This window comes from Calliphora vicina, chromosome 2 (genome assembly GCF_958450345.1).
Source record: "Calliphora vicina chromosome 2, idCalVici1.1, whole genome shotgun sequence".
Classification (NCBI taxonomy): Eukaryota; Metazoa; Arthropoda; class Insecta; order Diptera; family Calliphoridae; genus Calliphora; species Calliphora vicina.
The window spans coordinates 134,772,818-134,844,906 of record NC_088781.1 but is presented as its reverse complement, the minus strand read 5'-3'; the positions used below and the strand labels follow the sequence as shown (position 1 = coordinate 134,844,906).

At 29.6% G+C, this 72,089-nt stretch overlaps 1 protein-coding gene across 1 annotated transcript; it reads left to right on the top strand.

The window, feature by feature from the left end:
• Positions 1-22,067: 22,067 nt before the first annotated feature.
• grk (gurken) lies at positions 22,068-27,343 on the top strand. The gene is made up of 3 exons (XM_065501054.1): positions 22,068-22,706; positions 25,893-26,471; positions 26,531-27,343. Exons 1-3 carry the CDS (start codon positions 22,643-22,645, stop codon positions 26,731-26,733), a joined length of 846 nt encoding a protein of 281 aa, XP_065357126.1. The 5' UTR covers positions 22,068-22,642; the 3' UTR covers positions 26,734-27,343.
• The last annotated feature ends 44,746 nt before the right edge of the window (positions 27,344-72,089 follow it).

The following is a 72,089-nucleotide window of genomic DNA, read 5'->3' as shown; positions in this document are numbered from 1 at the left end:
AAATGTTATTTATAGCAAGGAGTTGCCACACAAAAGAATTTAAAACTTGAATATCTAAATTTCCAGGAATAGAAGTGCAAACTCATAATACTGCATAAACTCTCACACGGCGAAAACACAAGGATGTGGTAAACATTATCTAAGAGCAAGTTTTTACAAGTGTGCAAGTTTCTCCAGATATTGGAAATTAACTATTTCCTTTGTATGAATGTGCCACGCCCACAAATCCAATCCCGACCATTTTCAGGCAAACTAATGATAAGATAGCTATTATTCGGTCAAACTTTGAAGAATCTCGTACATAATTATATTTCTTAATATAACCTCTGTTCAGAACCTTCCCATTTTTGGTTAATGGGAATCATGCAGTGATATGAAATTGTTTCATATAAAGTTTGAAGACATTTACAATTATAGTACTACCGATATTGTATGATAGGTGCCACGCCCACTAGTCGAATCCCGCCCATTTTCAGCCAAACTTCGTACAGTGATAAGAAATTGATTCATACAAAGTTTTAATACTTTTACGATTATAGTTCTTTAGATATTCTATATTAACAATTTGTATTGTATGGGAGGTTCGACGCCCACTAACAATACCTCCCATTTTCACCCAAACTATGTAAAATAATAATAATTTTAAAACTTCCACAATTATAGCTCTCCAGATATTCGAATATAACTATTTGCTATTCCGATCCATCCAATTTTTTATATAGACGTGAACTGATAAAGCTAGGTTTCCGCATACACCGTAATAAAATAGTGCGCTGTGGCTTAATTGGTTAGCGCGTTTCATTATTAAGCATGATATGATATTTGTGGCCTGGGTTCGATTCCCACCCGCTGCCAATCAACATCAGTTCATAATAATTATTAGTTTTAATTAAACTAATATTTATCACAGCGCCCTCCTTCGGTGGTATGACACTAAAACGCTACCGAAGTAAAATAATTAAATAAAGGTTGTAGGCTTGACTTAATGCACCATCTTACCACCAGAGGCGCTGCAACATGCACTAATAACAAAGTCGCCGTTTACACATGCAGATTTTCCTCGCATGAAAGTTTACTTTGTTGGAAAGAGAGGCAAGAGGAATAGAAAGGGGTACACACTCTGATGTACTTGCAATTCGTTTTGTGTTTTCGTTCGTAATATCTACATATACACAAACATTCACATTAATGTTCAAACTGTCTGCAATAAAAATCTTTGTGTGTAAACGCGAATGCAAGTTTAAAGAAGAATAAAATCTTATGCGCGAAAAATCTTACAGTGTAAATGGCGACAAACATAACGCCCAATGGCAGAGTTGTCAATTAAAAGCTTTTCTCCTCCTTTCACCACCTTTTCTTCTACACTCTATCCCCTTTCCAAAGAAAGTAACACAATTACATATAGGCATATTAATTGCCTGAGTGTTACTCTCTTTTAAAAAAAAAAAACGTTGGTGTTCGTCACCGTCTCGTTTCTGAATTCTTTTTGTTTCAGTTGGGTGCGTTGCGGCATAAAACAGAAACGAAATTATTTTTTAAGTTGTCATTTGGATATTAAATAGAATTTCATTATTTTTGACAAAATCTATTATTTTTTCCTCTTCCAACAAAGAAAATTAATTTTTTTATTCATTTTGATTTTCTTTAAATTGGAAAAAGCACCGAAAACAACCTACTTGAAGTTATTTTCGTTCCGGCCCCAATTGACAGGTTTTTCGTTACTGATCGGTGCAGTTTCGTTCCCAATTTTCGTTGCCGATTTCTGAAACGAACTTTTTTTCGGTGCAAATGTATTGAATTTCGTTTTCGGTGCCGATTACGCTGTATGCGGAAACGTAGCTTAAGTAATTGGTTCGTATAAAGTTTGAAGACTTTCACGCTGATAGATCTCCAGATATTCGAAAATAATTATTTTCTTGGTAGGGGTAGTGTCACGCACATTTATAAAGTTCCGCTCATTTTCAACCAAGGCGTGCTCAATGGTACCGACGTAAATTTCGCGAAGTTTTGTGGCCTTCACAGTTATAATTTAAATAGAAAGTGCCACTCCCACTTGAAATTAATAAAAAGTAGTATATTGTTCCTTCCAGGAAATAGTAAAAATTTCATAATAAAACAAACAAATACATAAACAGACATACTTTAACTTTTATACCTTTCACCATGAGTTGCTTGTTCGTCTGTACATTGAAATCAGCTTTCCGTAGCCCCCAAATAACTTACAAGCTTGATTGATACAACAATATGTATATCAGGAATTCTCCCGGCTCGGTTGCTATTTAAAATCGAGAAAATCAAAACATAAAAGGAAAAAACCGGAACAACCTCGATTTTTGGCCTACATATTCTTATCTATATCTGGATTACTAAGTCATTAAGTCAAAATCGGGAGAAATATATTTTAACCTGAATTTTTTTTCACAAAAAAATTTTTTTTTTCGTAAATTTTGTTTCACTAATAAATTAAAATAATTTTTTTTTTAAAAACTCTCAACAAATTTTAAAAACAATTTCGAAAAAAAAAATTTAATTTTGTTTACCTAAAAATATTTAAATTTTGTAAATTAAAGTATAATTTGTTTAAGGTTATATAAGTTTCGGCACAGCCGGAAATAGTTTTCTACAATAGCTTTGTCCGTTAGATGCTTCATGAAACTACTAGAAGAAGACACTGGCCCATAATCATAGTCAAACACTAAAGTCGGTTCTTTTTAAAAACAACTTTAAAATAAAAACCTGTTTTTTATTAATTGGCAACCATAGTCAAAATTAAAGTATGTTTTAAATTGAACCGACTTTAACTGGGTGCCACCGCAAATGTAGAAAATGTTTTCATACAATATACAACAAAAAACAGACAAGTGGCAACGCTGAACAGCTGACATACCAAATTAAAAAAAAATCCAAAAAACGTAAACAATAAAAGTAACCGGGACATCTAAAGAAAGAAAGTTGTTTGTTGTGGAAAAATGGAAAAGATAAGATTAATATCATAATTACAATATTTTGGTACTAATTTTATTGATAACTGTTCAATAATTGCAAAATCTCTACCAATATCTTGTAACTCAAACATTTTTTACTTTGTGACGAACTTTTTTACTCGGCGAAGAACAGCTGATGCTGTTGTTAAACGAGTTAAAAACAACTTCAGCTAGTTTTATATTTAGAGTCGACTTTAGCGTCAGAAGTATACTTTAACTTGTCTATGATAGACCTAAAGTCCACTCTTAAGTAAAGTCGAGTTTAATTCTCTTACAATGTACTTTATTTTTGACTATGATTATGGGCCACTGTGTATATAAATGGTAACAGCGAGTTGCAGTCATTCGTAGTCGATGTTAGATTTAACATCAACTGTATTACCAGTGTATTCTTGAAAATTATAACGGGTGCGAATTAAAAGTAAGTGTCTATTTAAATTGTTGTGTTAATTTAAATAAATAAAAAGTTGTTACAATTTTAAACCACTGATTGCTTTTATTTGGAATTGAAATACTTCGGATAATTTAAATTAAATAAACCACCGTTTTTAAAAGGTAAAAACGTATCAAAATTATTGATAAATTCACTGAAATTTTTTTTTTTTCGTTTTATAAAAGTTAAATTTATTATATAAACATGAGTTTTATATTCAGCTGTGCCGAATCTTGAATGCCCAACATCAATATTGAGATCAATTATGGCTCTATCCTCACTAAGGTTGGTAGAAAGATTTAGGTTCATATAGAACCTGTTTATGTCCAATTTCATCACGATATTAATTATTTGAAGACAATTGTGAATGTTCAAGTCATTTTCTTAGGAGGACCTTTTGAAAGTCGTATATTTAGTGCTAGTTCAACACACGTCAAGTTTACTTCAGGAAGTCTTTTTTCTTCCTCTCTCTTGTATAAACTCAGGACTTGCTCATGGCAACTTGATGTGTGTTAACCAGCATATCATGTCTGAAAAGTCTACATGTAAATCCCGTGTAAAGCATAGTACTCTGTTCAAAATTTCGTGCCTTTTTAAACTACGAAATAACATAGGCTGCACTTCTTTCACACGAAATTAAAACCAACAGTTGCATATAACTTTTTTCGCATGAAAAAACCATAATTTTTCGCAAATATAAACAGAGAACTAGGCTTTACTGAGGAGGTACTCTCTTTATGATTCCTGAATACATTAAAGATTCCATTCGTATAATGATCGTTGGATTAATAAAACATTTTCTTACGAATAATTATTCCAAAAATTGAAAACTTAAAATTTTCGAATAACGAATATTTTTTATGATAATTAATCAAATAAAATGAACAATTATATTAGTTTTAATTTATCATGTTTCTTTTAAATTGTTCATAATTCTAAATTGTAATAAGTAATAATGTATGCTATGGCGATCACAATAACTAGTTCCATTCAAAACGAATGGATATGACCAAATCACGGTTTGCCTCATGTTTTCCATCAAATTAACAACAGCATAACAATAAAATTTTTCTCAAAAACACTTAAAAACAAGAAAGGGAGCTATATTTGGCTGTGCCGAATCTTATATACCCTTCACCAAATTATACTTCAAAATAAAAATTTTAAATATTTTTAGGTAAACAAAATTATTTTTTTTCCAAAGTTGTTTTTTTAATTTTTTTGAAAAACAAGAATTTCGAATTGTTTTTTTCAATTTTTTTTAAATTTAAAATTTTTTAATTTTTTTTTAATATTTAAAGAAAAAAAAAACTTTAGGTGAAAAAAAACTTTAGGGTTAAAAAATATTTTGTCCGATCGAACTTACTATGACCTTATATAGGTCAGTGCAAAGCTCTTTGAAATATCTATCATTAGATATCCATATTGTCTATATTAATGTAATCAAGATATAGGTCAAAAATAGTCAAAAATCGAGGTTGACCTTGTTATTTCCTCATATCTCTGTCATTTGTGGACCGATTTTGTTGATTTTAAATAGGAAACTTCTCGAAAGCATGTCTGACAGATTTGGATCCCGAAGATATCTGGGGTCTTCAGAAAATTGATTTCAACAGACAGACAGATGGACATGGTTTAATCGACTCCGCTATCTATAAGAATCCAGTACCCCGTTTCTGTAACTTGTGAGAAGTTTTCGCATCGAAAAAAATTTTAAAATTCTTGTAGTCAATCAGTTTTTAACAGGATGACTTAGGTAATGTTTAAACTGAATACATTAAAAGTACAGACACAGTTAACGATTTACTAATACTCGCCCTGTGTTTAACAGGAAGTTTATAAATGTTTCGAATGAAAAGTTTCTCACATACAATACAGAAACGAGGTACAGAATATATATGGGGCATTTCATGTCAAGTGAACCAACTTTTGAAATCGATGTCTTCCGATCGGGATGAAATTTGCACCAAGGTTAGCTCTATTGGATAGTAACTCAGACACAATTTTTCAACAACATCGGTCGAGAACTCTCTGAGTTATAGGGGGTAAAATTTTGACAATTTGGTCAAACAGGGGTTTTTTCTTATCCATGTAACTTATTACCTATTGTTCTTAGCAAAATGTGTCCCAAATAGTATAGATAGCTATTTCTTCGATCTTTCGAAAAAAAATATTTAAAAAAAAAAATAAAAAATTTTTAATATTTTTTTTCCGAAATCAAAAACTTTTTTGACTTTTTTTTAAAATGGGCCCTTTTTTTTTTTCTTAAAATAAAGTTTAGATATTTTCCTTGAACACCTACTTGGTCGCTTAGTGGGATGCGAGTGGGATATCTATCAAAATAAATATTTTGTAACTCAAAACATAAAATTTTTGACTTTTTTTGCAAAATCAAAAACTTTGTTGACTTTTTTTTTCAAAATGGACCCTTTTTTAATCTTTTTTTTTAGGTCAAACAAAAGCTTAGATATTATCCTTGAAGACCCTTTTGGTCGCTTAGTGGGATGCGAGTGGGATATCTATCAAAATAAATATTTTTTAACTCAAGACTTACAATTTTTGACTTTTTTTTTTGCAAATACAAATGGGCCCTTTTTTTAAAATTTTTTTTGTAGTCAAAAGAAAGCTTAGGTCCATTCCTTTAAGATATTTAAGATATATATTAAGATATATAAAGTATATATATATACTTTATAGGGTCGGAAAATTATATTTTGGAAATTACAAAATTCTCACGAAGGTAGATGAAGGGTATAAATATATTTTCTACGTAAAAAAATAGCAATTTTTTTTGTTTTAAAAAACTCGAAACGGCAGTTTTATTGCTTTGCAACAAAAAATCATAAAAATCCATTGATTCTTTTCGAATTTATTCACAATTAAGTGAATTCGTTAATTTTCACAAAATTTTAGTCTTTTGTTTGATATATGTACATAAAATTGAGTAGTTAATGTTCTTCTTTTGAATGATTGAATTTTGAATCTAATTGAAATACACAATTTTCACATGCACAAAATTTTTATATTTTATTTGATTTTTATTTCTTATAAATGAAAGTAAACAAAAGCAGCTGATTCATCAAATGCACAATAAATTCAAGTTTGCGAGTCTAAATTGTCGCGCAAACTTATCGGAGTTGTGCAAACGAATTTCCATACATTTTTTGACATTTCATTTGCGAGAGTGTAAAAATGCACAGATTGCACAGTTTGCGAGGCTTTTAAGCGTTTACATGAGGACCCTTATTGTGTATGAAAACATTAACCAACAGCTAGAACATAAACAAAGTCCTCCAAACTATGTATACCACCGCTTGTTCCAAAGATTTAATTTTCATTCAACATTTTAAAATTTATACAATTTGAAAAAAAATTATTAAAGCTTTTGTTGAATTTATGTATTTTTATTTGACAAATATAAATTTTCTGTATAAACTTGCACAAAATTGAAAAGGTGGGTTCATGAAACATGTCGCGCAAATTTGCCCATTTGCACAAATGGGAAACTTAAGCGTTTAAATGAGTACCCTTATTGACTTGAACATTTTCTTATAAGAACAAAAATTAATTTAATGTGGATCAAATTGTTCCTAATATTTGCAATCCTATTAAAATTTTGATACAAATATGTAATAAAATCTTTATTTATTAACAAAACTCAATGAAATTTTCATAAAATCCCGTAATTCTTAAAAATTTAAGAGAAAATCCGGAAAATGGAATTTTTGACAATATTGCTCATAGGGTCCACATGTCTCTATGGGGCTGCGATAATGCTTTGGGGATAAATATGGAACACCTAAAGGTTTCCAAAGCTGCTTTCCGTTTTCTGATTCCGGCTTTGGGATTTTAGAACATGTGGCCCAAAGTTAAAATTTTGATAAAAAAAATAGGTCAAATTCCGAAAGGCATAGGGGCGACATATTCAAAAAATGGGACATGTTTTTTATACCAAAATTTTCTCCGTAAAGATACCTTACAGAAAAATATAAATTTGTCATATGTTCGTAAAGAAAGTTTTTTTTTAATAAAAACAAGTAAGAGTGCTATATTCGGCTGTGCCGAATCTTATATACCCTTCACCAAATTATACTTCAAAATTTTAAATATTTTTAGGTAAACAAAATTTAATTTTTTTTCCAGTTGTTTTTTGATTTTTTTTAAAAAAAAAATTTTCGATTGTTATTTTCAATTTTTTTTTTTAAATTTAAAAAAATTTTTAAATTTTAAAATTTTTTTTTTTTAAATTTTAAAATTTTTTTTTTTAAATTTAAAAAATTTTTTTTTTGATTTTTCAATTTTTTTTTTTTTTTAAAAAAATTCGGGTTCAAAATTTTTTTTCCCGATTTTGACCCATTGTAGGTCCAACTTACTATGGTCTTATATACGTCGTTGCAAGTGTCTTTGAAATATCTATCATTAGATATCCATATTGTCTATATTAATGTCTTAGTAATCCAGATATAGGTAAAAAAAATAGGTCAAAAATCGAGGTTGTCTTGGTTTTTTCCTCATATCTCAGCCATTTGTGGACCAATTTTGCTGATTTTAAATAGCAAAATTCTCGAAAGCATGTCTGACAGAATTATTGAAGATTTGGATCCCGGAGATATCTGGGGTCTTCAGAAAACTGATTTCAACAGTCAGACAGACGGACATGGCTTGATTCTGGATCCTTATAGATAGCGGTATAAGGATCCAGAATATATATACCTTATAGGGTCGGAAATGAAAAATGTAGAAATTACAAACGGAATGACAAACTTATATATACCCTTCTCACGAAGGTAAAGGGTATAAAAATTAAAAAAAAAGAAAGCAAAATGTTATTTGAAACAAAAATGCAGGCACTTTATTTCGCAAGACTTTTTAATAAAACTTTAAAAAAATGAAGAGGGTGTAAAATTTACCACCACCTCATAAGTTAAAGAATAAAAAAAAGCACCAAGGAATGGTAAAATTTCAATTTTGAAATGCCTATAACTCGGAAATTATAAGAGATAAATAGCAAACGAAAGAAGTCGAACGCTTTTCAAAAATATACAAATCTTTCAAATCGAAAAAATGGCACATGTTTAAAAATGTCAAAGAACCTTTTTCCTGGATTTTTACTTTCCCCCCCTAAGCATGACCTTCCACACAAAATTGTATCAGCCATGTGGCAGCGCTACAAACAAAATTATTGTTTTGTTTTGCCAGCAAGTGTTAAACTACAGTGGAGTAATTACAACAGCCTGCTTCTACTATATTTTTTGCTGCTAAACATAAATACAACAGCAACAACAATAACAAAAGCTACAACAATAGAAACTACAAAAGAATTAAGTATCAAAGCAAACTTTACAAAAAAAACTTCTTCTAAGTACAAGAAAATAATAGAGGAATGTTTGCGCCTTTGTTGTTATTGTGGTTTATTATAATTGCTTATAGTGTTGTTGTTGTAATATAGCAGTTTTTTTGCCTTTACATTGTTAGTGTTGTTGTTATTTAGTATTTAAACATGCAACTTCTTGCATTAACTACTACTGTATTTATGTATATTTTGCTGTTGTTGTTATTGGTTTATTAATTAAAAGTTTGGGCATGTTTTATGGTTAAGTTTTAGTTAGAAAAATAATTTAGATTTTGCAATAACTATTTAAGCAATAAATTGTATAATAAAAACACAATAGGTAGTGAGAAAAACTTACGAAAGAATTCTGCTTACAAAAAATTTCAGCATAACAAATTTGTTGAATTTATATTTATTTCACAGTTAATAAATCTAGTTAAATTCTTGATTTCTTAAATCTTTGCTTTAATTAATTCACTGTTAAAAAAACAAACAATGTAGCAAACATGCACAATTCTGTTTAGCTTAATTTCACTTGCAGGCTGTTGTTGTTGTTGTTTTTTCTTATTTCCACAAAATGTTTGCAGTTGTTTGAAACAGAATTATTAAGAACAACAACAAAAAAACACTTGTCTTCTTCTTTTGGTTATTATGTTTTGTTTTTGTTCTCTCTCTCCTGTTTTGCCTTTCTCTTTGGCTTAAACAACAGCTATATTTTTCTCAGTTAAATTGCTTGTTCTTTATTCTTTTCTTTTTCTTTGTAGCAAAAACAATTACAAATTTCTTAGTTCCTTGAAAAAAAACACTTTAAATTTGTCTTGATTTTATACACAAATTCTTTTATTTCTGATTAATTACTGTTGCTAATTTACTTGCGAATAAAAAAAGCCCAAATAATTGTAACACTTTATTAGAATTTTGATTGTTTTCTGTAGATTTTTACACACACGTTTAGTTGGAGCAAACATTTACACGTACAAAAACTATAACGAGAACCGCACGCGACGACTTCTGAGCGTAAACTGCTGTGTATTAGTTGTTGGGGCTGGCAACAGAAAAGTAAAACAACAAAAACAACTACAAAATGTTTGTTGTTGTATGTTGGGGATTGCATGCAAACAAAAAACACACAATAAAAAATTGCACACTCTATAAAACAACTAAAACCAAACAAAATAAAAGCAAAAAAGCACAAGCTCACAGCTGAAAACCGGCTTATTTTGTTTTTTCTCAACAATCATCGTCATTATCATCATCGTCTTTTACCACTTGTACCGAGTACTTTACTCTACTCGTTCGTTTGCATGAGTATGTGCTTTTTTCAAGTGAGTGTAATATTTGAGTTTGTTTTTGTTTGATTTGTTGTTGCGTTTGTTTGTTGTTTTTATGTTACACTGTGGTACCAAACAGAACTGCACAGAAACGTTTTTTTTTGTGGAAATAATTCGGTATCTCTCGGGAACTATTGTAGATATTGTTATGAAATTTCTCATGGTTGCAGCTGAGGTGTTTTCGATTTGATTTGTAGGTGTTCAGCTTCCTAGTGGTAATGGGGGCCTGTACAAGGCCCCTCTAAGTTGGTCATCTCGTTTCTGAAATTAAAAAAAATCGCCAAAAATCCATTTATAATCGGAATGAACTGATATTTACTTGAAAAGAATTCCACGAGAATGACAACCACTACTGAAAAAACAAAAACAGTTAAAACTTTTAGTGAAAAAAAATGTTGATAAAAAAAAATTTAGCCGGAAAAAAATGTTGGAAACAATTGGAATATAAATTTGAGGAAGTCGGTGTTTTTTGCTTATATCTCATCCATTTGTGGGACGATTTTCTCGATTTTAAATAGAAACCTAAGTTGGACTATAGGGGAAATATTGATGTATCAATCATGTAAGTTAATTTGGGTGCTTTGGAAGGTTGAAACAGACAGACGGACTCAGCTATGTATAATGACAAATTATCGTAAGCGACATTTTCAAAATTTTTTTTTTATTGCTAAAATTAATATTTTATGTACCGACTGATGTTTTAGCGTTCTCAGAATATCAAAATTGTTAATAAGTTCAAAATTATAGGGGGTAAGATTTTATCGTAAGTCAATGTTTACATTTTACAGTAAACGAATTTTATTGTAAACGACATAGGGTAAACGCTCCTATAGTCGGCATGACCCAGTAGTCGGCATTTTTGACTTAAAAGCTTAATAAATAAGAATAACGATAATTTTATACAAAAGTAAGATTTAACTTTAATTAAACATACACTCATTTATCTTTATGTAATGTTTAAATTTGGGTGAGATGAGTATTTTCATCTATTTTTGTCCTCATTAAGTGACCATCTTTTAACTGGTGCGGAAGTGCCTGTTTTTTAAGAAATTTTTTAGTGGCAAGGCCAACTAAAACAAGTTAGTAACCATATCAATTTAAGTAATATTTTTACCAGAGTGGCGTTAACAGATAAAACTTTGTTTAAATATTACCTACAATATGAAAGTTTTCACAAAATATATTTTTTTTGGTTATTTTAATTGATGCCGTCATTAGGAACAAAAATTTCTATGATTTTCAATAGTCGGCATAGTGATGCCGACTTCAGGAAAATTGCAAATTTTTTGTATTAAGCTCAAATTCTACAAATTTGTTTATTACTCATCTCTCTTGACAATAGATTTGGAGAAAATGAGTTTGAAATGAGTTTACCCAATAGTCGGCACAGTTTTAATTGAGCATTTTAAGAACTGCCGAGTATAGGAGACCAAGCATCCTGAACTCGGCAGCAGCTTTTTATTTGACTGGAGATCGTTAAACAGAGTAATATTTAGAGATTCAGTAGGTATTATTAATTCTAACATCTTAGAATTCCAAATATGGACACTCCAGAAAAAAAACCCATGCACCAATATCCTGAAAAAGCCTTAAAATATTTTCTATGCGAGAGAAGGCCCGATTTCTGTATTAGGTGCCAGTAAACAATATGGAGTTCCGCGTTCAAAAATATAGGACAAATTATACGGTTCCGAAGGTCCTATAAGAATGGGGCCGCAGTGTTATCTAATTCCAAAGAATGTGAGGATTAACTTAACACGGTTCAATCAATCGTGAAGGAAGAGCAGCAAACCACACCATTTGTATATGATCTACCCGGAAAGAAATGGTATAAAGGGGTTTTTAAACTGTTCTCTCTAAAATAATCATGTAAGGTATCTTAATAAACAGGCTCTTTACTAAATCAGTTGAGAAAAGAAACGGATTTGGATCTAGCTTTTGAAATAGTCAACCGACTAGCTCCTAATATGAGCGTAGAATTGATTCCGATGACATTATCGAAGAGAACAATAACTTAAAAATAAATTATCAAACTATTGAAATTGTGAGTAATCTTACAATAGAGGCAGGCACGTTCATAATTAACAAGGAAAAGTTGAAAATATGGTAGTATCGCCAACTTTAGCTGCAGAAAATCACAATGAAACGTTGAAACCTGTTCACTACTCATCTCCAACTTTATCAAATAATTATTCAAATACTTGGTTTCAGCCTTTTAACTGTTCAAGTCCAATCCCAACAAGTTGTAGTTGTACATTTCAAATGTTTTCAAAGTTTTTTAATAATAGTATGGTCACTGGGATATTGTATATGATTGCGGTAACCATAATATGTTTACGTTACCATTAACATGATTGTAAATAAATATATATTTATGGCAATCATTTTCATGATAATGATTTATCATAATATGTTGATCTCAGAATATGATAACCATAACCCTAGTACAACACAATATGTTGCAGTATTACATCATAAACATGGTTGCCACAAACACATAAATATTTACTACAATCATATGTATATGATTGCTACAATGATGTGAATGGTAACTTAAACATAAAATAAACATAAATGGTTACCGCAAACATATTCATAATTACAGTGACCATAATAGAAAAATAAAATAAACCAAAACAAATTAAAAAAGGAAGATAAAACGAGTTAGGGGCACATGTGAAGAGGATTTGGACACAGATCCTGAGGATGATGGCCTAAAAACGTAGGATATGATATTTGCCCACAGTGGTTTCACCTCAAATGCACTAATTTATGTTTTTTATTAGTATTTATTTAAATGGCTGATATTTTAAATAAAAAATAACTTGAATTCTTTTAAGATTTTATTCTTTTCTTAATAAAAAATGCTATGCCGACTATTGGGTCACAAATTGCCGACATTAGGATCAAGGGTGCCGACTTCGGGCACAAATCGTGTTTTTAAAAAAAAACGTAAATTGCTCAAATTTAATAAAAACTGCTTGAAAAGAATTAATTGAGTCTAAAACTATACAAATTACTAAACAACAATAACCCATTTACATCCCAATACCATGTTCGCACTCATAATGGTATCACTGAAAAAAAGTTAAACTGCCGACTACTGGTGCATTCACCCTATAGTGGTATAGAAATAAAAAGAGGAAAATAAATCTGTAACTTCTAAACGGTTAGATTGGTTTGAATGAAATTTCACATGCACAATGCGTTTTCGAGTTTAAGTTCTGAACCTGGACCTCATTTGCCTACCAAGGCCGCGATCAAGGGTCCTCAAAGTAGGACACCTCGGGTATAATACATTTTTAAAATGATTTCTTCGTTTGTGTTCCGATTTCAAAAAAAATTACACACATAAAATCTTTTCATCGAGTGCTACAAAAGACCTAGTCGTAGCTATCAATTGTCTCTTATAGCTTAGGAGATATTCGCATTTGAAAATTAAATTTTCAACATTTTTACCCAACCTACTCCAGTTTTTTGATAACAGCGTATCCAAATATTTTCCGATTTTCTCCAGTTTTCCTTCATTGGACTAACAACATACGTATGTATCAAATAAGAAAAGAACTGTTTAAAAATAATGACTAGGTCCAAAGTTATATGCATTTGAATTTAAAAATTTTGAAAAGCCGTTTTTTCGCTAATTTTTTGGGAAAAACGAACTTTTTTCTTTTTAAGTTATCGCAAAAATTTTCTAAGAAGATGTATAAAGAATTTATACTTTCTGAAAGCTAAGTTATCATAAATTATTTTGAATGAAAAAAAGATTAAAAATTTTTGTTACCTAGGGGACCAGGTCCATTCAAAAACACCTATTTTTTATGTAAAATTAAACTTAAGGCCAAAAATTCTCAAATCGCATATACGATATCAAAATCTAATAACCGATTTTAGATGGCCCAATATGCTTTTAATTATTTTGTAAAGGATTCCGATAACTCTGACCCTGGTATGGATATTATAGCCAAAAAACTAAAAATTTCCATTTTTGGGATTTTTCAACACTTTTTTGAGAATTGCGGGATTGCTGATAATAAATTTCAAAATTCGTTTTTATTTTTCCATTTTAAATAGAAAATTTTACATAACTGTGAAATTTCATTAAAAACTATTCATAAATAACAATTTTATTTCAATTCGAAATTCAATAAAAAACATATTTTGTCATATTTTTCAATAAAGTATTCCATGAAATTTTAATTGTCAAATGTTATCAATATTTTTGAAAAATAGACAAATAGCTTGAACGAAATTATAATATATCGCATCATAAATTTTTTAATTCTATTCTAATTCTCCTGTAAAATTTGTGTTTTGTCGCTTACGAGAATTTGGCGCTAAGGGCTCGATGTACTTTACATTGAATGACAGCAAGTTGTTAGCTATTATAAAAAATATATTTTTCTTTATTCTTAAGAATCAAATTTTTTTAAATTTTGTCCAGCTTGATTTGAAACTGGAACCACAGTGCATCAGTACAATTTGTTTAAAGTTGCACGTTTTGTCGTAACCACTTTTTGTTTTTTTTTTGTTCGTACCTAAAAAAGCCTGTGTGCGTTTGTTTAAGTTGTGTTCATAATTGAAACGTTAAGGCGTTGCGGCTGAACTTAAAGTTTTGTCGCTACGGCCACAATTAATTAAATTAATGTTTATGGGTAGGACACAATAACACAACTGTTATTTAAAATCAATAATTTTAATGTAGCATGAAAAATACTATAAAGTTAAGTAATTAATAGAGATAAATTTCGAAAAGAAATCTATGGAATTAATTGATTAGAGATTATTTTAATAGTTTTAAAAAATTTTCGAATATAAGTTCGAAATTTCGTACATAAATTCATATTTTCGAACATAAAATTGCATTGTTACCAGGTTTATGTATGATTATTTTAACAGTTTTAAGATTTTTTCGAACATATCATCGAATTTTCGAACATAACTTTGAATTTGATTTAAAATTTTCGAACATAACTTCGAATTTTAATATTGACAGTTTTTAAAATCAGGTTTATGTATGATCTAGTGATTATTTTAACAGTTTTAAAAATTTTTCGAACATAACTTCGAATTTTCTAATTTGATTAGCAATTTTCGAACATAACTTCAAACTGTTTTACAAATTTTTCAAATATAAATTCGAATTTGATTTCAAAGTTTCGAACATAATATTGACAGTTTTAAAAAATTTTCGAATATAATTTCGAAATTTCGTACATAAATTAATATTTTCGAAGATAAAATTGTATTGTCATTATGTTTATGTATGATCTAGTGATTATTTTAACAGTTTTAAGAATTTTACAAATTTGATTACCAATTTTCGAACATAACTTCAAACAGTTTTACAAATTTTTCAAATATAACTTCGACTTTTCGAACATAACTTCGAACAGTTTTAAAAATTGTTCGAACATAACTTCGAATTTTCAAATATAACTTCGAATTTTATTTAAAATTTTTTTTTAAAAAAATCTAGAAATAAATTCATATTTTCGAATTTTGGAATTTGATTTAACATTTTTTAACATAAAAGTCGAATTTTCGAACATAAAAGTTGAATTTTCGAAATTGATATTTTAAAAAATTTTCCAAACATAACTTCAAATTTTCGTACATAAAATTCGAATTTGATTTCCAATTTTCGGACATAACTTCTAACAGTTTTAAAAATTTTTCGAACATAAAAGTCGAATTTTATTTCAAATATTCGAACATAACTTTGAATTTTCAAATATGATATCCAATTTTTGAACATAACTTCGAACAGTTTTAAAAATTTATCGAACATAACTTCGAATTTTTCAATTTGATTTAAAATTTTCAAACATAAAAGTCGAATTTTAGAATTTGATTTCCAATTTACGATCATAACTTCTAATTTTTGAATTTAATTTCGAATTTTCTAACATAACTTTGAATAGTTTTACAAATTTTTCGAACATAACTTGGAATTTTAGAAGTTTTGAATATAAATTCCAATTTTCTAATTTGATTTCCAATTTTCGAACATAAAAATCGATTTTTTAAATTTTATTTCCAATTTTCGAACATAACTTCGAACAGTTTTAAAAATTTTTCGAGCATTAATTCGAATTTTCTAATCTGATTACCAATTTTCGAACATAACTTCCTATTTTCGAATTTGATTTTAAATTTTTGAATATAACCTATAATTTTCGAACATAATTTAGAATTTTCTAATAGTTTTCCATATTTTTCGAACATAACTTCGAATTTTCGAATTTGCTTTAAAATGTTCAAAAATAAATGTCAAATTAGATTTCCAATTTTCCAACATAAAAGTTGAATTTTCGAAAAATTTTAAAATTCTCGATCATAAAATTCGAATTTGCTTTTCAATTTTCGAACAGTTTTTTTTTAAATAAGAGTTTTAAAAATTGCAAATTTGAAATGAAAATAATATAAAAAAACTCATAACAGATGCTTATAATCCCACTTCTTGACGCTATCGCTGCTACTCTGTTTCAATAACTTTTAACTTCAGTTCCTCTTCACTAAAAGTGAATATGAATTGTTGGTTGTAATGTTAGGTTGTGTGTTTGTTTGTTTGTTCACATAATTTGAACTTTACATATGAGCTTTAGTTATTGTTGTTGTTGTTGCTGCTAAAAGCATCCATCATTTACTTCATACAATGTTTGTCATTCGGTGTAGATTTGTATAAATTGTATGTTTGTTGTTGCTGGTATTGATGATGTTGTTTTGTTGCTTGTGGTTTTGTTGTTGCTGTTTATTAGATGTGTTTTTGTCTTTCACTTTTTTTTTTGTACATCTACTCTCTATTTGTCATTTGGCTACTTTTTGTTGCTGTGTTTGTGCTCTTTTGGGTCGATAAAAGTTCTGTTTTGTTTTTATTTTGTTTCTTCTTGATTTGTTTTGGTTTTTTTGTTTTTCTTTTGCATTTTGCACAAAGTTTTCATGTTTGCTTTTGATTCCTGTTATTTACCGACTGATGTGTTCATGCATTTACTTTATTTCGTTTTTTTTGGTTTGTCTTTTATTTGTTTTTGTTTAACTCACACAATCTGTTTAATGTTGTTGTTTGTGTTTACAGTGAATGTTCTTTTTTCGGATTCTCTTTAAAATGTTTGCTTTTGCTTTTTATTGTTGTTGTTTGAAAGCTAAATATACTAAAAAGTCAAACATTTTCTGTACATTTGTTTTTATTTTAGTAGAATGCACTAAAATAGTCTGTCGTTGTAATTATTTGAAGAGGCAGGTTCGAATCAAACTTGTTTGAAGAGTGAATGTTGGGAATGACTAGAACAGGGAAAGGCAAAACATGGGCGCCGCGTTTTTCATTTACTCTTCTCTTACGTACGTGTGCACACGCATTGTAGAGAAATAAACAACTTTTAATCAGTCTAGCTTGAGAACTCAAACAAGCAGGTTGTGTATCGTTTTTTATCGCACAATTTAAGAATCAGCGTTGCCAGTGAAAAAAAATATGTCCCAACATTTAAAGATGTATGATGAACAATATGAGATTTTACATTTTTAATTGGGGAAAAGCGACGAAAGTTTACTGGCAACACCGATTCGTGGTGAGAGCGGAGAGAGTGTATAACTAATACAATCGTAAAATGCAATAGTATAGGTTGCCTTTCCCTGGACTAGAAGAACATACAAAATATGACCAATTGGAAAAATTTAGAATAAGAATTGTAAAATAAATATGTAGGTTTAATCAAGCATTGTTAGCTATGAAATTTTCTCATCAGCATCATCCCAAATAGTTTTTAACAGATATTGCAACATGTGGCCGAGCGTTGTCATGATGGAATATTACTGTTTCACATGTGGCCGTATATTCTGGTTGTTTTTCGGCTAATGTTCGCCTCAAACGAATCTGATGATGGTCAGGTCAGATTTCAGCTGCTCATAATAGATAGGACACTTTTGCTCCCACCAAATACAAATAATTACCAAAGTGCTATGGATATTTGCCTTTTGTGTCGATTCGGCTGGTTGGCCGGGCTTCACATTCGATCTCTTACGCTTCGGGTTGTCGTAATGGCTCCCTCTTTCATCACAAGTAATGACTTTTTGCAAAAAATCATTTCGGACCAGTAAGGTCTCTCGGCTTCGATTCGTATGGTAACCAATTTCCCTGGGTTTAAATGAATCCTGCTGCTCGCAAGCATTTTGAAATTGCTGCTTGAGTAGCTCTCAAAGATTTAAGTATAAAACGACTTTCAAAAAAGCCTAAGAAGCCTATAAAAAGCCTACGATTGAAGATAAAATGGTCTTTAATTAAAGCTAAAATTGAAGTATAAAAAGACCTAAGATTGAAGCTAAAATGGAAGTATGAAAAGATCTACAATTGAAGCTTAAATTGAAATATAAAAAGACCTACGATTGAAGCTAAAATTTAAGTATAAAAAGACCTACGATTGAAGCTAAAATTGAAGTATAAAAAGACCTACTATTGAAGCCAACATTGAAGTATGAAAAGACCTACGATTGAAGCTAAAATTGTAGTGTAAAAAGACCTACGACTGAAGCTAAAATTGAAGTACATATAAAAATACCTACAATTGAAGCTAAAATGGAAGTATAAAAAGACCTATGATTGAAGCTAAAATTGTAGTATAAAAAGACCTACGACTGAAGCTAAAATGGAAGTATAAAAAGACCTACGATTGAAGCTAAAATTGATTTATAAAAAGACCTACGATTGAAGCTAAAATGGAAGTATGAAAAGACCTACAATTGAAGTATAAAAATACCTACGATTGAAGCTAAAATTAAATTATAAACAGACCTACGATTGAAAATAAATTGAAGTATAAAAAGAGCTACGATTGAAAATAAATTGAGGTATAAAAAGAGCTACGATTGAAGCTAAATTTAAGTATAAAAAGACCTACGATTGAAGCTAAAATTTAAGTATAAAAACACCTACAATTGAAGCTTAATTTGAAGTATAAAAAGACCTACGATTGAAGCTAAAATGGAAGTATGAAAAGACCTACAATTGAAGCTTAAATTGAAGTATAAAAAGACCTACAATTGAAGCTAAAATGGAAGTATAAAAAGACCTACGATTGAAGCTAAAATAGAAGCATGAAAAGACCTACAATTGAAGCTAAAATTGAAGTATAAAAAGACCTACGATTGAAGCTAAAATTGAAGTATAAAAAGACCTACAATTGAAGCCAAAATTTTAGTATAAAAAGACCTACGATTCAAGCTAAAATGGAAACATGAAAAGACCTACAATTGAAGCTAAAATTGAAGTATAAAAAGACCTACGACTGAAGCCAAAATTGAAGCATAAAAAGAAGCTGAAATTGAAGTATAAAAAGACCTACAATTGAAGCTCAAATTGAAGTATAAAAAGACCTACGATTGAAGCTAAAATTGAAGTGAAAAAAGACCTACGATTCAAGCTAAAATGGAAACATGAAAAGACCTACAATTTAAGCTAAAATTGAAGTATAAAAAGACCTACGACTGAAGCCAAAATTGAAGTATAAAAAGAAGCTGAAATTGAAGTATAAAAAGACCTACAATTGAAGCTAAAATTGAAGTATAAAAAAACCTACAATTGAAGCTAAAATTGAAGTATAAAACGACCTACAATTGAAGCCAAAATTTTAGTATAAAAAGACCTACGACTGAAGCCAAAATTGAAGTATAAAAAGAAGCTGAAATTGAAGTATAAAAAGACCTACAATTGAAGCTAAAATTGAAGTATAAAAAGACCTACAATTGAAGCTAAAATTGAAGTATAAAAAGACCTACAATTGAAGCTAAAATTGAAGTATAAAAAGACCTACAATTGAAGCCAAAATTTTAGTATAAAAAGACCTACGATTCAAGCTAAAATGGAAACATGAAAAGACCTACAATTGAAGCTAAAATTGAAGTATAAAAAGACCTACAATTGAAGCCAAAATTTTAGTATAAAAAGACCTACGATTAAAGCTAAAATGGAAACATGAAAAGACCTACAATTGAAGCTAAAATTGAAGTATAAAAAGACCTACGACTGAAGCCAAAATTGAAGTATAAAAAGAAGCTGAAATTGAAGTATAAAAAGACCTACAATTGAAGCTAAAATTGAAGTATAAAAAGACCTACGACTGAAGCCAAAATTGAAGTATAAAAAGAAGCTAAAATTGAAGTATAAAAAGACCTACGACTGAAGCCAAAATTGAAGTATAAAAAGAAGCTGAAATTGAAGTATAAAAAGACCTACAATTGAAGCTAAAATTGAAGTATAAAAAGACCTACGACTGAAGCCAAAATTGAAGTATAAAAAGAAGCTAAAATTGAAGTATAAAAAGACCTACGACTGAAGCCAAAATTGAAGTATAAAAAGAAGCTGAAATTGAAGTATAAAAAGACCTACAATTGAAGCTAAAATTGAAGTATAAAAAGACCTACGACTGAAGCCAAAATTGAAGTATAAAAAGAAGCTAAAATTGAAGTATAAAAAGACCTACGATTGAAGCTAAAATTGAAGTATAAAAAGACCTACAATTGAAGCCAAAATTTTAGTATAAAAAGACCTACGATTCAAGCTAAAATGGAAACATGAAAAGACCTACAATTGAAGCTAAAATTGAAGTATAAAAAGACCTATGACTGAAGCCAAAATTGAAGTATAAAAAGAAGCTGAAATTGAAGTATAAAAAGACCTACAATTGAAGCTCAAATTGAAGTATAAAAAGACCTACGATTGAAGCTAAATTTTAAATGAAAAAAGACCTACAATTGAAGCTGAAATTGAAACATAAAAAGACCTACGATTGAAGGCCTACATTTCCGCGATTCATACATTTTTATACCTTTCAAGATTAAGCCTTGTCCATCTGTCAGTCTGTCTGTCCATCAGTCAGTGGAAATCAATTTTCTGAAGACCCCAGATATCTTCGAGTTCCAAGTCTTCAATAATTCTGTCAGACATGATTTCGAGAAGTTTCCTATTTAAAATCAGCAAAATCGGTCTACAAATGGCTGAGATATAAGGAAAAAACCAGGACAACCTCGTTTTTTGACTATTTTTGACTTATATCTAGATTACTAAGTCATTAATATAGACAATATGGATATCTAATGATAGATATTTCAAAGACCTTTGCAACGACGTAGATAAGACCATAGTAAGTTGGTCCTATAATGGTTCAAAATCGGAAAAATATTTTTTAACCCCAATTTTTTTTTCACAAAAAAAAATTTAAAATTCAGAAAATAAAATTTTTTAAAATTTAAAAAAAAATCGAAAAAAATTTTTTTACGAAAAATAATTTTTTTTACCTAAAAATATTTAAAATTTGTATTTTGAATTATAATTTGGTGAAGTGTATAAAAGATTCGGCACAGCCGTATATAGCTCTCTTAATTGTTTTTAATAATTTCTATTCCCCAGTATCTTGAGCACTTTCATTAGATTCTTAAATTTTGTTTGCCTACCAAAAAATACAACTGTGCACAATTAAAGAAAAAATGTATATTTTCTTTATAATTTCCTATATCTTCTGCTTAATTAAGAATAAATAAATTTCAAACAATTACAAGTCATTTGTATAGAGTCCTCTCTATAGTAAAATAATTTTACTCAATTAATTAATATTTGTTTAGTTTTTAAAATAAAGAGCGAAAAACATGTAAATTTCAATATTTAAAACAAAATGTCAAAGAGTTTAATAGGTTTTACAACTTTCTTACAAAATTACAACAATTTATTCTATATAGATTTGTAGTGGTTTTTTATAAAACTAATTGAGTAAAATAATGTGAATGATCATTTCTTTTAATCTCTCTCTCTCCCTCTCTACTTTTCCATAGTAGAGAAAAACTACGATAAATTATAAAAAAAAAAAAATTATTTGAAAAAAATTTGTCATCCATCTCCTGATGTTTTCTTTATTTTTGGCAACTTGAACGTACGTACATGCTGCTGCTCACAATGAATGCCTTTTTGTAATTCAGTTTTCTAGTCTCACATCGTACGATCATTGATAAAGTTCTATAAATCTCAAGCGATCTTTTAGCGCTACGCGTCGTTTTCATTTCACGTCTATTTTTGAACGCATTAAAATTTTTATATATTTTTTTTTCTCCGTCTGCTACTTTCCATTTCTAATGGTGAAACAAAAACTTGCGGGTCATTAAAAATAAAACTAAAAACAAAACAAAAATGTTTTAACGAAAAAAAACATTTGCCTTTTTAAATTAAAAAGAAAATGTAATAAAAATTCAAATTTCGGTAGAGTTCTTGAAAGCAAAAAAGTTCATATTCTAAACTTGACAAAGATGTGCGGCATTATTTAAAAACTTACATTAAAACATTTTTCATAAAAAACTATAAAACAAATCACTATAATGTTTATAGTAATAACTCCACGTGCTTATCAAACCCTAATTTTGGAATAACCTCGCCTAATTAAACAAATTTTTAAAATAATTTACAAAAAAAAATATAAAAAATTGATTTTCATTGCTACTACGGCGTTTCCTGGCGAACGCTGCCAGTGGTGATCATTATCATTACGGAATTGTTAAATATAGTAACAAACAAAAAAACACGATGCAAATTTCCAAAAATTTGCTAAGAGTAATTTTCATGCTGTCAACAATTGTCGCAGTTACAGGTGAATGAAATGAATATTTATAAATTAAACGCCTTTTTGAAGATCTCTAAAGATCAATGAATAAAATATTTGCTTTTTTCTAAGGTCTGTAAAGATCAATGAATAGAGAGATGGTTTTGAATGGCACACAAAGAATGTCACTATGACAGTTAGTTTAAAATAAATGTCAATGAAAAAGTGATATAGAAAATAGAGAGAGAGAGAGAGAGAGAGAAAGAAGAAGATATAATAAAAGAAAAATCAAATGCAAATAGACGCAAAATATATAGACAGTGCAATTTTTAAAATATTTTAAATATATAATAATAATGATTTGAAATTTAATATAAATAAACATTTTGTAATTGTAATGTTTTAGTGCAGTATATATCAATGAACAAACTATTCTATTGATTTTTATAGATCACTAAAGATCAATGAAAAAGAAATGTTATTTTGTTTGGGGAACAAAGAATGTCACAATGACATTTAGTGTCTAAAAAAAATGTCAATAGAAATGCGAAATAGAAAAGAGAGGAAGTGAGAGAAGAAGTGAAATATCAAATACAGAGATAAAGAGACAAAATATATGGAGAGAAATTATAAGAAACTTTTTATTAATTTTTAAATAATGCAATTTTGTATTACTGGCAAATAAATTTAAATAAATTTCAGTGTATACTTTTGATATAACAAAAAAATTATTGGAATATAGTTGCCAAAAGAAAATGTTGTTTATTACAAATGCAAATGATCTCTAATTGAGCTTATTCTCTCAAAACTATAGAGATATTAAGATTTTACAGAATTCTTCTAACAAAGAATAGATTTTCATATATACAAACGACTTCTCATCGTAAATAAAACTGATTACAACAAATTGGTTTTTCATATGTTCAAGTGTAGTTCAGTTCTAGTTAAGGTTCTTGTTTAGGTTCAGGTTCTAGTTCATGTTTAGGTCCTAGTTAAGTTCTAGTTCAGATTCTTGTTTAGGTCCTAGTTCAGATTCTAGTTCAGTTCTAGTTCAGTTCTAGTTCAGTTCTAGTTCAGTTCTAGTTCAGTTCTAGTTCAGTTCTAGTTCAGTTCTAGTTCAGTTCTAGTTCAGTTCTAGTTCAGTTCTAGTTCAGTTCTAGTTCAGTTCTAGTTCAGTTCTAGTTCAGTTCTAGTTCAGTTCTAGTTCAGTTCTAGTTCAGTTCTAGTTCAGTTCTAGTTCAGTTCTAGTTCAGTTCTAGTTCAGTTCTAGTTCAGTTCTAGTTCAGTTCTAGTTCAGTTCTAGTTCAGTTCTAGTTCAGTTCTAGTTCAGTTCTAGTTCAGTTCTAGTTCAGTTCTAGTTCAGTTCTAGTTCAGTTCTAGTTCAGTTCTAGTTCAGTTCTAGTTCAGTTCTAGTTCAGTTCTAGTTCAGTTCTAGTTCAGTTCTAGTTCAGTTCTAGTTCAGTTCTAGTTCAGTTCTAGTTCAGTTCTAGTTCAGTTCTAGTTCAGTTCTAGTTCAGTTCTAGTTCAGTTCTAGTTCAGTTCTAGTTCAGTTCTAGTTCAGTTCTAGTTCAGTTCTAGTTCAGTTCTAGTTCAGTTCTAGTTCAGTTCTAGTTCAGTTCTAGTTCAGTTCTAGTTCAGTTCTAGTTCAGTTCTAGTTCAGTTCTAGTTCAGTTCTAGTTCAGTTCTAGTTCAGTTCTAGTTCAGTTCTAGTTCAGTTCTAGTTCAGTTCTAGTTCAGTTCTAGTTCAGTTCTAGTTCAGTTCTAGTTCAGTTCTAGTTCAGTTCTAGTTCAGTTCTAGTTCAGTTCTAGTTCAGTTCTAGTTCAGTTCTAGTTCAGTTCTAGTTCAGTTCTAGTTCAGTTCTAGTTCAGTTCTAGTTCAGTTCTAGTTCAGTTCTAGTTCAGTTCTAGTTCAGTTCTAGTTCAGTTCTAGTTCAGTTCTAGTTCAGTTCTAGTTCAGTTCTAGTTCAGTTCTAGTTCAGTTCTAGTTCAGTTCTAGTTCAGTTCTAGTTCAGTTCTAGTTCAGTTCTAGTTCAGTTCTAGTTCAGTTCTAGTTCAGTTCTAGTTCAGTTCTAGTTCAGTTCTAGTTCAGTTCTAGTTCAGTTCTAGTTCAGTTCTAGTTCAGTTCTAGTTCAGTTCTAGTTCAGTTCTAGTTCAGTTCTAGTTCAGTTCTAGTTCAGTTCTAGTTCAGTTCTAGTTCAGTTCTAGTTCAGTTCTAGTTCAGTTCTAGTTCAGTTCTAGTTCAGTTCTAGTTCAGTTCTAGTTCAGTTCTAGTTCAGTTCTAGTTCAGTTCTAGTTCAGTTCTAGTTCAGTTCTAGTTCAGTTCTAGTTCAGTTCTAGTTCAGTTCTAGTTCAGTTCTAGTTCAGTTCTAGTTCAGTTCTAGTTCAGTTCTAGTTCAGTTCTAGTTCAGTTCTAGTTCAGTTCTAGTTCAGTTCTAGTTCAGTTCTAGTTCAGTTCTAGTTCAGTTCTAGTTCAGTTCTAGTTCAGTTCTAGTTCAGTTCTAGTTCAGTTCTAGTTCAGTTCTAGTTCTAGTTCAGTTCTAGTTCTAGTTCAGTTCTAGTTCTAGTTCTAGTTCAGTTCTAGTTCTAGTTCAGTTCTAGTTCTAGTTCAGTTCTAGTTCTAGTTCAGTTCTAGTTCAGTTCTAGTTCAGTTCTAGTTCAGTTCTAGTTCAGTTCTAGTTCAGTTCTAGTTCAGTTCTAGTTCAGTTCTAGTTCAGTTCTAGTTCAGTTCTAGTTCAGGTTCTAGTTCGGGTTCTAGTTCAGGTTCTAGTTCAGGTTCTAGTTCAGGTTCTAGTTCAGGTTCTTTTTCAGGTTCTAGTTCAGGTTCTAGTTCAGGTTCTAGTTCAGGTTCTAGTTCAGGTTCTAGTTCAGGTTCTAGTTCAGGTTCTAGTTCAGGTTCTAGTTCAGGTTCTAGTTCAGGTTCTAGTTCAGGTTCTAGTTCAGGTTCTAGTTCAGGTTCTAGTTCAGGTTCTAGTTCAGGTTCTAGTTCAGGTTCTAGTTCAGGTTCTAGTTCAGGTTCTAGTTCAGGTTCTAGTTCAGGTTCTAGTTCAGGTTCTAGTTCAGGTTCTAGTTCAGGTTCTAGTTCAGGTTCAGGTTCTAGTTCAGTTCTAGTTCAGTTCTTAACTTTTTGATCAAAAATGTAAGTGATCACAAATTGATCTTATTTTCTGTAAAAATAAACTTGAATTTACTTAGTTCTGTTATTTAATTCTCTCTTTCTATCTTCTTTTCCTCCAGATTGTTGTTCTAGCCGAATCTTATTCCTAAAAGAGCAAACCTTTAACATAATACAACAGCACAAAATGCAACAATATCAACAATATAATGGCCATCAACCAACAAATGAGAAATACGAACAACATGTCCATGGCGGTCATATGGGCAGCGAACAGATCAACAACAACAAACATCATACCAACATCAATACCGATGATGAAACGGCCTCCGAAGATCAGACAGCAGAAGCTTCTGGCAAAGACAGGCCACCACCACAAGAAAAAGGTGGTGGTGGGGGTGATGGAGCAGATGCTTTAGAGCCTTTTGGGGATTTTGGCAAGCAAATCAGTGATTTATTGCTGACCGATATAGCCAAACAAACGAAAAAACCTAATGAAAATCCCGGCTATCAACTGATCGATATCTATCAGAGTATAATGGACAATGTATTATCGTTTGCCTGTACGGGTCAGTTTCTTACGGATTTCTGTTTAAATGGTGGCCGCTGCTTTCGGGTGCCCATGGGCAATCAGAGTCTCTTTTCGTGTGAATGTGCCGATGGTTATGTGGGTGAGCGCTGTGAATCGAAAAGTGTTAATGGTGGGTTTAAAGATCGCTATTTATAATTCATCAATTTAATTTTTTGTTTTTATTTTTAGGAGTTTTTGTGCCCTCTTCAGCGTTGGACAATCGTAAACCGAAAATTTTAACGGCTCGCATTGTTTTCTCCTTTCCCATGCTGATTTTCTTAACGGTTATTTATCTATTCTTTGGCATGGTTATTGTTTTTAAATGCCAGCCTCCGTTTCGCGCGAAATATACGCCTCAGTCGCGTAGAGCAGCCGGTTTGCTCTTTACTTAAATTTCTTTATTAAAGTCACATTCGCTTAATTAAGATTTTGAAAGGACTCGGGTAACATGAGACAAGTGCAATTTTTTTTTCTACTACACTGCTTCTAATTCTTTAAATTTTGTCGGTTTTTGTTAGATTTTTCTTGAAAAAAAAGAAAAGCTTTTCCTGTTACAAACCTTACAAAAGCCTCGGGTTTGTAGTTAATGGAATTCTTTAATTTAACTTTAAATTTAATTTACATTTAGAAAAGTAATATTGCTTAATTACTTTAAAATAATTTCAAACTGCGCGCAGTTTTTTTGCTTGAATTATTCAATTTATTTATGTAAATTTTTATAAATCTTTGCTCTTCAAGTAGTTTCCATGGAAAGTAGTTAGTTTTCTCGTAATAATATTAATCCATTAAACCATTAATTTCTTTATATTTTGTTAAAGTTTAAAGCGCGCTTTTTCTTTAAATTTATTTAAATTTAATTTAAACAATTACTGTACGTGGCTGCGTATAATTTTGTTTAATATTTTTCTATTTCACTGAGGCGCTTTCAGTTGTTTCATTTCATACTTTATATTTCCCAAAATAAATATTTATTTATTTTTTGTTTTTGCAACTTTTCAGTTGCCCCTTTATATTCCTTTATTTATATGTAGTATTCGATTTATATACAATTTTTGATATTGATTTATTTATATTTTGTTTTTTTTTTGCTTTGTATATAAATTTTGTATAGTTTTCTTTTTTATATAAATAATAAAATGACGTATTAAATATTTGAAATTTATGGTGGTTTTTTCTTTCCAATTTGAAGTAAATGTACGAAACATGTGTAGTGCGAAGGACCATGTACAATGTGAGTGTCATACAATATAAAGCTTGCAACAGGTTGGGGTTGCATGTCATACCAAAAAACTGTATGAGCATGATATGTCAAATGATTTTATTAAAAAACAAATGATTTTCTTTAAAATATCTTAAAATTGTTTTCTATTTTTTAAAAAAATTTTCTTTAATTTTTTTTTTAATTTTCTTAATATTCAAGAAGAAAATATAAAAAAAAATCTTTTTTGTGAAAAAAATTTCCGGGTAAAATATATTTTTCCCGATTTTGAGCCATTGTAGGCCCGACTTACTATGACCTTATAAACGTATAGTCATCAGCTTAAAAGTGGTGTAACCCAAAACCTACGAATGCAGCTCAAATTTAAGTATGTACGAAAGTATAATAACCTACACCAAGTAAGGAGTGAGATCGAAAAATTCTTAACACACGTTTTTCATTACATTTTTTAACCCAAGTATTATTTGAATTTTTTTTTGATCAAGTTACCTTTGAAAAACATGTCAGTTATTATGTGTAATGTCAATTATATTAATTTTTTTGTTAATCTGATTAAAATGAGTGACCAGAAAAAAGTGCGTACTGAAATTATTAAATATTTTCAACAAAACCCAACTTGGTCTTACAAAAAGTTGGCCAAGCATACAAAGGTCTGCCGTCAAACTGTTTCCAATGTTATTAAACAGTACCGGGAGAACTTGTCAGTTGATAGAAAACCTGGTTCAGGTAGAAGGAATGGTCCACATGATGTTTCTAAAGCCAAAAAAATAGAACGCATTTTCAAAAGAGCTCCCAACACATCCGGTAGGAAAGCAGCCCGGTTAGCTCAGTGCTCGGACTATTTGGTACGAAAAGTTAAAGCTAATGCAGGTTTAAAAACATACAAGGCTCAAAAAGTTCCTGACAGGAACGCTACTAAAAATTTAGAGGCCAAAAACAGAGCACGGAAATTGAAGTCAAGTTTTATAAAAAAATATTCTTGCTGCATAATGGATGACGAAACGTATGTTCTGGCAGATTTTTCGCAACTTCCAGGTCAAAAATTTTATGTTGCTGATGCTCGAGGGAATGTTGAAGAAAAGTTTAGGACCCAAAAGCAGACAAAATTTCCCAGAAAGTTCTTGGTATGGCAAGCAATATGCAGTTGCGGCAAAAGAAGCCACTCATTTGTTACAACGGGCTCTATAAATACCGAAATTTACATCAAGGAATGTTTACAAAAAAGGCTGTTTCCATTCATAAGACTTCATAATGTGTCCACTTATTTTTGGCCTGACTTGGCATCCTGTCACTATGGCAAACAAGCCCTTGAGTGGTACAAGAACAATAATGTGGTATTTGTACCAAGAGAGGCAAATCCTCCAAACTGCCCGGAGCTAAGGCCAGTGGAGAGATATTGGGCTCTTGTTAAAAGAGAATTGAAGAGTACAAAAAAGGTGTCCAAAAGTGTGGTAGATTTTAAACGGAGATGGACTACATGTTCGAGCAAAGTGACAGAAAGCACTATAAAAACGTTAATGGAAGGGTTTCCGAAAAAGGTTCAAAATTTCATCACTAGTGATTAAAACTATAAAAATAATTTTTTTTGTAAATTGTAATAATAATTTCAATCAAATAAAAAAAAAATTAAAGCTGTAAGTTTAGTGGTTTCTTTTTTATAAACATATATGTATGTTAAGAATTTTTCGATCTCACTCCTTAAATGAGCAAAAACATTTTTCTTTTAAAATTTCAATAATTTACATTCGTGAGTGATTTTCGGAAGTGGGCCTTATATGGGGGCTATGACCAATTATGGACCGATCACCATGAAATTAGGTCGAGTGATTTATGTCTATATGAAAGTTATTTATGTTGAATTTTGTGTGTATACCAACATTTTAAAGCGATTTATGCACGTTAAAGAGATTTTAGGAAGCGGGTCTATATGGGAGCTATGACTAATTATGGACCGATCGTAACAAAATTTGGTGACATGAATTTTGTGTATATAAAACTTATTTGGAGCGGAATTTGTGGAGATACATATATAAATTAAACATTTATGACCGATAAAGTCCAATTTCGAGAGGACATTTGTATGGGAGATAGGTGAAATAATGGACCGATTTCAGCCAGTAGGCTTGGTCCTTGGACAAACATAAGTTTGTCATTCCGTTTGCAATTTCTACATTTTTCATTTCCGACCCCATAAAGTATATATATTCTGGATCCTTATATATAGCGGAGTCGATTAAGCCATGTCCGTCTGTCTGTTGAAATAAATTTTCTGATTTTAAATAGCAAACTTCTCGAAAGCATGTCTGACAGAATTATTGAAGATTTGGATCCCGAAGATATCAGGGGTCTTCAGAAAATTGATTTCAACAGACAGACAGACGGACGTGGCTTAATCGACTCCGCTATCTATAAGGATCCAGAATATATATACGTTATAGGGTCGGAAATGAAAAACGAAATGACAAACTTATACATATATATCCTTCTCACGAAGGTGAAGGGTGTAAAAATACCTACGATTGAAGCTAAATTTGGATGACGATGGAAGCTATTAAAAGGCATACGATTGAAGTACAAAAAGATCTATAAATGAAGCTAAAATTGAAGTATAAAAATCCTTTAAGACCTTGAAGCTAAAATTGAGGTATAAAAAGCCCTATGATTGAAGTTAAAATTGAAGTATAAAATAATCTACGATATAAGCTAAAATTGGAATATAAAATGTCCTACAATTGAAGGTAAATTTGGCTTACGATTGAAGCTAAAATTGAAGTATAATAAGCCCTACAATTGAAACTCAATATTAAGTATAAAAATACCTGCGATTTATGCTTAAATTGAAGTAGAAAAAGACCTACGATTGAAGCTAAAATTGATATAGAAAAAGTCCTTAAATTGAAGCTAAAATTGGAGTATAAAAACCCTACAATTGAAACTCAAATCTCTATAACATTGTATTACCCATTCCATTTTGAAACGGTTCCATTACTACTTACATTTCAATTTATCATTTCTCTAGAATATAACAAAAACAGTCCTTAAAAATCCTTTCCCTTTAAATTTATTTCGTCCTTTTTTCGGATAATTTTTTTTTTTGCCTTAAAAAGAAAAGCACACATATTTTTACAGACTCTCTGCAAGCACGTGCGTTCAGCACATGCCAACAGCTGATTTCAGATTTAGGGAATACCTTTTCCCAAACCCATAACAACAACAGGACCATCATCTACAGCTGAGCACAACGAACCTAAAATTGTAAACAAAAAATTACAGACTGTATGACGCATACAGTGATGGAAAAAAGTAAACAAAATATAAACAAGAGAGACAGAGTGAGAAGGAAGAGTTTATAACAAGAGAGCAATGAATGAGAGTGATGATGAGCATATTTTTAATACCGTTAAAGAGGTGTTTTATGTTGCTATGTGTGTGTAGGCAGAGGGATTCATTAAAGGTTTTTTTTAGGAAAATATATTTTGGCCAATATGTGAGTGCATTTGGCCAACATAGAGTGAGTGGGTGATGACAATTAAATATCAAAAACCAACACTAAAAACAAATAACTGTAAAATGTAAGAGTACTTAAGTGAAGAGAGTAAGAGAAATGCTATAAGCCCAATTTAAATTTATGTATGTTGTGTTGGCTGCAGTGTTGCCACCAAGAAAATTATAAACTACACATGCCGCATTCCTAAATTACACATACGAGAATAAATTACACATGTAATTTTCGTGATCGCAATAGGAGAAATTGTCTAAAGGTAGTCCTATTGCGAATACAAGATTTTTAAAACGTACATGATGACAAAAGGTTTGTCATAGTGAACTATGGGATGTTTGGGACAAATACGATCACTTTAGTGTCAATGGACAAAATCATGGACAATTTTCACTTGCGCAGATTTTAATTTATCTAGGAATTGGATATATGAAATTATTAAAGCAAAGTCAGCAATATCTTTTTAGTGAACTTTTCTAATTTAATGAATTCATGAGATCAGTTAAATATGTCAATCCAAAAAAAGATTTTAACAAATATTAATCAATGTTAATTCATTTGGAAATTTTTCCAAATGAATTAACATTGGAAATTTTTACATTTCTATTAAAAATTTAACAATATTTAAAAAATTAGGTGCTATTTTTTTGTGATATTTATATGGATAGCAAAAACAAAATTTCAAAAATTTGTTTTTGTTTTATATACAAAATTTTCAAATTATGAATGGCAAATCAATGCCTGAATTTTGGTGCGTTTGTTCTGTTCAGAATTTGTTATATACAAAACAAAATTTTAAAATTTTGGTGACGCGATTTACAAAATTAGGGCCTAAGTGCTTTGAAATCAGTTTTGTTTTCAGTTTCAAATAGGCTTAATTTAGACAAAGTTAAACATTTTTTACTATTTGTTTAAAAATTATAGCGAGATAGAAAAATAGGAAAAAGTAAATGAACACTTTACCAGTAAAATCTTGTAAGTAAATAAATGTATAATTTTTGTAACGTTTATATTTTTAAAATATTGCAAACAACATAGCAATAATCTCCAAATTACTGATCGTATTTTTCTGCAAACTGTAATGTTAATTTAGTTCAAACTTTATTCTTCATACATATAATTCCATTATACTGGTAACAAACGAGTATAATATAATAAATATGAATACATTTAGAGATACTGGATTTGTTATTTATCAACTAAAATAGAGGATATAACTACTTTCTTTCATATAAACGTACATACATATTTATTTTCAGTCGGTTTTGAAATCTGAACAATACTAAAAATGATTGAAGACATACATTGACAATATACTTATTTTGGAAATAATTGGAATTTGAAATTACACATGAATTACACATTCATTCAATTACACATGGGCTACACATCCAAGTTGAAATTACACACAATATGTGTAATTACACATGAGGTGGCAACACTGGTTGGCTGATACATAACGGTTGGCTCACGAGTAAAGATGGAGGGGGGGAGGATGGTGTAAAACTGTAAAATTCGAAAGGCAGGAGAGGTAAAGTGTAAAGTGTGCTGCAGCTGTAATTGTAAATGTGTGTTGAATTTCGCTTTCGTATTATTATTACTGGAAGTTAACCATGTTTGCCGGCTACACATGACGATGTGTTGCTGTGATGTGATGTGCTGATGATGGTGTTGGTTTGTGATAATGATTATAATCATTAAACATGGAAGATTGAATGCGAATGTGAATGTAAATGTGACTGTGCCTGGCTAAGGCAATGGAAAATTGTTACCAAGTGCCAAAACAGCTGTTATAGCGGTTTCGTTTTTTTTCTGTCTATGTTATTGTTATGAGAAATCAAGAGTGTATTTCAAAAGTAAGAGAGAGAGAGAGTGTAGAAAATCATAAAACAAAAATGGTAGGTGGCTGGCTGTATTTGGATGTGGATTTTCTATACTAAGCACGTGATATTTAACATTTGTGTGAATTGTTTTCTGTTTTTATTTATTTTTTTTATGAATATTTGGAATTTATTGTGACGTTGTTGTTAGGTTTCTGTTATTTTTTTCATTCTTTTTCAGTACAATAAAAAAAGGGTTGGGTTAGTCCTTTTGTGTTGGGATAATAAAGTAATTGTGTGAGCGGAACAAAAAGTGAAAATATTTATGTATGTATCTTAGATTTGGGTTGTTATTTTTGAATTTATCACAATTTGAAAATAAAATTTATGCACAATTAAAATTGCTGGCATACAAAATTGGCAAATTTTAACAAAAAATTCTAAAATATTAAAAATAATTAAAAGTTTTTATCCTTTTCAAAAACTGATTTTTTCACCAACAAAATATTTTTGGTATGAAAATGTGAATAAAAGCTAAAAATTTAACTAACTCTGTAAATATTGTGTTTTATTTGGGAAAATAAGATTTTTAATTTTATAAATTAATTTTTTTTTATGAAAATTTGATATAGGAGAACTATATTTGGCTGTACAAATCTTATATTAAAAAAATTTGTAAAAAAAAAAATTTTCAAAAAAATTAGTTTTGGATAAAAAAATATTTTATTTTAAAAATAATTTTTTTGGAAAAAAAAAATTTGGTGAAACATTTTTAGAGTTTTTTACACATATTGTCGGTCTAAACGTTATATACGTCGTTGGAAAGGTCTTTGAAATGTCTATTATTAGATATAGATGTTTAGATCCTGAACTAGAACCTGAACTAGAACCTGAACTGGAACCTGAACTGGAACTAGAACCTAAACTAGAACCTGAGCTAGAACTGAACTAGAACTGAACTAGAACTGAACTAGAACTGAACTAGAACTGAACTAGAACTGAACTAGAACTGAACTAGAACTGAACTAGAACTGAACTAGAACTGAACTAGAACTGAACTAGAACTGAACTAGAACTGAACTAGAACTGAACTAGAACTGAACTAGAACTGAACTAGAACTGAACTAGAACTGAACTAGAACTGAACTAGAACTGAACTAGAACTGAACTAGAACTGAACTAGAACTGAACTAGAACTGAACTAGAACTGAACTAGAACTGAACTAGAACTGAACTAGAACTGAACTAGAACTGAACTAGAACTGAACTAGAACTGAACTAGAACTGAACTAGAACTGAACTAGAACTGAACTAGAACTGAACTAGAACTGAACTAGAACTGAACTAGAACTGAACTAGAACTGAACTAGAACTGAACTAGAACTGAACTAGAACTGAACTAGAACTGAACTAGAACTGAACTAGAACTGAACTAGAATTTGAAGTAGAACCTGAACTAGAACCTGAACTAGAACCTGAACTAGAACCTGAACTATAACCTGAACTAGAACTGAACTAGAACCTGAACTAGAATTTGAAGTAGAACCTGAACTAGAATTTGAAGTAGAACCTGAACTAGAACTGAACTAGAACCTGAACTAGAACCTGAACTAGAACCTGAACTAGAACCTGAACTAGAACCTGAACTAGAATCTGAACTAGAATTTGAAGTAGAACCTGAACTAGAATTTGAAGTAGAACCTGAACTATAACTGAACTAGAACCTGAACTAGAACCTGAACTAGAACCTGAACTAGAACCTGAACTAGAATCTGAACTAGAATTTGAAGTAGAACCTGAACTAGAACTGAACTACAATTCTTGTATTTTTGATCGTTTTGTGTACAATTATCCTTATATTTATGTTGCTTATTAAAAGTTCTAGTTAATTATTATTTGGGGGTGTATATGCAACAATAACATTTTAACTAATATAAGCAAGTACAACAAAATATGTAGGAGTATTTCCAACATCAACTACATCTCCAAGTTAATATAAAAAAAAAATCAAAGAAATATTTAAGACCTTAAATAAGTTTGTGCCATTTAAATGTTGCCGTACTTTAGCTGTGTATAAATTTCATATAACGTATACGTCTGTATAGAAAGAAGCAAGTGCACAGGATACGTACTTTATGTGTATAAATTTATAGGTGTGCTTGTGTTTGTACAGATGTATGTGTAAGTATTTCCTACAAATACTATTACCCGAGAATTGTAATGAAAAAATATTAAGTGTACAAGTGAATAGATTAATTAACATCAACTACAGCTGTTGGCAAACAATACGAAGACAGGCAACAAACGAACACTACTTATTACGACAGCAACAACAACAGCTACAACAACAAACGTCAATAGTCTTAATAACAACAATTTAGTTGAAGAAGGATGGATGTGTGTGTGTAAGGATGTGGAAAATATCTGCTCAACAAAATTATTTATAAGTTCATTTAATTCTATTTAAATTAAATTTTGAATTTATATCAAATTAAAGATGGTAGAGATTTATAGCAAGTTGTAGGTTTTGAGTTTACATTGATATGATATGCGGGAATAGATTAAGTGAATCTATTGTATACCAGTGGATAGCTAATGGAGTCGTTTATTTGAAGACTTCCAATTTCCGAATTTTGACAGTTGATAGCGGACATCTGTTGAATTGGCTGCCATTTATTCAGTTTTATTTTGCCAAATCACCATGGACGGATAAAGCATTTGAAAATGTTCATCAAAAAATTATCTTTAGCGATAAGAGCGTCGAAGAGTATCCTGAAAAAGGATTTTGTGCTGGAGGCGTCATTACCAACTTATTTTTTCCCAAATTGGATGATATGGACACCAATGGCATGCGGCTTCATCAGGACGACGCTACGACAGCTCATGCCAAATTGGAAATTCTGCACGAGCATCTTGATTGCACTGCGATCGTGCTATTTGATCCTATTGAATTTTTTTCTTGTGGGGTTTTCTTCCGTCGCAGGTCTATGGGAATAAGAGAGTCACTCTTTAAATTGTTGTGCAAATTTAAATAAAGAGATGTTACAATTTTTAAGCTACTGATCGCTTTTATTTGCAATTAAAAGAATGCGGTTTTTTTTTAAAGGAATCAAACCATATTGCAATTTACAACCCCAGTAAATACAGAAGGATTTATAAAACAAATTTTGTAATAAAATTTAGCTTTAGAAAGCTTTTATAAATAGATAATTACTGTTGTAAGTTAGTGTAAAATTGCAAATAGAATCTCTTCTTTCGCACGTGCTATGAAAATGTGAAAAATTCTTTTCTTTTACATTTTGACACACAATTTTCCATAAAAGGAAATTCCACACCCTGATTAAGGTTAAAATTGTATTAGAGTTCTTACAACTAGCAATACTGTATTGCTTATGAAGTTGTTATACTGGCAACGCTATTATAAATGGTTGACGTATACACTAAACATTTACTTAGTTTAGACATTCACCTCTTACCGAAATAGTATAGCTTTCTACCTCTTTATAATTATACAGTATTTCGGAGACGAATTGTCTAAGTGAGGACTTTTACCAATTTATAAATAAAGCATTGACATATAGATGTCGCCTCAAAGTAGCGTTTTAGTTAAAACGGGCAAAATGTTAAAAACATGAAGTTTCATTTGAAATAAACGTTACATTTTATTTGTTTGCCAATGGGTTGAATGATTTGCGACCTCTCACTGCAATTGCATTGAATCAGAAGCCACACCATTCCTTTCGGTTTTGGCCTAGAATGAGCAAAGGATGGTAGTTATCTATAGAAATAAATTCTCGTTAAACTTTTACAATTATGTCTTTGTTCGTAAAAACTGCATCAGGAGCAAATGAAAATGTGACACATTCAACATCCTGTATGGGACTTCTTATCCTAGTGACTCTGATGATCAGTATCTGGAAATTCAATGCATTTTTCTGTGGCTACAAAATTTTAGAAGGGCTAACAAAAGTTTGGTTGCTTCAACCGAAATTCTGTTGATAGAAACGAACAATTCTATGTTTGGAAACGATTGCTACTACATATCTGTTTTATCTGTGTATAATCAAGTAATTTCGACCTAATTTTGTGAACCGTACACCATTTCTATAATTTACCAGCAGATCTGCATAGACTACAATACATTTTCACTAATGTCTAATCACTTGGCTGACTCAAATTTATATATTTTTACGTTTTAACATTTTAAAAACGGTGGTTGATTTTCTTTTAACTAAATCGGATACTTCTGTTTTCAAATAAAAGCAGTTTAGTAGTTTAAAAATTGTAACAACTTTACTGCCTGTTTCTCTAAATGTGGTCGAACATTTTCTTTCGTATTTTATATTGAAAACAACAACAAAATTTAAAATTTATTTGTTGTTTTCAATTTAAAATGCGAAAGAAAACGTTCGTTCGCATTTAAAGAAACAGGCAGTTATTTATTTATTCAAATTTACACTACAACAGTTTAAATAATCACAATGTGTTTTTATACAAATATACGTTTATAATTCACAACTTATAAGGCAGTGAATTTATCTTTACTTAACGATGCTTCAAATTAGACTGACTGACTGACTGACTGGTTGATGTTCTCACGACCACCTTATTATTCACTGCATTACCATCCAGAACTTTCCAGCATCATCTATCGAAGTTTCATGAAAGTTCTATTTCTCTAATACATGCACAAGGATGATAGCCTTAGTTTTCACATTTTCGAAATGTATTTGTGAGAAATAATTTTAACAAATTTATGATAAACAAGTAAACTATACTTTAAAATAAAAATTTAATATAATTTTTAAATAAAATTATTTTTTTTTTCAAAATTTTAACTAAATTTTTTTTTTAATTTGTTAGTGAAAAAATTCAATTTTCTTTAAAAAAAATTTAATTTTTTAAAAAAAAAATTTTAATTTTTTTAAAAATAAAAAAATTTGGAATTTAATAATGAAAAAATTCTATAACAAAAGATTTTTTTTGCAGAAAAAAAAATTATTTTCCCGATTTTGACCCATTGTAGATCCGACTTACTTTGGCCTTATATACGCCATTTCAAAGTCTATGAAATATCTATCATTAGATATCCATATTGTCTTTATTAATGACTTAATAATCCAGATATATGTATATCTGGATTACTAAGACATTAATATAGACAATATCTAATGATAGATATTTCAAAGACATTTGCAACGACGTATATAAGACCATAGTAAGTTGGACCTACAATGAGTCAAAATCGGAAAAAAAATTTTTTAATCCGAATTTTTTTTTTCACAAAAAAAAAATTGAAAAAACAAAAAAAAAATTTTAAATAACAATCGAAAAATATTTTTTTTCCAAAAAATTAAAAATATTTTTAAAATTTTGAAGTATAATTTGGTGAAGGGTATATAAGATTCGGCACAGCCGAATATAGCACTCTTACTTGTTTTTGTTTCAATTTGTTATTATAACTCCGAAAGTACTGAGCCGATTGAAACGCAATATATATGTGAAAATTTGTACTTTGCATGGGGAAAATGTGTTCAAAATTCAATCATTCAAAAGATGAACATTAACAGCTCAATTTTATGTATATCACACAAAAAACTAAAATTTTGTGAAAATGAGCGAATTCACTTAATTGTGAATAAATTCGAAAATAATCCATCGATGTTCTTGATCGATATCTCATTTTGTTGCTTTTACATGTGGCTTTGCGAAAAAGTCATAAACCTGAACAAATTCTGCCATTTTCGATTTTTCATGATTATTTTAAAACAAAAAAATTGGCTATTTTCACGTAAAAAATATATTTTTTGTTTCAATTTGTTATTATAACTCCGAAACTATTGAGTCGATTGAAACGCAATATATATGTGAAAATTTGTACATAGCATTAGGAAAACGTTTTTAAAATTCAATCCATCGAAATAAGAACAAAAACTACTCAATTTTATGTATATCAAACAAAAAACTAAAATTTTGTGAAAATGAGCGAATTCACTTAATTTTGAATAAATTCGAAAAGAATCCATCGATTTTTATGATCAAGATCTCATTTTATTGCTATTATATGTGACTTTGCGAAAAAGCCATAAACCTGAACAATTTCTGTCGTTTTCGATTTTTCATGATTTTTTTAAAACCAAAAAATTAGCTATTTTCACGTAAAAAATATATTTTTTGCTTCAATTTGTTATTAAAACTTCGAAATTACTTAGCCAATTAAAAAGCAATATACATGTACAAATTTGTTCATAGATGGGGAAAATGTTTTTAAAATTCAATCAATCGATAAAAGAACATTAACTAGTCAATTTTATGTATTTAAAAGAAAAACCTAAAATTTTGTGAAAATGAGCGAATTTACTTAATTGTGAATAAATTCGAAAATAATCCATCGATTTTTATGATCCAGATCTCATTTTGTTGCTATTATATGTGGCTTTGCGATAAAGTAATAAATCTGAACAATTTCTGCAGTTTTCGATTTTTCATGATTTTTTTAAAACCAAAAAATTTTTTATTTTCACGTAAAAAATATATTTTTTGTTTCAATTTGTTATTATAACTCCGAAATTACTGAGCCGATTAAAATGCAATATATAAACGGATTAAAGGTTCTTTAAATTTTATTTTTTCTTAGCTTATTTTAATAATATCGGACTAACCGTTTTTGAGTTATCATTTATTATGTGGAGAAACGTCTAAAAAAATTCACAATTTTACTTCAAATTTTTTTTAAGAAACCTCTCCATAGAATTTAAAATTTGGACCATATTAGTACTCTGGTATCACAATACATCAAAATTGTGTGGTGGTTTTAAAAGCCTCTAAAATTTTTTCGATTTCCCAGTGTAATTTTCTCTAAAAAAAATTTTTTTTTTAAAGTTTCAAAAAGTACAAATTTCATAGAAAGTAAAAATATCTTAAGAGATAAAACTAAGTACATTCTTTGGTACTTTTTTTTCAATATATTGTCATTTGTAACCAGTACTATTTTCAAAACAAATTAATCCCACGAATATAACCTTAATACTAATTCAGTACGAAAAGTTTCAGTTAAAGAATTTCTAGATCAAACTAAAGCTAAACTAAATATCTATATATATAAAAATGAAATGGTCCATGTATATAATGCCATCACGTGAGAACGGCTGGAGCGATTTAGCTGATTTTTTATTATTCGATTCGAAATTTTCAGGAGATTGTTTGTAGAGAAAAAAAATTCAAAAATTCCGGGTAAAATTCGGAAATTTTTTTTTGAGTCCCGTCAACTGTAATAAAAAAAACTGCCTAAAGTATGCAGTACAAATTTAGATATTGTGTTTGCAAATAAATAAGAACAGGCAGGTGTATGTGGGTAGGAGAAACTTGAAGAACTAACATTAGTACATGCTACCGGGCGAAGCCGGACGGTTGAACTAGTAATAAATAAAAATCAACTAAATATTTGATAATTTATAGAAAGAGAGATAATTTATAGAAAGAGAGAGAGTAAGAGAGCTATATTCGGCTGTGCTGAATCTTATATACCCTTCACCAAATTATACTTTAAAATCAAGTTTTTTTAATATTTTAGGTAAACAAAATTTAATTTTTTTTGGAATTGTTTTTAAATTTTTTTTAAAAAAAGTTTTTTCGAAATTTTTTTTAAAATTTTTTAAAAAATTTTTTTTTTTTAGTTTTTAAATTTTTTTTTTTGGAAAAAAAATGTATGGCAAAAAAATTTTTTTGAATAAAAAAAAATTCGGGTCAAAAAATATTTTTACCGATTTTGACCCATTGTAGGTCCAACTTACTATAGCCTTATCTACATCGTTGCAATGGACTTTGAAATATCTATCATTAGATATCCATATTGTCTATATTAATGACTTAGTAATCCAGATATAGATCAAAAATAGGTCAAAAATCGAGGTTGCCCGGTTTTTTGCTCACATCTCCGTTATTTATGGACGGATTTTGCTGATTTGAATTATTGAAGATTTGGATCCCGAAGATATCTGGGGTCTTCAGAAAATTGATTTCAACTAACAGACGAACAGACGGACATGGCTTATTCGACTCCGCTATCTATAAGGAGTTAATTTTATAGGGTCGGAAATGAAAAATGTAGAAATTACAAACGGAATGACAAACTTATATATACCCTTCTCACGAAGGTGAAGGATATAAAAAAGATTGTTGAAATTAAGTAGATTTTCTAAAAAATTTAACTCTTTTTAATTTATATAAATTTTTGAATGGTACTAAAAAAGTACCAAATGAAAAGTAACCAATTATAATACAGAAAGTATCCAAAACCTAGTTTTTATGACTTCAGAAATTTATTTAAATTTTCCATAAAAGTGGTACCAAAAAAGGTACCATAAAAAATGTACCCGGTTATTGTCACAAAAGTAGCCATAATATAAAGTTTTAAGATTTCTTAAATTTTGTTACTCATTTCTTTTAATTTACACAGATTTTTGAATGGTATTTAAAAAGTACCCAGCTATAGCACCTAAAGTACCTAAACTATAGATATTTTAGACATTTAAAGTAAAAATTGTATGTGGATTATTGTTTTTAAAGAGTTTATAAATTATATAAAACGTTCTATTAAATTAAACCAAATTTTTGTAAGGATACTAAAAAAGTACCAACTAAAACGTACTTAATTATATTTTAAACTCAAATACTTAACCCTAAAGTTCATTTAAAAAAATTTGGAAAACAATTTAAAAAACCACCCAAAAGACCTCAAACAAAAAAGTACGTAATTTGAAAAAAATATAATAAGAGATAATTTGGTACTTTTTTTATATTAGAAACAATTGTTAAATGGTACTTTTTATACAAAATTGTTAAATGTATTTTTTTTAAATTGGAAATAATTGCAAAATTATGCATTTAGGCAAATTGATCTTAGTAAAATATAAAATTATTGAAAAAAGTACTTTTTATAAGATATGGTACTTTTTTTGAAAAGTTTCAAAAAGTACCAAAATTTATTTTTTTGTTTATTTTTTTAAAACATAAAGCGTAAGTTCAGACAAAATGTCCTACACAAAAAACTTAAGTAACCAACCAATTTGGTACTTTTTAGCTTTCAGGGAGTATTTGCTAAGATTCCGAAAAATTTAAATTTCCAAAAATGTATCTGCTTTAAAGTGCATTAATTTTAATTATTTTAAAGGCAATAGCCTAGCAAATATTTAAAATATTTTTCTTTTTAGATTCCTAGTTATATGAGCCTTGACAATGTCTTACCATGTCCACTCCTTAAATTTATCTTTCTTCTTATTATTGTATTATTACTCCCATTTGCCCAGTTTCATTAACATCATGCCAACAAAAATCCAAAAAACAAATCTGCTGCAGCTGTTATTTGTCTTAGTTGTGCTCATGTTTTAGCTTTTTAATGTTGCTTCCAAGTACTTACTTTGCTCAATAAACATTTTCCAAAAAATCCTAAGAAAACCCTTTCCAAGCTTTCACCCATATGCATATTTTATTTACATAACAGTCCATATGAATGTGTTTTCTTTTTTGGGGTTTTTTCTCAAGAATGTTGCTTTTATATGTATAAAATCATCTTATAAGAAAAATAATAAATTGTATATTTAATGATATAGAACATATAAAAAAATCTTAAATAATTAAATTTGGGGAGAAAATTTTTGCAATCACAAGACATAATTGTTGAAATGGAAAGGGGTAGGGGAGGTGGTCTGTAGTTATATGTACATTAAACTTATATAGAGAGATATAATTAGGTATGACAAAAATTTATATTTCAGTTTTAATTTTGTTAAGAATCTATTACACAATTAAGTACCCAAAAAAGTACTTAATCGTTAAGGACCTCAAATTTTTTAAACAGACCAAAAAAATGGTGCCAAAAGTACTAAATATATATCTTGAAGACTCCTTTAATTTTGTTAAAATTTTCAGTCAACTTAGATGAATTTTTGAATAGTACCCAAAAAAGTACCAATTAAAAAGTACCTAGTTTTAGTACCAAAAAAATCCAAAACTATGTTTTTTAAGGCTCAATAAATTTTCTTACATTTTCGGTTAAAATTTAACAAATTTTGTATTAGTACCAAAAAAGTACCATATAAAAAGTACCCAGTATTTATAACAAAAAGTACCAAAAATATATTTTTTTATATTTTGAAGCCTCCTTTAACTTTGTTACAATTTCCTTTGAATTTCCACCATATTTGGAATAATACTAAAATAGTACCAAATAAAAAGTACCCAGTTATAGTACCAAAAGTACCTAAACTATACATTCTTTAGCCATTTATAAAACAAAATGTATTTAAAAGCTTATAAATAATTTCTATTAAATTAATCCAAATTTTTGTACAGCTACCAAAAAAGGACCAACTAAAAAGCACTTTCTTAATCCATAAGGACCACAAATTTTCTAAATGAACCAAAAAAATGGTGCCAAAAGTGCCCTAAATATATATTTTGAAGACTCCTTTAATTTTGTTAAAATTTTCAGTCAACTTAGATGAATTTTTGAATAGTACCCAAAAAAGTACCAATTCAAAAGTACCTAGTTTTAGTACCAAAATGTCTTTACATTTTCGGTTAAAATTTAACAAATTTTGTAATAGTACCAAAAAAGTACCATATAAAAAATACCCAGTTATGATGACAAAAAGTACCAAAAATATATTCTTTTTATATTTTGAAGCCTTCTTTAACTTTGTTACAATTTCCTTTGAATTTACACCAATTTTGGAATAATACTAAAAAAGTACCAAATAAAAAGTACCTAAACTATACACTCTTTAGCCATTTATAAAACAAAATGTATTTAAAGAGCTTATAAATAATTTCTATTAAATGAATCCAAATTTTTGTACAGCTACCAAAAAAAAGTACCAACTAAAAAGTACTTAATTCAGCTTTAAATACAAATACTAACCCCAAGCTCTAAAGTTCATTTAAAATAATTTGGAAAAAATTGCAAAAACCACCCAAAAGACCTCAAACAATCAACAAAAACTACAAGCTTATGGTCATAAATATAAGTACACACTTCACATGCACACTTACTTATATGACTCACACAAACACACTCACAAATATTTACCAATACTTACGCACAATTGTAAATAGAAAACAATATCAATGCAATATTACATCTACACAAACATTAATATACAGGATTTTACACACACATGTTTTTAAGATGATTTTGAAAGAAGAAAAGAAATAGAATTTTGAAATTTCTGAACTTGCACGTGTTTGTGTGCAAATATGTGTGAGTTTATGTGTGTGTATGCCTGTGTATTTTATAATAATATAAAATGTTGTTAAGAAAATAAGTAAGAAAATTGCATAAGACATTGTGCATTAGGAGAAAATGTGCAATAGATGATGCAAACTGCACTAGACACAGATAAATGAATATACACAAGTACTGATGAACGAGGAGTGGTAATTCAATTGTAGTAGCAGTTCCAGTTCAGTTTCTAGTTCTAGTTCAGGTTCTAAATCAGGTTCTAGTTCAGTTTCTATTTCAGATTCTAGTTCAGTTTCTAGTTCAGGTTCTAGTTCAGGTTCTAATTCAGTTTCTAGTTCAGTTTCTGGTTCAGGTTCTAGTTCAGGTTCTAGTTCAGGTTCTAGTTCTGTTCTAGTTCTGTTCTAGTTCTGTTCTAGTTCTGTTCTAGTTCTGTTCTAGTTCTGTTCTAGTTCTGTTCTAGTTCTGTTCTAGTTCTGTTCTAGTTCTGTTCTAGTTCTGTTCTAGTTCTGTTCTAGTTCTGTTCTAGTTCTGTTCTAGTTCTGTTCTAGTTCTGTTCTAGTTCTGTTCTAGTTCTGTTCTAGTTCTGTTCTAGTTCTGTTCTAGTTCTGTTCTAGTTCTGTTCTAGTTCTGTTCTAGTTCTGTTCTAGTTCTGTTCTAGTTCTGTTCTAGTTCTGTTCTAGTTCTGTTCTGTTCTAGTTCTGTTCTGTTCTAGTTCTGTTCTAGTTCTGTTCTAGTTCTGTTCTAGTTCTGTTCTAGTTCTGTTCTAGTTCTGTTCTAGTTCTGTTCTAGTTCTGTTCTAGTTCTGTTCTAGTTCTGTTCTAGTTCTGTTCTAGTTCTGTTCTAGTTCTGTTCTAGTTCTGTTCTAGTTCTGTTCTAGTTCTGTTCTAGTTCTGTTCTAGTTCTGTTCTAGTTCTGTTCTAGTTCTGTTCTAGTTCTGTTCTAGTTCTGTTCTAGTTCTGTTCTAGTTCTGTTCTAGTTCTGTTCTAGTTCTGTTCTAGTTCTGTTCTAGTTCTGTTCTAGTTCTGTTCTAGTTCTGTTCTAGTTCTGTTCTAGTTCTGTTCTAGTTCTGTTCTAGTTCTGTTCTAGTTCTGTTCTAGTTCTGTTCTAGTTCTGTTCTAGTTCTGTTCTAGTTCTGTTCTAGTTCTGTTCTAGTTCTGTTCTAGTTCTGTTCTAGTTCTGTTCTGTTCTGTTCTAGTTCTGTTCTAGTTCTGTTCTAGTTCTGTTCTAGTTCTGTTCTAGTTCTGTTCTAGTTCTGTTCTAGTTCTGTTCTAGTTCTGTTCTAGTTCTGTTCTAGTTCTGTTCTAGTTCTGTTCTAGTTCTGTTCTAGTTCTGTTCTAGTTCTGTTCTAGTTCTGTTCTAGTTCTGTTCTAGTTCTGTTCTAGTTCTGTTCTAGTTCTGTTCTAGTTCTGTTCTAGTTCTGTTCTAGTTCTGTTCTAGTTCTGTTCTAGTTCTGTTCTAGTTCTGTTCTAGTTCTGTTCTAGTTCTGTTCTAGTTCTGTTCTAGTTCTGTTCTAGTTCTGTTCTAGTTCTGTTCTAGTTCTGTTCTAGTTCTGTTCTAGTTCTGTTCTAGTTCTGTTCTAGTTCTGTTCTAGTTCTGTTCTAGTTCTGTTCTAGTTCTGTTCTAGTTCTGTTCTAGTTCTGTTCTAGTTCTGTTCTAGTTCTGTTCTAGTTCTGTTCTAGTTCTGTTCTAGTTCTGTTCTAGTTCTGTTCTAGTTCTGTTCTAGTTCTGTTCTAGTTCTGTTCTAGTTCTGTTCTAGTTCTGTTCTAGTTCTGTTCTAGTTCTGTTCTAGTTCTGTTCTAGTTCTGTTCTAGTTCTGTTCTAGTTCTAGTTCTGTTCTAGTTCTGTTCTAGTTCTGTTCTAGTTCTGTTCTAGTTCTGTTCTAGTTCTGTTCTAGTTCTGTTCTAGTTCTGTTCTACAATCACTCTTACTACCCTCGTTAACTATAAAACATATTTACATTTGCATTTTTGTATTCATGTGTGTGTTTTTAAATGAATTTTATAAGAACATTTTTTAGGCACAAACTGCAAATTAGATTTTTTTCTAAGAAATCAAAGGAGGTGTATGGAGCACTTGTATATTCTACACATTCAGCTAAAAAACATAAACCCATACTAACACAAAAACATATTAAATACTCACACAATCTTAAACTCATCTAAATAAATTTATATTTCTCTGTTTGCAAATGAAAACTATCGTACAAGTGCAAATTTTCTAAGGAGAAAGGTAAGAAATTAGGATTTTTTTTGTTTTAAACATTTGGGCAGTTGTTGCAACTGCAGTAGGCTTTTGATTTCCCCAAAAAAAAGTGTGAGTATATTAAGAAAATGCAATTCTTGCACAAGGATAATTATAAATTTTATACAAAAATTTCTTCTAAAACAACAATATGCAGATATATATGTAAGTGTGTGTGTATGAAGCATAAGAAAATTTATAGAAATTTGCTAAGGATTCAGAAATATTAAATGAAGTGTGCGTGTGAGAGTTTGGTTAGTGTTTGTTTTAAGAAAAGATTTTCAAGATTCTCTCTGTCCAATGAAATGTTTTCTTATAGTTTCGCAAATTTATTTCTTTGGTTTATAAGCACAATTGTCCTTAATGTTTATTGAAGACTTGTACATTTTTTGTAAGTGTTGGTGGCATGGGATTTTTATAATAAGTTTGAAAATATTTATATACTAAGTATGTGTCAGGCAGAAGATTGTATTAAATAAGCCTACTGCAACATTGGAAAATGAAAATTATTTACTACATCTTTATGTACAATAAAACGAATAAATAGGGTTGGTACCAGCAATAAGCAGGAGTTTAAAAGAATAAGTTTAGAAATAAACAAGAGCTAGAACTAGAACTGAACTAGAACCTCAACTAGAACTAAACCAGAACTGAACCAGAACTTGAAACGGAACTAGAACCTCAACTAGAACTAAACCAGAACTGAACCAGAACCAGAACCTGAACTAGAACCTTAACTCGAACCTGAACTAGAACCTGAACTAGAACCTGAACTAGAACCTGAACTAGAACCTGAACTAGAACCTGAACTAGAACCTGAACTAGAACCTGAACTAGAACCTGAACCTGAACTAGAACCTGAACTAGAACCTGAACTAGAACCTGAACTAGAACCTGAACTAGAACCTGAACTAGAACTGAACTAGAACTGAACTAGAACTGAACTAGAACTGAACTAAAACTGAACTAGAACTGAACTAGAACTGAACTAGAACTGAACTAGAACTGAACTAGAACTGAACTAGAACTGAACTAGAACTGAACTAGAACTGAACTAGAACTGATCTAGAACTGAACTAGAACTGAACTAGAACTGATCTAGAACTGAACTAGAACTGAACCAGAACTAAACTAGAACTGAACTAGAATCTCGTAGTTTCTCTGAAATTTTAAAGAATGTTGTCCTTAAGGACCTGCTTCTTAAGTAAGTACATATGTAGTCCTGTGTGTTTTTTATATTTGTATGATTGTGTGCTTAAATTTAAAATTTCTTGTTAATATTTTGTATTTTAAAATATTTACACATGAGTGTATGTATGTATTTGTTGGTTGGTGTTTGAGTATTTGTATTGAGGTAGGTTTTTCCTTTTTATTGTTGTATTGTTTTTTTGGGTGCGTAAGTGTGCTTGTGGCATTAGTGTGTATGTGTGTGTGTGTCAGTACAATGGCAAGTAGTTATAGCTGGGTTTTGCATTATATTTGGAATATAATAAGGTATATAATCATATGTAAAGTATATACATACACATCATTATATACATAAATAGGAATACTCAAACACTCGGACATTAAGGCTGATTGCAGTAGGTTGCCAATGGTATAATTTAACCCTTTAACTAATAAAAACTGCAAATGTTGTTGCTGTTGGGTTTAATTTTTTTTTGATGTTGTTGTTCATATTATTATTTTTGGTATAAATGTATACTGACACTCTTATCATGATGTTATCATCATCATACAAATGTTATATACTCTCTTTTATACATACATACAAACATACACACTTATGCAAAACACACTTATACACTTACTCACTCACGCAATTTAATAATATAGAAATGTTTGAATAAATGAGGGCTAAATGAAAAATGTTTAAAAAAACTGTTTCATAAATTTTAAATTTTATAACTTTAAAACTTTATAATTTTAAAACTTTATAACTTTATAACTTTATAACTTTATAACTTTATAACTTTATAACTTTATAACTTTATAACTTTATAACTTTATAACTTTATAACTTTATAACTTTATAACTTTATAACTTTATAACTTTATAACTTTATAACTTTATAACTTTATAACTTTATAACTTTATAACTTTATAACTTTATAACTTTATAACTTTATAACTTTATAACTTTATAACTTTATAACTTTATAACTTTATAACTTTATAACTTTATAACTTTATAACTTTATAACTTTATAACTTTATAACTTTATAACTTTATAACTTTATAACTTTATAACTTTATAACTTTATAACTTTATAACTTTATAACTTTATAACTTTATAACTTTATAACTTTATAACTTTATAACTTTATAACTTTATAACTTTATAACTTTATAACTTTATAACTTTATAACTTTATAACTTTATAACTTTATAACTTTATAACTTTATAACTTTATAACTTTATAACTTTATAACTTTATAACTTTATAACTTTATAACTTTATAACTTTATAACTTTATAACTTTATAACTTTATAACTTTATAACTTTATAACTTTATAACTTTATAACTTTATAACTTTATAACTTTATAACTTTATAACTTTATAACTTTATAACTTTATAACTTTATAACTTTATAACTTTATAACTTTATAACTTTATAACTTTATAACTTTATAACTTTATAACTTTATAACTTTATAACTTTATAACTTTATAACTTTATAACTTTATAACTTTATAACTTTATAACTTTATAACTTTATAACTTTATAACTTTATAACTTTATAACTTTATAACTTTATAACTTTATAACTTTATAACTTTATAACTTTATAACTTTATAACTTTATAACTTTATAACTTTATAACTTTATAACTTTATAACTTTATAACTTTATAACTTTATAACTTTATAACTTTATAACTTTATAACTTTATAACTTTATAACTTTATAACTTTATAACTTTATAACTTTATAACTTTATAACTTTATAACTTTATAACTTTATAACTTTATAACTTTATAACTTTATAACTTTATAACTTTATAACTTTATAACTTTATAACTTTATAACTTTATAACTTTATAACTTTATAACTTTATAACTTTATAACTTTATAACTTTATAACTTTATAACTTTATAACTTTATAACTTTATAACTTTATAACTTTATAACTTTATAACTTTATAACTTTATAACTTTATAACTTTATAACTTTATAACTTTATAACTTTATAACTTTATAACTTTATAACTTTATAACTTTATAACTTTATAACTTTATAACTTTATAACTTTATAACTTTATAACTTTATAACTTTATAACTTTATAACTTTATAACTTTATAACTTTATAACTTTATAACTTTATAACTTTATAACTTTATAACTTTATAACTTTATAACTTTATAACTTTATAACTTTATAACTTTATAACTTTATAACTTTATAACTTTATAACTTTATAACTTTATAACTTTATAACTTTATAACTTTATAACTTTATAACTTTATAACTTTATAACTTTATAACTTTATAACTTTATAACTTTATAACTTTATAACTTTATAACTTTATAACTTTATAACTTTATAACTTTATAACTTTATAACTTTATAACTTTATAACTTTATAACTTTATAACTTTATAACTTTATAACTTTATAACTTTATAACTTTATAACTTTATAACTTTATAACTTTATAACTTTATAACTTTATAACTTTATAACTTTATAACTTTATAACTTTATAACTTTATAACTTTATAACTTTATAACTTTATAACTTTATAACTTTATAACTTTATAACTTTATAACTTTATAACTTTATAACTTTATAACTTTATAACTTTATAACTTTATAACTTTATAACTTTATAACTTTATAACTTTATAACTTTATAACTTTATAACTTTATAACTTTATAACTTTATAACTTTATAACTTTATAACTTTATAACTTTATAACTTTATAACTTTATAACTTTATAACTTTATAACTTTATAACTTTATAACTTTATAACTTTATAACTTTATAACTTTATAACTTTATAACTTTATAACTTTATAACTTTATAACTTTATAACTTTATAACTTTATAACTTTATAACTTTATAACTTTATAACTTTATAACTTTATAACTTTATAACTTTATAACTTTATAACTTTATAACTTTATAACTTTATAACTTTATAACTTTATAACTTTATAACTTTATAACTTTATAACTTTATAACTTTATAACTTTATAACTTTATAACTTTATAACTTTATAACTTTATAACTTTATAACTTTATAACTTTATAACTTTATAACTTTATAACTTTATAACTTTATAACTTTATAACTTTATAACTTTATAACTTTATAACTTTATAACTTTATAACTTTATAACTTTATAACTTTATAACTTTATAACTTTATAACTTTATAACTTTATAACTTTATAACTTTATAACTTTATAACTTTATAACTTTATAACTTTATAACTTTATAACTTTATAACTTTATAACATTATAACTTTATAACTTTATAACTTTATAACTTTATAACTTTATAACTTTATAACTTTATAACTTTATAACTTTATAACTTTATAACTTTATAACTTTATAACTTTATAACTTTATAACTTTATAACTTTATAACTTTATAACTTTATAACTTTATAACTTTATAACTTTATAACTTTATAACTTTATAACTTTATAACATTATAACTTTATAATTTTATAACATTATAACTTTATTATAACATTACAATAATTTGCTTATTTTTTTCATTTATTTGAAGAATAATTTTCATTTCACTCTCGTATATTTGTGTGTGAGTGTATGTTGTCATGCAAATAGAGTTACTACAAAAAGCTTTTTTGCTATGCGTGAAGTGTGAGTGTGTGTTGGGGAACATGGAAGAAAGGGTTTTTTTACAATGACCATTCCAACACCCTCATTATGGGTTTTGTAAGTATGCGTGCGTTTAAAGTAGTGTCCTGCATATACTAAAACATATACACACACATTAACTCTTACTCTCGTGTTGCTGTTCATGTGTGTGCGTCATGTGAGTGAGTGTTTAACTCAAACTGTTTATTTTCAAAAGCGAAGATGGGCTTTTGACAATTTACTTTATGTATGCGTGCACTTATTATGTACTTGTATTGGGTAGATGCATTTGGCTGTTGTTGTTGTTATTATTATTGTACACATACATTATATACATACATACACATGTATATAGACATATAATTATCATGATTATATACCAACCAAATGCAAATGGGGGGCAAGAAGGCTTTGGCATACACTTTTATAATTATATACCACCCAAAAGTATGCAACGATAATGCTTTACAATGCCTTCTTCAATATGTTGTTGTTATCACTCACATACAGTGGCAAACATGCCAACATACATACTTGCAATACAATCAATGAAGCAAATTTCAAGAAGTATGAGTTGAAAGTTAAGCAAGTAGACTTATTTATATCCCTTCTCAGTCAACTCAAACCTTTATGCATTAACTGCAGCTTCCTTGCAATGCCTGCCAGAGCCCCACTCTCTCTCCCTCTCCAGCCAGGCATTGAAAAAACCCCAAATGTTTGCCTCATTCCTTGGCCTCATATACATACTTATTATTGTTGTTGGTTGGTTTTTTGTTGCACATAATGTATGTGCAACGTTGAATACAAATAAAAAAACTGCCTGAATTTTTTCCGAATACAATTCGCGTACAATTATTATTATTTTTTTTTTGCTGTATTGCATGCGTATACACGCACTTTTCAATAATTTTTTTCATTGCTTTATGCCACACAACTCATGTGGGGGCAGAGGGGAGGGCATGGCAAGCTGATATTATGAAAAAAAGTCTAGTATATGTGAGCAATAACATGAAATTGCAATTTTTATACTGCATTTTATATGCAACTTTACTGTTTTTTTTTCTGGAATTACATATATACACACTTGCATGCATTCATTATTTTTTTGCTACCCTGTATGCTGTATTGTAATATAAAAATTATTTATAAAAATGTGTATATAAAAAAGTAAGAAAAAAAAATCAACGAGTTTTTTTTGCCAACATAATTATTTAAATTTTATTTTATAAAAATTTTAAATATGCCACAAATTTATTTATTTTATAAAAATTTATATGCATGTATACATAAAATGAAATCATATACCAAAAAAAATTTGGTAACCCAATATCCCTTTCCACTAAACCTCTGAAAATGCCAGCATTTATAAAGGGGTTGAAGGAAAATTTCCTTTTTTTTTGTATATATTTTAAATTTTTTTGTTATGAGCTCGATATTTGTTAATTATTTTTAATATTTATTTAACGTTTTAGATATTTATTTACACAAGTTTTATATACAATTAATATTTGCCACATAAAACGCGAACAAAATGTCAGATAATGAATGCAAGCAGCATGCATTTGCATGCATTTCTCAATTAATTGACCTATTTTTTTGTGGGAGATTTTTTGAATAATATGAATTATCCAATGGAGTTTTATTAGTTCTGAACTAATTTTAGAAGAAATTTTCTATAAAAAAGATCATAAATCTCAAGAAAGGGAGAGAAGATGTTGTGAAGTTAAGATAGGAAATGACAGATATTTTGTATATCAATGGATAGGAAATTCTGTCTTTTAAGAAATTTTCTAACTTCAGAAATTAAAGCAGAATTTTGTGGAAAATAAATATAAATTGTACAATAATACTGAATAATAAGCGCAGTTTGATGTCGACGAATGTAACGCCTAGGTTATTTTGCGGAGTCTGTTTAAGTTACTTGTTCTAACTCAGAGATCTGCCACGAACGGCTGTAAGCCGAATGACCCTAGCCGCCGATACATGGTAATACTCTCCGTTTTTGTACCCTTCACCTTCGTGAGAAGGGTATATATAAGTTTTGTAATTTCCACAATATAATTTTCCGATCCTATAAAGTATATATATTCTGGATCCTTATAGATAGCGGAGTCGATTAAGCCATGTCCGTCTGTCTGTCCGTTTGTCTGTTGAAAGCAACTTTCCGAAGCTCCCAACTAACTTACATACATCAATATCTTCGGAATTCTTCCGGCTCGATTGCTTTTTAAAATTGAGAAAATTGGTCCACAAATGTCTGAGATATAAGGAAAAAACCAAGACAACCTAGATTTTGGACCTATATATGGATTACTAAGTCATTAATATAGACAATATGGATATCTAATGATAGATATATCAAAGACCTTTGCAACGAAGTATATATATATATGGACCTACAATGGGTCAAAATCGGAAAAAATATTTTTTAACCCGAATTTGCTTTTTCACCAAAAGTTTTTTTTCGCTAAATATTAAAAAGAATTGAAAAACGAAAAAAAAAATTTTTAAATTTCAAAAAAAAATTTTAAAAATTTAAAAAAACATTTCGAAAAGATTTTTTTCCAAAAATTTTAATAAACAACTTTGGAAAAAAAAATTTTGTTTATCTCAAAAAATATTTAAGATTTTTATTTTGAAGTATAATTTGGTGAAGGGTATATAAGATTCGGAACAGCCGAATATAGCTCTCTTACTTGTTTGGTAATAGTTCTTTAGTAATATCCTAAAATTTTCGGAATTTCACTTTTGAAAATTTGTATTTTAACAATTTTACTGACAGCCATTTTTAAGCCGCCTCCAAAAATTTAGTTAGCAAAAGTCTAGCCGCCGATACACTTTAAAATCCGCCTGAAAATAGACTCCGTCTTTGGTACTAGTTCCTCAGTAATTTCATAGAATTTTCGGAATTTCACTTTTGAAAATTTGTAATTTTTCTTTTAGCCAGCTGACAGTCTACAAAACTTTTAGAATCACCCGCCGCCGTCATAGACTTTGGTTGGCAAAGGTCTTTGTGCCAAATTACCATGACAATTTGAACAATTGAATAGCAGATACGATTAATAAAACTTTAATACAAACAAACGTCATCATTATTGTGTTTAGCGACGAATAACATTTTTGATAAATGGATATGTTAACAAACAACATTCTTGTAAATAGGATGACGTAAATCGACATAAAGCTCATCAGGTAGCAGTGCATTCACTAAAGGTTACTGTAGGAGCGTACTTCATTGAACACAATGTTGTTGAGAATATCTCTGCGAGCGCAACAGATCAATTATAACGATTTTTATGACCCGAATTTGAAGATACGAGGTTGGGTTTTTGGATAAAAAATTATTTGATTTTTCAACACAGTCTTCTTTGAGCTTTATGCAATTTGTCCTATTTATCTTCAATTTATTTTATCCCTTCCAAAAAATATGATTTGTCGAGGTCATCAAAATAGGTATTTGCTTGTGAGATGATTTCATCGTACCAATAAAATCACTGTCAGCCGAGACATTTCTTCAGGTTTGGAAGCTAGAATTAGTCAGTCGGTAATAAATCCCGAGAATAGGGAACATGGATCATTTCGTAGCCTAATTTATGGATTCTTTTCACGGCAAGTACACACGTGAATACCATTTTGTGCACCCGATTATGAGTAAACACCCAAGTGATCATTCAAAATTGTAAACACTGAGCCATGTGTGATGCCTATGGCTTCCACAATCTCTCGCACAATATCCGATCGGGCAGCACCACATCGCGATTTTATTCAAGTATTTCTAGTGTAGAGACCTCAACTGGATGTCAATCAAGCGACGTCCTTAAAGTCAACAGTATAGAGACTTTTGCTCAAATTCAGTCGGATATATGCAGAAGAGTCAATGAAAATGGTTCCTCATGGATACTTGACACCGTGCGAAACCGAGGCGTATTTGTATGTAAAGAGTCTTATATTAAGCTCTTCCTATCTTTAAATTTAAATAAAACAAAGTATAAGATATCATCACAATTATTTATTCGTTTAAAACCCAATTCATGCTTTTATCTATGTCCGCCGCGGCTTCACCAAATGCCGCTGTAGTTTGAGTCTTATTTGCATAGATCTGCGACTTAACAAATCCCCAAAAGAATAAGTCTAATTGGGTCCACTTACACGATCTCGGTGGCCAGTTCACATCACCGCCACATCGTTTCGGCTGTAATGGATCCATTTTTCATTGCAAGTAATGATTCAGCTTAAAAATGATTTTCATTTATAGCGTTCAAACTGATTTAATACATACAAAATCGTCTTTCAAGTTATCTGGGCTTCAATTAGTATGGTACCCAATTTCCTTAATTTTGGGTGAATTCTGCTGTTCGCAAACGTTTTGAAATTGTTGCTTGTGTGACTCCTAATGATTTTGCAAGCTCTTGTTGCATTTTACATCAATCTTCATGGGGTAATGTTTCCAATTCTTTGTCTTCAAACTTTTTTGGCTGGCCTGGGCGATCTTTGTCTTCTGTGTCAAAATCACCACTTCTGAACCGCACAAAGCATCTCTCGAAAAACGAACACATTCACCATAAGCTTCGGTGCGCTTCTGCGGAATATTTTTTTTGTTGGTAATAAGAGAAGTAAAGCAAAACTTCACGCTGATGACGCTTTGTTGGTACAAAATTTTACATTTTCAAAGCAAATAAACATAGTTGTTTACACTATAACATTCAATAACTTCTTCAGAATGACATATAAGTTATTAAAAAACAAAAATTGAGTTCAAAAGATACACCATCTATTGTAAATTCCGCATTTTCAAGTCATAAATCCAATATATAAAGAGACGAATTCGATTTAAGTGTGTATGTTTAAATAAACTTTTAGCAGAAGTTTAATTTCTTTTGTTTCCATATTTAGACCTTATATCGTTCAGAATAGATCACTACTTAAAATCTCCTACATTGACATACAATTTTCTATGTTCAGAGTAAATGAAAACAGTTATGAATCTTTAAAGTTAGGAAATTCGATTTAACTGTTTGTGTTTAAATCTACTTTTAGCAGACCACAATAAAGATTGATTTCTGTAGTTTTTATATTTAATCTTCATATCCACCAGATTAGATCGCTATTTAGAATTGGCCACAATGATCCACAATTCTCTGAGATAAGACAGTAGATATTTGATTTAAGTATGTGTGGTTAAATCTACTTTTAGAAGACCTCAATAAATTTGTAGATTTTTGATTTCCTTTTTTATACCTTCACCTTCCGTTTCTAATTTCTACATTTTTCATTTCCGACCCTATAAAGTATATATATTCTGGACCCTTATAGATAGGGGAGTCGATTAAGCCATGTTCGTCTGTCTGTTGAAATCAATTTTCTGAAGACCCCAGATATCTTCGGGATCAAAATCTTCAATAATTCTGCATATTTAAACCAATGAAATACCTTTGGGGAGTGCTCAAGAGGAAGCTAGAGGGTTTCAGTCCGAAAAATAAGCACGAATTATGGGAACAAATCCAGGAAGAGTGATTTGACATTGACAAGGACGTTTGCATATAAATTGGTTGATTCCATGAGCCGCAGATGCAATATAGTCGTGAAAAACAAAGGTAGAGCAACTAAATATTAAGATAAGATAGTCTTTTAACAAAACATATAAAGATGTGCCTCGAAAAGTTGAAACCTTTTACGCGTTTCTATTATTATTTCCAGTAAAAATATTGACTCTATACATTGTTAGTCATATAATGTATTAATATATAGATGAACATAGGAATGATTATGTTTTTTCTTATGCTGTATGTCTGATAAACAAAACTGCATATACATTTTTTTAAACAAAACTAAATTTGACTAAATACTTAAAAAGTTTGAAAAAACAGCATTCGTTGCTATTATTTTTTCCAACACTGTGTGTCGTTGCAAAGGTCTTTGAAATATCTATCATTAGATATCCATATTGTCTATATTAATGACTTAGTAATCCAGATATAGGTCAAAAATCGAGGTTGTCCTGGTTTATATCTCAGACATTTGAGGACCAATTTTCTGGATTTTAAATATTCTTCCGAACCGGAAGAATTCCGGAGATATTGATATATGAATCGTGTATGTAAGTTATTTGGGGGCTTCGGAAAGTTGATTTCAAGAGACAGACAGACAGACGAACATGGCTTAATCGACTCCGCTATCTATAGGGATCCAGAATATATGTATATACTTTATAGGGTCGGAAAATTATATTGTGGAAATTACCCTTCTCACGAAGGTGAAGGTATAAAAAATAGTTGATGACAAACAATTTATTAAATTTCATTTATCTCATATCTCAGCAAGTTGTGGATCAAATAGTGATCTATTCTAAACGATAAGTTCGGCTTTGCCGAATTGCAAAGTTCTTTGAAATATCTATCATTAGATATCCATATTGTCTATATTAATGACTTAGTAATCAAGATATAGGTCAAAAATAGGACAAAAATCTGATTGTTTCCTCATATCTCAGCCATTTGTGGACCGATTTGGCTGATTTTAAATAGCAAATTTCTCTATTTCTAATGCATATTTCGTTCTTTATTCAATATAATGGACCGACACCAGAAGAGGAGAACCCCATATCATGATGGATCCACTGCCTTGTTTTACGGTCTTGGTGTATTTTGGATCATATGCCTTATTGTCTGGGCGCCTAACATAATATTTCCCATCGGATCCAAACAAATTTATCTTTGTTTCGTATGACCACAGCCCAAGAAGAACGTAAACACCACATATCATGATGGCGCTGGATCCATCATGATATGGGGGTGTTTCTCCTCTTCTGGTGTCGGTCCATTATATTGAATAAAGAACGAAATATGCATCCAGGACTACGTAAATATATTGCAAAGCTTAATGCTTCCATTTTCTGAGGAAGGGATGCCCTTCAGATGGGAGTTTCTGCAGGATAATAGTCAGAAGCACTCCTCAAAATTGGCAAAATACTGGTTTGCTGTCAACAAAGTACCTCTTATGGAATGGCCTTCGCAGTCGCCGGACATTAACCCAATGAAACACCTTTGGGGAGTGCTCAAGAGGAAGCTAGAGGGTTTCAGTCCGAAAAATAAGCACAAATTATGGGAACAAATCCAGGAAGAAATCCATTCCATTATTATATTTCCGTATTATAAATTCTACTTATTTTCTGGTACAATGACTTATTTACTGCAATCATTATATATGATTGCTATAATCATGTGAATCGTAACATTACCTTATTTTGGTTACCGGAATCATATAAATAATTATGTTGACCATAATATTGTTCAATAATTTGTAAAAATTTTGAAATGGAAATAATTTCTTCTCTGCGTGTAAATTTTGATAGTTAGAATTTATGCCATCTTTTCTGTTATTTAAGAATTTTTAACTCTGGGATCTTGTAAAACTATTTAGAGCATTAGATGATATTAAAAAATTGTATAGGATGAAATGTGATCTCAAATAATTGTATTTTTCTGTAGAAGTAAAAAAGTTATTTAAATGTCAATTCGAAAATCAATTAGCAATTAGATATTAAATTCTCAAAACTGCTAGTGACATTTGATTAATTGAATTCTAATGTATGTAATGCTCCAACTCTTAATATTTGCCACAAATCTATACCATTTTTTTTATACAAATTCATGCATAGAATTGTTTTACAAATATTTCGCTAAAAATCCTTTAAATTTAGTAAATTGTTTTTTTTTTGTTTTTTTTTGGTTATTTGCAAAATCTTTCAACACAAACGGACAAAAAAATTGAGCAGAACTTTTTAATTTATTTTTATATGATAATGAGGGAAATTTTTTTTGTTCGTAGTTGTAGTTGTTATTGTTGCTTTATAGATAGATGTACGTAATAATGTTTTTTATAATGTGCACCACAAATACCAGGGAAAAACATGTTCGGAAAAAAGCCAACCAACATTTAATGAGCACCAGAGGCCAGTTTTCTGAACTATAACAATATAAATATAGCGAAAAAAAAGCGACAACAACAACCAGAGGATAGGATGGGTTTGATATTGTGAGAGAGCTGGGGATACCCATAAATGCAACTCAAACTTATACCTTGATTTTTGAAGGGGGAGAGGCGGCTGGCTGGTGTGTTGCACATACACACGCCAAACAAAAGAACAGATTCACAAAACCCCTGGTCTCTTCTTTTTTTGTGTGTAAACTTTTTGATGTTGTTGCTAAAGTATAAAATTATCAGCAGCAACAACAATATGAGCGGCGGCAACAACATGAACCTCGTCATCCACATCCACATCATCGTCATCATTGGCAAAATGTTATAAATTAAAAGCGGAAAATGCAGCTGGCAATGTAAAATTGCCAAACCTGCAACAACAAAAAACAAAAAAACTTAATGCTACAACATGCAACTAACATAGCAACACTAACATTTTCCAATTTGTAACAGCAACAAAAAACGAATGCATCTATCTAGCTAGCTGCACTTGCAACACCAGCTTATGGCACTCATACATTAAACTTTAGGCCTGGTATATTTCAATAATTATTGTTTGTTTGATGAACAACATCACTCCCAAACATTCGCAATAGGAGGGGGATAACGGAGGCAGCACTCTGTTACTAGAGTTGGGATTTATAGAGGAACATTGTGAAATATTTTTTTAAACATTATATTCATATAGACAGACTCATTTAATGATGTCAGTTCGTGTGAGTGCGATTGCTAGTGTTTGTTTGGTTTTGTATTTATGTGCAAAAGAGTGTCAAAAAGTGCGTATCATTGCCTGATAAATAATGTGGCAACAACTGCAACAACTACAACTACATACAGCTGAAAAAAGAAAATATTATAATAAGGAAAAAGTTTTTTGTTGTTAATGCCCCATGCATTTCAAAAATTAAATGCTGCAGGGGACCAACTAAATTTCCTCTATTTTTTTCTGCTCATTTTAAACATTTTCCATATGAAGGAATTAAGATTTTATGTTGAAAATGTTTAAAAATATGGGTATGTATTTTTTAAATTAGGCTTTTATCATCAAAGCCATAGACTTTAGAGATCATTATAGGTGTTAAATTAATAAATTCTTGATTTTATGTTCAACATTAGACATATCTTCCTCTGTATTTGCCAATTCGTTTTTCGAATGTTAGCGACCAGTATATTTACAATTAATTTAAACTTTTTCTGTTACATAAAGTCTGATAAAATAGCAAAAGATTTGAAGGTTCATCGTCACACTGCACAGTGGGGCAGAATCGAAATTTTTTGGAAATAAATCTGGCATTTCTAAACGGCTGGGCCGCTCGGGATAAAATTTGAATTGGGCGTAGCCAAGGAGTATTCGAGTTTAAGTTATTAAAATCGAATACTCCTTGGGCGGCGCTATGTGGGCTCAAAGTAGGGTACCTTCGACATATAAAATTTTTAAACACGTGCCATTTTTTTGTTTCCCATCCGATTTCAAAGAATTTTCGAATTTTTTTTGTTAGTTAGACAACTAAATTACCAACAACATACAAAAGATTTCAGAGCAATGTCGATTACGAATCCAAAAATAACAGATTTTCAATATAAAAATTCAAAAAATAATATATTTTTGCTGTTTTTTGGACAAAAAGGTGACATAACTCTTTTTTTATTAAAAAACAACTTTCTTTAAGAACATATAATAATTTTATGTTTTTCTATAAAGTTTCTTTACGGAGAAAATTTTGGAAATTGACCTATTTTTTATCAAAATTTCAACTTTGGGCCACATGTTCTAAAATTACAAAGCTGGGATCAGAAAACGGAAAGCAGTTTTGGAAACCCTGATGTGTTCCCTATTTATCCCTAAAGTATTTTCCCAGCCCGAAGGAAATGTGGACCCTATATTGAGTTCCGTTAATAAATAAAGATTTTATTACATATTCATTGAGTTTCTAAAATTAAAATTTATATCAAAATTTTAATAGGATTGCAAATATAAGGAACAATTTGATCCATATTTTTTCCGAGCTATATTTTTTTGTTTAGTTAATTTTTGGTCTTACAAAAAAAATTTCAAGTCAATATCTCAATTAAATTCAAAAATATGCGACTTTAAATCTCCGTCCTTCAAAAATATTGCACTTTTTCATACTAAAGAATTTGTATAAATTTTCTTAATGTGACTGAGTCAGAACCAATGATTTGTGTTGAATAAAATATTAAGAAAATTTATTAAAAATTTTAGTATGAAAAAGTGCAATATTTTTGAAGGACGGAGTTTTAAAGTGGCATATTTTTGAATCTAATTGAGATTTGAGAGATTGACTTGAAATTTTTTTGTAAGATCAAAACTTAACTTATCTAGAATATATCAAGATTTAGCCGAGCGCTTTCCAAAAATATAAAATTCTTTGAAATCGGATGGGAAACAAAAAAATGGCACGTGTTTAAACATTTTACATGTCGAAGGTACCCTACTTTGAGCCCCCATGGCGCCGCCCCTGGATTATTTGTAGGGCTCATTTTAATAACTTAAACTCGAATACTTTGCTACACCCAACTCAAATTTTATCCCGATCGGACCAGCCGTTTAGAAATTCCAGATTTATTTCCAAAAAATTTCGATTCTGCCCCACTGTGCACTGTTTCAAAAGCCATTAAATAGTATAAAGAAGACTTGAACATTGAAATGAAACCTGGATCAGGAAGAAATAAGTTAGAGAGATTATATGCCCTTCAACAAATGATTCTTTAAAATACATATTTTAAATATTTTGTAGGTAAACAAAATTTAAAAAAAATTGTTTTTCAAAATTCTTTAAAAAAAAAAATATTTTTTCAAAATTTTTACAAATTTTGATTTTTTTTTATGAAATTATTTTTTTTTATATTAAAAAAATTTTAATTTATTCATTAAAAAAAATTTATGACAAAAAAATTTAGTTACAAAATATTGTGTTCGATTTTGACCCATTGAAGGTCCAAACAAGTAAGAGAGCTATATTCGGCTGTGCCGAACCTTATATACCCTTCACCAAATTATACTTTACAATACAAATTTTAAATATTTTTAGGTAAAGAAAATTTAAATTTTTTTTTCAAAAATTTTTTTCCCCAAATAGTTTTTTTAATTTTTTATGACAAAAAAACTTTTTTGGTAAAAAAAAAATTCGGGTTAAAAATATTTTCCTTTATTAGTAATCGATCAAAAATGCGGCAAAAATCGAGGTTGTCCCGGTTTTTTCCTTATATCTCAACCATTGTGGGCCGATTTTCTCGATTTAATATAGCAACCGAGCCGGGAGAACTCCTGATATATTTATGTATCAATCATGTTTGAATGTTATTTGGAGGCTACGGAAAGTTGTTTTCAATATACAGACAGACTTGGCTATATCGACTTCGCTATCTATAACGGAATGACAAACGTATATATACTAGGGTGGCCCTTAATAAACGTAAGTTAGATTTTGGCCATTCTCACCCCCCAGTTTGGTGAACATTAGTAAAAAAAAATCATCCTGAAATTTTTTTAGGTAAATCGGTTGGGGTTAACGTGTCGTGGAAAAATGTTTTTTTTTCAGTTTTTGTAAAAATTTTGCCATTAAAAAATTACTTTTGCAATTTAATTTAAAAAAATAGAAATGTATACGTAATTGTCGTTCTAATGAGATATAGAATATAAAAATTGGTTAAACATTTTTAAAGTTATTAAAAATTCGCCAGGCCATTAACGTGTCTCATGCAACTAGAACAAGAAATGTAGGAACAAAATTAACATATTTTGATAAATATTAAAATAAAAGCTCATTTTTACTTAAATTATATCCATATTTACTTGTATATGAGTTTTAGTCTTCGTAAAATACCGTTAACCTATTCACAGGTATGACCAAAAAAATAAAAATTTTTAACGGCAGTTTCAAAACTCCAATTTAAAATTTTTAAAAATTTTGTTAAACAAATTTCAGAATTTTTTGATCATTACATGGGGATTTATTGATAACATAATAGGGAATAAAAATATGAAGAAAGTATGTCAATACCTCCTATAGGTTTTCCGTACCTGCGATTTAAATTTTGAGATTTTCGAGAAAAACTACTTTTTTTGTTATGATTTTTAGTAAAACCGATTCAGAATATTATAGTCCAGGTCAATTTAAACATAGTCTGTATGTTTTACTAAAATCGGAAAACGCTAAGCCTTAAATCTTGAGGGTCAAAAGTCAAAATTTTTAATATTTGGAATTTTTCATGTAATATTATATATTTTTGGGCCGATCTAGTATTTACAATAACAGTACAAAAATGGAAATTAACCCTTAATATCTATTGGGGTCAAAATGACCCTGAACTTTAAAAATCACGAAAAACACAGTAATTTTGAACCCAAGTGCTATTTTCCCCTTGTAAATGCACCTCAAAACTAAATCGAAAGTCGGCACGGATTGCCCTTCTAGAACAAGCTAAACATTTGTTTTGGGGTATTTTAGGTAATTACGAGAGTTTTCAGCGGGTACCGTTTCAATATTTCAAAAAATTAAATTCTAAGGGAAATTTTACCCAGGATGTATATACTTTTTGGTTCTACGCCCAATATTTCGATTTGTTACAAACGAAATGACAATTTTTATTGAAAAAAAATTAATTTTTTTAAAAAATTTTAAATTTGTGAAAAAATAAATTTGCTGAAAAATTGTTTAAAAAAATGTGAACAAATCGAGATCGCTTATACCTCAGACATTTGCGGTCCGATTTTTTCGATTTCAAATAACAACTTAAGTTTATTTATTTATTTAATTCATTTAGTCTATGGATACAAAAATCCTTACAGACTAGAAACTTAAAACTAAATTAACATTTATAATATAATATTGAATTGGGATTTAAAAATATTATTGGATTGACTTATATCTAAATATTGGCAAAAGGTATTAAATAACCTAATTGATTTATTAAGAGGTTAATTTCTGGCATAATCAGTTCTATGCAAATAAGTATGAAAAAATTGAAATTTCCTTAGAGATCTCTGAGGAACAGAAATATTAATATTATTCAATAGATCAGGGCAATCTATGGTACCACAAACAATTCCATGAAGGAATAATAAAGAAAAATTATTTCTTCTAACTTCTAAGGACTTCATTGAAATCCAGATACATCTGTTTTCATAAGAAGAAATAGGAGTTGAAAAATATAAAGAAGAAAATACAAATTTTAAAAATTTAATTTGGATCTTTTCAAGACGATTAATATATTTACTAGCATTTGGACTCCAAATAAACGAAGCACATTCCAATATAGATCGGACAAAAGATGAAAACAAAATCTTTTTAGCATGGAAATCAAAGTTAACAGCATTTCGCTTGATAAAACTTAAAAGAGAATAAGATCTCGGAATTATATAGTTTAAGTGACTTACAAAAGTTAATTTATTGTCAAAGACAACACCTAAATCTAGGATTTCATCAACTGATTTCAACATTTGATTCTTCATAAAATGTAATTAAAATATGACGACATCTGTGGTAAGTCATATGACGACATTTTTTAAGATTAAAAGGAAGCCCATTAGTTTCAGACCAGACAATATCATATTTAAATCCCTTATATCATTCTGTAAATCCCTAAAATAGGCTTACAAATTTTTAGATCATCCGCATATAGTTGAAATATAACGCATATATTGATGTATCAATCATATATAAAAGTTATTTGGAATGACTAAATTTTACATATATGTATACCCTTGCTACTCATGATGAAGAGTATAAAAATTGTAAAATAAGTTTTGTGAAAGTAAGAGGCTGCTATTTAGAGATAGTTAATGGTAAAATCCCAAAAGTTAATTATAATTATTCTGCATAATTACTCCCTTCCAAGTAACATGTGCTTTAAAATTGAAAAAGTTAACTTTAAGCATTTAATTTCATTGCCACACTTAACTAATTATGGTTCTCTTATTCTTTGTTTTATATTATTATTTTTTTAAATACTCGTACCTCCTTTGACTCTGTCTACATTAATCTGGTCTCATTAATCCCTCTACAACAATGTCGTTAAACCTAAAGGAAGGAGCTCTACGACTGCTATTGTTTTTTACCATTTTTTCTTTCTCATTTGTTGTGTTCTTTTTTTTCTGTAAACAGAAAAATTTTTTGTTTCAAAACTATGTACAAAAAAGAAAATCGCACATTCACTGGCACAAACACACTTAAACACACACAAAAAACAACCATGATTATATACAAAAATTCGTCAAAGGTATGCGTAAATTCCCTGCTCTGGTGTATGGCTGTATTTGGGGGCCTCCTAAAAGTAGATTACATTATTTACTTGCATATGATGAGATGAGGCTTAACGGAACATGGACACACACGCACTCACTCACTCGCTTACATACCCAAACAAACAGAGGGAAATGGAATAAACAAAAATTAAAATAAAAAGAGTCTCTCTTTTCAGCTGCCATATGCGTGTGTGTACAAATACTAGCGTACTGTTTTTTAATAAGTGAGCGTATGTGCGTGCGACGTGCGATGTGAGTGTGTGTGTTTTTTTGCAATTTTTTACAATTTTATTTTCATGCGTGTGCGAATGAAAAATAAAATATATAAAAATTTTATACACTAAAGACAACATGATAAAAAATACAACAAAACCTCAATAGGACACAGTGTTGAGCCTTTCTTTTTTCTATATACCAACATAGATATTCATACATACATGTGTAAGTGTGTGTCAGTTTGTTTTCCGATGCATTTTTTTTCGTATTTGTTTGTTATGGAGCACAAAAAAACATTTATATATAAATGCACTTGCAACCAGATCTCTCCAACAAAAAAAAAAGAAGCGAAAAAAAAAGAATATGAAACGGCTGCTGCATTTTTACTTTAAACAGCTGCAAAACAGTGATTCGTTGCTGGTGCGTAGTGCTGCTGCTGACGAAGCTGTTGCTATCCTCATTGTTGCTGCTACATATATGTATGTTGTTGCTGTTTTAAATGATATAAATGTTATTGTTGTTGTCAATTGTGAAAAAATGACCAAAACGAAAAAGAGATGCCAGATACTTTAGAGTAAATGTAAAAAAACAGTAAAACCATAGACTGTGCCGGCCAACAGCAACAACAATAACAACAACATGTAGCAGGCAATATTTAAAAAAAAGCCAGTAAATGAGGCAAGTCTTAGCAAAAAAACCAACATGGCATACTATTTTTGCAGTCAGGCCAGCAATAAGAAGAGGTGCCAAATATGCAAGACCTCCTTCACTTTTTACACTGTTTTTTACCAAGGGGCACACACTTGCACATGCATTTGCAACACTCATCTGTATGTACATGGGCACCGGCTGGTTTTTGTTTGAAATATAAAAATGCTGCAACATCGCACATTGGTTCCAAGTGGAACTTAATTGAAATTTAAGTATTCAGATTATTTTCCTAATTAAATAAATTTATTCAAAGTATTGGCCATTGTTAGCTGCGACCTTTTCCCTTCTTTCTGGCAACATATGGATTCCTATGCAAAATAACTGCTCATCTTTTGAGGCCCTGAACGAATCAAGCCAATTTCGGATACACTGTTGTGAAGTGAAGCGTATCCCAGAGAGAGCGTTCTGCAAATAGTGGACGGGTGGGACACTATAGGGCGGGTGAGGCAAAAATTCCTAACCACTTCATTCTAAATACTTTTTAATAGGTATTGCAACATTTCGCCGAGCGTTGCAATAGTCGAATATTACGATTTCATGTCTGGCCACATATTCTTGGAGTATTTTGGTCAATGCTCGCTTTAAATGAATTAGTTGCGTTCACTAAAGGTTCCCTGTGATAGTCTGGTTAGATTTTGCTCCCATCAGATACAAATAATTCCCATGGATATTTGGCTTTGTTGTCGATTCGGCTATTGACGGGACTTCACATACGATCTCTTATGCTTTGGGTTATCGTAATGTATCCATCTTTCATCGCAACTAATGATTCGGTGCAAAAAGGATTTTCTTTTCGTTTTTCAAGGTCTCTCGGCTTCAATTCGTATGGTACCAATTTCCCTGCTTTTGGATAAATCCTGCTGTTCGCTAACGTTTTCAAATTGCTGCTTGATTTTGCAAGCTCTTGTTGAGTTTTACAATAATCTTAATGGAGAATTGCCTCCAATTATTGGTCTTCAAACTGTTGTTGGCTGAGCTTTGCCTTCCGTGTCAAAATCAGCTTTTCTGAACCGAACAAACAGAAGAAAGACATTCACCATAAGTTTTGGTGAGCCATCGGTGTGATTCAGCGGAATGTTTTATACCCTACACCACCATAGTGGGGAGGGTATAATGCGTATAAAAAGTATACCGATCGACTTAGAAACACTTTCTGAGTCGATTAAACGATGTCCGTCCGTCCGTCTGGCTGGCTGGCTGTTTGGCTGGCTGTCCATGTAAACTTTGTGCGCAGAATACAGGTCGCAATTTTGAAGATATTTTGATCAAATTTGGCATGTGTATTTTTTTCGGCCCAAGGACGAAGTCTATTGAAACTGGATGAACTCGGTCCATTATTTCACCTTGCCCCCATACAAATGTCCTCCCGAAATTGGACTTCATCGGTCATAAATGTATAATTTATATATGTTTCTCCACAAATTCCGCTCCAAATAAGTTTTATATACACAAAATTCATGTCACCAAATTTTGTTACGATCGGTCCATAATTAGTCATAGCTCCCATATAGACCCGCTTCCGAAAATCACTTTAACGTGCATAAATCCCTTAAAAATGTTAGTAAACACACAAAATTCAACATAGTTAACTTTAATATAGACATAAATCACACGACCGAATTTCATGGTGATCGGTTCATAAGTGGTCATAGCCCCCATATAAGGCCCACTTCCAAAAATCACTCAAAAATATAAATTATTGAAATTTTAAAAGAAAAATTTGTTTTGCTCTTTTACTTAGTGTAGGGTATTATATGGTCGGGCTTGACCGACCATACTTTCTTACTTGTTATTTATAAAAATTTCCTGGTTTTTAGTTTAATTTAGGGAATGAAACGATTTTTAAATTTCCTCTCGGGAATGAAAAAAGTCCGGAAACAGACAGTACGTGTTCCACAGTTGTACTCACTTAGGTACGATGACGGCAAGGAGCTGAAGATGTGATAGACTTCCTATGTGGCATTCCGTAGTCAAATAATAAATAATGCCTATTATGAACTTGCTTAGACAATGAGGGAGATTGAATCCACTTGAGATAATATGAGGATGATATGGCCTGTGTTGGACTGTAAGCAACGAACCCGAAATAACAATATGGTGGTGGTGATCACTGGTCACTGTAGGAGTCGTTAAAATGAGGAGGAGGAAAAGACCATTTTACACTTCTTTTGTACCAGGTTTTTAGGGAAACGCTTCTTTAGCAACCTCTCCCAATTAACTGGGAAGGAATTAAGATGTATATATGCCTTTATTCGGAAAATCAGGTGGTTAGTAAGACCGTGGTCTCAAATCCGTCGCTTGATGGTTTTCGTTGTTCAAATTCTTTTACCGCTCTAGTATCTCTGAAACCTTAACTTCTAAAAATAATTCATTTTAAAAATTCTGTTCTTATATAACATATCGCTCACGCTCTTCTTTTACTTCTCGCTTTCTTCTCTTCTTTATTTTCTTGTAATTTCTGGGAACAATCAAATGGATCCACGTGAGCTGGTACATAACCTAACCTCAAAACAATCGAGAACTGTCAAATTAGCGTCACATAAAACAGAGCTGCTAATTAAATGTTATTCGCCTTAAAAAACATAATTTACTTATAAAGTTTTATACAAAATATTTCCTATGTAAAAAAATGAGTGGACATATTTTTATTATTTTTATATTAACCTCTATGTGTGGCAAGGGTTTATATAACTTTGTCATTCCTTTTGTAATTTCCACATTTTTGATTTTAGTATATATATTGTGGATCGTTACAGATAGCGGAGTCGATGTAGCCTGTAGTGTCTGTCACGACTTTTCAAATTTTCAATTTTTTTTTGACAACATTTTTTTTAGCAATTTTTTTTTGGAAAATGGGCAATATCGGTTCCCTGAATTCACTTAGCAACCATGCAAATGTGCAACCGGAATATAGTTATTATGGGGCTCTTCATAGAAAATTACTTGAATATTCATAATTGACTTCAAATAATTAATATCGTGATGAAACTGGACATAAACAAGATTTATATGAAGCTAATTCTTTCTATTTTTTAAAAAGTACATCATGATTTCTCGTTTTAAAGTTACAGCAAAACTTGTATATTAAAAACAAGGTTTCCCTGAATTAATCACCACTTAGGAGGCATTTGAACCCACTGTGCTGCGCCCTTAACTCACATGGATGCATATCAAAAGTGGCATATAAACAGACCTCTTACTCATTTACTTGAATTGGTAATAACACAACAGCAACAACTACAACAAAAACAACAGTTACAACTACAACAACATCAAGTAGAGCTGATTAAACATTGTTGTATACAACAACACTTTACATACAATCAAATAAACCAACAAATACATACCTACCGCCGTAGCAACAACAAAAAAAGGAGAAAATTTTTGTAAAATAAAAAAAAGGAGAGAGATCTGTTTAAAATTAATGTGACAGCAGCAGTTCTGGCTACATAAATGATTAAATTGCAACTTAAACCTCTTACTACCTCTACCACACAAACGTTCACACTCTTACCCACTCACTATCTCTTGACACCCAGTCCCCTAACCATTCATTGTGCCTTTATATTAATATATTTAAAAAAAAAACATATTTTTTGTTAGTAGCAACACATGATATTAATGATTTTAATATTTGAATTTTTTATTTTATTTTTTTTATATATATTTATAAAACATATATATAAAACTCCTAAAAGTATACGTTGTTTTTTTTTCGTTTTTTCAAATAAATAATTGGGTTAGTAATTGATATACTAAAGTACATTTAAATATTGATATTAACCCCAATTATTATTTTGTTTTTGATTTGTTAATAAATTATTTATTTAAAAAAAAAACAAAACAAAACTGCGAACAAAAAGCACAGCATTAAAACTCTAAGCTTTTAAGAAAAAATAATGTTTAAAGCTTTAAAATATAGTAAAATGGAAGGCTGTTTCTGGCGAGATTTAATTAAAGCATACTTTTAGGTTGTTTTATAGGAAATTCACTGATTTTAGGAGTTTTCTTTTGGAGTATTGCTTTTATGGTTTTCTTCGTTGTTTTTGAGGCAAAAGTTAATTGATTTGTGTAAGTTTTAATATTCCTTCAATATTAGCCACATGCTATTGGCAAAATCAATGCATGTCTGAGTAAGTTAAAAAATACTTAGTAACCTTAAAAAAAGTTTATAATAAAAAAGCATATTGGAGCTTTAGAGGACATAGTAGGAATTAAAAATGTCATTTCAAAATGAAATTAAGATTTCTATTTCAATTTTAGCAAAATAACAAAAAAAGTATGCTACAGAAAATTTTATCTTAAAATGAAAAATCCTTTTTAATAACTTCTGAACTAATTGAAAAAATGTGTTCATGGAAGTTATTGAACAGATCATAGGAAATAAGAAGTTAAAACTGAAATTAAGATTTATATTTCAATTTTAGTCTGAAAAACCTGAAAAGTATGCTATGAATCTTTGTTTACAAATAGCAATCACAAAACCATGATAATAAATCTGCAAACATATTTATATCTTCTAAATTATTGGTCCAATTATAATCAAGTGTATGTGAAAGTTATAGAGCAAGACCTAAGATTTTAGAAAATAAAATGTTTAATTTAACTGTTATAACACTGAAAGAGCTGAAGGGTATTAAAGTTGAAAATAACTAGAGTGAATAAGTGTGAATTATATTGTACTGTCAGTTCTAAATAAGGAGCTCAAGTCTGATTATTATGACACCTCAATGATTAAATAGTCAAAATATAGGGTAGAGAGATGAGAAGTAATTGTCAAAAACCTAAATCTGTTGTCAACAACCTAACTCTTTCCAGCTGTTCTAGGAGACTGGCCCGAACAAGTAATTTTATCTATGATTTAGTGTGACAACTAGTTATATGACTAGCTAAGTGACTACACAGAAAATACAGATTCGTAATGGCAGCTGAATTTGTTGCCGAGAAAATGATTCTACCGCAGTAACCGAATTCAACAGTTGTGGCTACAAAATTTCACAAGGGGTAACAAATGTTTAGTTGCTACATCTGAAATTCTTCTTTATCAACTGACTTTCTGTTGATAGAGCCGAAAAATTATATGTGTTCAACCGAAGCATTCGATTGGCAACAAATTCGGTTGATACTACGAATCTGTTTTCGCTGTGTAGTTATTTTAACAACCTTTTGGATTACAATGAGACTGTCTGTTCTTCCAAAGTAGTCAAGTCATTGGATTCATATACTGGTTAAATAGAGCCAGTTACCTTACTAGCCAGTTATTTGAACATGTTCGGGTGCTAATTGACCTGACATAGTCAGCTAAAAAGTCATCTCATAGACAGTCCAATAACCGATTGCTTGTAGACAAACCTTTCTCCGACTACTCTCCAATAAATTAGTTATTTTGGGTAAATTAACTACTTTCTAAAGTGCAGCACAAAATAAACGTTTAAAGTGACTTCACTCTAGATTACTTAGAGACACTTAAGTGACAATTGACTTCACGCTAGATTACCTGGGATGTATAAAGTAAACAATTGATTTCTCTCTGTACAACAACGAGCGCATAGGAGTACAATGATCGAAAATATATCAATTGGAGTTAGCCAAGTGTCTATAAGGGATACATTGACTACTTGTTTAACTGCTGGGTTTTATTCAATCCGTTCTTCGTTCAAAAGCGTAAATTGGTTTTA

Coding starts and splice junctions, on each gene's coding strand:
- grk (XM_065501054.1), top strand. CDS start 22,643: ATGCAAATTTCCAAAAATTTGCTAAGAGTAATTTTCATGCTGTCAACA. Junction 22,707..25,892: donor AACAATTGTCGCAGTTACAG/GTGAATGAAATG, acceptor CTTTTCCTCCAG/ATTGTTGTTCTAGCCGAATC. Junction 26,472..26,530: donor TGAATCGAAAAGTGTTAATG/GTGGGTTTAAAG, acceptor TTTTATTTTTAG/GAGTTTTTGTGCCCTCTTCA.